The sequence below is a fragment of the Diadema antillarum genome, unplaced genomic scaffold, assembly GCF_040938485.1.
Source record: "Diadema antillarum isolate AM-2024a unplaced genomic scaffold, OU_Dant_1.0 seq00001342_RagTag, whole genome shotgun sequence".
Classification (NCBI taxonomy): domain Eukaryota; kingdom Metazoa; phylum Echinodermata; class Echinoidea; order Diadematoida; family Diadematidae; genus Diadema; species Diadema antillarum.
In genome coordinates this window covers 1-52584 of record NW_027272108.1, presented here as the reverse complement: position 1 = coordinate 52584, position 52584 = coordinate 1, and the positions used below count along the sequence as shown (strand labels likewise).

The following is a 52584-nucleotide window of genomic DNA, read 5'->3' as shown; positions in this document are numbered from 1 at the left end:
TCTTAATTCTCCTTTCCACAGTTTTACACAAAAAAGGACATCGCATAGCATCGTGATACATTTTGTAATTTTCTTTTAAAATTGAAACTGTGTACAGGAAATTTGAGATATTTAGCTATCTTATTCATACCTTGTAAATATGCATATTGCATCAAATTTTGGTCAAGCTCATTGCCATAATTTGTCTCTTTGGACCAAATTTTAAAATATCACGATGCTACGTGGACACGTCACGATGCTCCAGGACACAGTGTTACATATTGTTTAATAACTTCATTAAAATTGAGTCTGAATGGCACAAAATTTCCAGGAAAATGTGTGGCCTCAATGCAAATGTAAAGCCTACAAACAATAAATGTAAAGCATAATTGATATTGAGTTATGCTGACATGTATTTTGTCAATATCACGATGCTACATACATGGACACTGCCCCAACTTCATGGAATTACCCATCTACAAAGTAGGCCCTATTTATTTATATGTTGTGTATACAACCTCACATCGGGCCTATGATGTCTTTCAATCCAGCCACATGCAAGGGATTTGGGGGTCTGTATAATTCCACATACAATCATATAGTAGGCCTATATGTGGCTGCAATGTACAAACTATGTAACTTGTAACCCTAAAAGTAATGATCAAGACAACCATAATCTTATTAACCACTACCACAGCTTTGGGTTTAAAAAAAAAAAAATGTTATAAGTTAAATTACAGCAATAATAAGAACAGCATCGTTTGAGAACACAGAGTTATCTAACAATTTATTGATGTTTTGTGTACTAAATATCAACATTAACTTTCATTTGCAGGTTCAAAACAGTTGTTGGATCTAGGTGTATTAAAATAGTACCAGGTAATTAAAGTTAGTTTGTACAAACCTTTTGTACCGACGGAAGGGCTGGTCTCAATGGGCAAGAGGGGATGTCACTGGCTTCATCAAGCTGGGAGGGCTGGTCTCGACTGATGAGAGGGGACATCACTGGCTTCACCAAGCCGGGTATAGACTACATTGTAGCTGGTCGAAACTGACGAGAGGGAATGTCACTGGCTTCATCAAGCTGGTTAGCTAGGAGGGCTGGTCTCAATTGATGAGAGGGGATGTCACTGGCTTCACCGAGCTGGGTAGCTGGTCAAAACTGACGAGAGGGAATTTCACTGGCTTCATCAAGCTGGGTAGCTGGGAGGGCTGGTCTCAACTGACCAGAGGGGCTGTCACTGGCTTCACTGAGCTGCCTAGTCAGGATGGTCCTTGAATGCGATGCTGGCTGTTGCCCTACAAAAGATACCCACAATAATATCTGACAGACCTTTCTCAACAATTAGCACCTACTGTGCTACAAGGCATACACCATTAACCACTACACTATAGAGACTGAGTGAACTGCGCTACAATGCATATACGCCATTAGCCACTTATGTATGTACGCACAGTAGATACACTTCAATCAACATTTTTGCAATGCCATGTGTACCGGAGACAATAACAAGGTACCTTACCAAACATGTGAATTCACGTTTTTGGTCTGATCATAGCTGTGATGACAACATATACACAGTTGAGTCTCCACAAAGTATTTTGTAAAAACCGAGTTACCAGATTCGCTGACACTTTCATTCATTCAGTGTCGTTTCGTAAAATTGGATTTCTCGCCTATCGCCAATTTGTAACAAACGTCAGCTCTGATGAGTGTCGTAACTTTCTTATTTCGACATTTTGAGACCCATAATTTGACATGAAAGTAGAATAGGGCAACATAATCCAGAATACGGTAAAATAGGAATTCGCATATTTTCATGCAAAACACAAATAGCATGCCATTTCTTACTGTGAACAGCGATTTATGTGTAATAGAGAAGCACATTTCAAAAAGGAGAAATGTTGAGCCAAATTTGGGATGTCATTCATAGGCAAAAAAATTTCCAGTTATGGTAACTATACACAGCCCAGTTGCTGTACGTAGGTACATAGCGACAGGATTCGCACAGCGTACTTACAGCGTCTAACTACCACTCCTAGTCCGAGGCCCTTTTTCTCTGCCATTTTATAGCTGTAGCCCGACCACACGCTGTAAGTACACTGCGAATCCTGTCGCTACGTACGTACAGCGACTGGGCTGTGTATAGTTACCATAACTGGAAATTTTTTTGCCTATGAATGACATCCCAAATTTGGCTCAAAATTTCTCCTTTTTGAAATGTGCTTCTCTATTAATTACACATAAATCGCTGTTCACATGAAGAAATGGCACGCTAATAAAGTGTTTTGCATGTAGATACGCGAATTCCTATTTTACCGTATTCTGGATTACGTTGCCCTATTCTACTTTCATGTCATTAAATTATGGGTCTCAAAATACATAGGTCTAGGATACCTACCATACCTCAATCGCATTCTGAATACACCTTTTTGTGAATCTGCATGTAGCCTTTCTCCACATATGTGAGTAAAATCTCAGGCAAACTCTGATAGGCCTATAAGTATATCTTTTAGTTTAATAGAAAAATGTTAGGGTGTGGCATAGGGGATAGGACACCTAACAAAATTACTAATCTAGGCCTACTATAGTATCAGTATTACTAAATAGTAGGCCAATAGTGTGTGTAGATCCTCTAAGTGGCATCTCTATCAATTAATGTTACACTAACAACACTAACAGTAACACTGTAACAGTTGTTATAGGTCCTACTCACTGAACTCTATGAGGTCTTCCGAGTTTCACAAATTTATTACCGATCCAGCCGAAGTGAAATGACATCTCTGTCGTTCAGCCCCTTATCTTCTAGTGTCTTGAGGGGAATTGGGACTCTACATTTTATTTTTCTGTCACCATCTCCATACTCTGTCACTGGTTTTCATGGTCTTCCTCTTCTTGGAGACAGATCTCTCGCTCTCCTCCTGCGGCTCCATTGTTAGTGTGGATGGTATTTATACGCAGCCAGCAGATCAGAGTTCAAGCGGACCCGTGCTAGCTAGCTGCCGGGCGGATCCCGGGAAATGCACCGATAACGCTCGCTAGCCAGTGAACAGGCACCCGGGTTTCGCCTCGCAATCGCGGCGATATCTTGGGCTTGCTTTTCGCCGAGGAGAAGGCAATACATTAACGCTGTGCCAAAATCGGACAAAAGAGGGAGGCAAAAACAACACTTGAACGGAGAGCCTCTAAGCCGACCCCCCGTGATTTTGACAAGCGTTACATGTAACGCTCTTCAAAAAATCATAGATATCTTCATAATGCCGTATTTTTCATCGATTCTTTTTCATTGCTTAGTCCTTTCATAGGCATTGGTCCTTGTTTTTGCCTGTTTCACTTCATGAAATAGCACTTTTGCATTTTGGGTTCCAACACTCCTCCCCAGTCCCTTTAAGCCAGAAACATTCACAGCATTAAGCTTTTACAAATTCAAAAGGACGGTCTTTTTGGTGGTATACAAGTTTCGTTAACTGGTGACTGGCATTCAGTGCATTGTGAAGACAAAAACTTTTGTGTGCATTTAACTTTCGCAAAACTTGGCCCCTTGAGAAATTTGCAAAAGTTTCATGCACACAAAAACTTCTGGTTTGAAATATTACTACAGTAATTGGTAGTTTGTTTCCCTGGCAGGTAGCTCATTGATTATGGGTAACATCGCAAAAATGTGGCACAATGGACTGATCACCTGAGCTGAGGAAACTGATCCTTACGACACACACAGTGGAGTTACACCGTGTAGTTGGAATGGACATCTCGTGACATCTTGCTTGTGTACGTATCTTTTTATGTGTTCTATTTTTGCAGTGGGTGTCTACATACATTGTTTAGCAGGCATGATCATTGAACGCTTTTTAACTGAACTTTTCACCTTTCATTGACCTCAAAAGGAGTATTTTGTGCACATGCTGATGCTTTTAAAAAGTTAGTAAAAGCAAGAACAGCATAATTATGATTATTTGTATGCATATAAGTATTTACATTACAAAATTGTATGCAGCACCCGTAATTAAGCACTAGTAATTAAGGGTCTGTCGCAAGTAGAAAATCTCATTTTGGATAAGTGATTTAGAGAGAAAAAAAAAATAGAATTAATAAATCCTGACATACTGCCCTGAAATAATATATTTTCATTCTAAGACTGAAAATTGTATTGTACCATACGTTTACAAGTTTGGAAAAGTCTCTGTGCATCTCAGTTTATATGATATTAGATGCATGTTTTCCCAGCACAGCTTGGGTGAAGATGGACAACAATATTTCACATGTGGGCAATGTGTGTGCTCTGGTACAGTACATTATGAAAGTTGTCATATGAAGTCTTCTTGTGTAATCAGGACCCCAACCATGCTCACGCAGTACCAGTAAGGTTGTCTTTTTGAGAGGTGATAGTGCACACTGCAAAACATTGTTTCGACTCTTCACAGTACAACATTATTGGTAGAGTCTGATTTATTGATAGAGGATGCATCAATGACATCCAAGGAAATTAATGTATGAGGATGACCTGTGAAACACCCACTGCAAATATAGACAGCTGCTCATGTCAGTTGGTGGTAGGATTACAAAGGAGAGATTTGGGCTTTGATGAGACTTTTTCAAGTGATATCTGAAATCAACAATCTACAATAAATTATCTTTGTGTAAATTGCCAATTTTTATCTTGACTGCAAATAAGCTAGTCATAAAATAAAGGTAGTGTGTATGTGTGCATGATGTAATTCTGAAGTTTGGAATCCCCATGATCCTCTCCGATGCATTTTATCACCCTGCTGTACTCAAATAGTGCATGCATTATTTGTATGACAGGCAGGGGTGTACACATTCCGCAGCCTCTTCCATCCTACTGTACAAGTGCATAGTTTTCACATTCCTTGATTTTAGGCCCAAATCTCTTCTTTCACCCTACCCTAATGACGATCCTGGCTCAAATGAGTCTTGTGACGTCACAGCCAGGATCTGACACTAGCCTCCAGACATGAGCAGGAATTTTATAGTTACGATGTACATTTCATGTGATCCACTTTTACATTGATATTTCATGCCTTGATTGTAACTTTACAACTTTCTTCAGAATTCGGTACCTGTCTATGGAATTTCTGTTTGATTGTACATGTATTGTAGAGTTCATTTTTGTTTAAATCAAATACATGTGTACAAAAAAAAAAAATGACAGGAAATATGCCTTATGATTTTTTTGTTCTGTTTTATTTTCCCTTTGGTCTTTTGTGCTATACAGTATATGATTGTAAGATAATTGCCCGTGTCATGTTAAATACATTGAAATGAATTGTATGTACACCGTTGTATGTTATTTCTGCTTTTTTATATAATTATTATACACTGTGTTTGTTGTTTTCCTGCAGAAATATTAGTCCTTTTTAAGGCATTGTGTTTAGATGATATAGGGCGTATATGAAATATTAACTGAGCTAATCTTTGAAGGAAAGATAGAATACTAAAGTGTGTTTGTGTGTGTGTGTGTGTGTGTGTGTGTGTGTGTGTGTGTGTGTTGTAGGGGGTATAGTATTGTCACTGTAAGAGGAGAAGAAGTGGGTATCATAATAGTTCTCCCCTGCTCAGATTTCACTCAATCTTGAATGCTTAAAATACATGTTACACTACATGTACATTGTAGTATGTTTCGATGACATTTAAATGAGAAAATCCACCTGTTCATTCTCAACATTGTGGTACATTTTAGTCTCTATGTTTTGTAATAGTGGAATCTCTTAGCCTCAGCTGTGATTCCTGCAGATTTGTAGGAAGACAGAATATATTAAATGTCTATGCCAGAAGCCTCTGCATGAACAGAAATTGAGTTGATTTGATTTGACAGAGATACAAGAGATAGGGTTTAAAGATTGAGATACGACTCGGTGTTCAAACTGTACCTGTAATTCCTAGAGCAGAATAGCAGAGGTCTCATAAATATTGGATTTAGCGTAGGAAACTTACATGTCCATGTACGTTAGTTTAGTGCTCCATGTGTTTTCCCAGACAATGACACCTATGAACATAAAATTTAATTTGATCTATCAAAGTGAACTTGAGGCTAGAATGGCATTTTGCTTGTCACCGTTGAATTTGTCATTTGAGAGCTGCAGTCAAGTTCTACTCCTGCCAACAGTGCTCCATATGCCGTCTGCTAATAATGTGACTGGGTTTGGTTTGGTATTAGCTCCAGTCATCAATATCTCTCCACCTGCAGCAGATGGACTAAAGTAGGAGTACATGTGTATATAGGAGTCTATTTACCACACGGTGTGCTAACTCAATCACAGATATATGGTGTTGTATGCTGGTACCGTACCTTGAGATGGCAGTATGCGTACATACAGTATCGTACGTGTACTGCGAATGACTTTCTGATTATCTTTATACCACACATTCAACCGAGCCAGTAAGAACCAACTTCACTTACAATTAAATTCATACATCATTTGGTACATGTAGGATACTAATGTTGCCGTGAATACTGTAATGCGCCTTGAGTTGGGTGTCTTAATGATATATCTCACTACAGCTGTATCAGGACAAACTTATTTGTTCAGATTAACGTGTCCCATCACACCTAGGCAAAACACCCACAAAGTGAAAGCTGTGGTTGAGGTGAGAATTTAGCCTTTAACATTTTGCAAGATACTTTGATAATAAGTCTACAATTCTAAGCAGAATTCAAAGTTTATTCGATGGAAATCGGTTTTGAAATGGTTGCGATATCCAAAAACAAAGCGATCCTTGTATTAAGGTGGGTCCCACCTTCTATTAGGGTTGCTTTGTGTTGGATATCTCAATCATTTCAAACCCAATTTTCATGAACTTTGAATTTCTCTTTGAATTAATGTGGTATGCTCTTTCATATTTCATAAGAGGTTACTCCTTAATATCTCAAAAAATAATCATGAAAAAACATTGAAAACATCAAACCCTATCTCAACCGAAACTGTAACATTCCACACTACTAGTATTCAGTTCTTGGATATGAGCGGAAGGTTGAGCAGACTTTCTACACTGTTTATCTTGTATGACCCAGAAATTTAAAGAATCGTTTAATTTATCTGTAGGGGTGATTTAGGTTCAGTCGAAGAAAAGAAGAAGAAGAAGAAGAAGAAGGAGAAATGTCACATCCATGTGTATGACTACACGTCCTTGTTATATTCAACATAAAAACTTCTAGGAAGTGTCTTTGCCTTGAAATATGAAATAAAGTGATATCTTTACCATGACTATGCCTGAAGTGTACGCCGTAATGGTTAATACATGTACACGTAGTTTAGCTGATGCTCCCACACTGTATACTATAGTCTATGGCTTGTGGGAATCATCAAAAAGACTCCTGCGTGTGCACGAATACATAAGTCGCAGCCTCGCTCTCTTTCTCTGTACACGGTAATTTACTAAGTACGTGAAGTGAACAGAGAGGGGTGGGGGGGGGGGGGGGGATAGAGAAAGGAGAAAGCTAAGGATTATACAGTAACAATTATACCTGCAGAAGGATAGAGAGATAACACATACAAATTATGTGGCTTATATACCATCGCCACCGCGATGATGCTTGTACATATTGCATCATCACTTCTGCGTTGGCGTGGGTTGGTTTTGATTTAATTCTATTTATTACATTGCCACCAATGAAACACTTAAGACCAGGAGCGGATCCAGGAATTCTGTAAAGGGGGAGGGGGGGGGGGGGGGCGTAACTATTATTTTGGTGCCACTTCCAGGTTTCATTTCATTTTTTTTCTTTTTATTTCTTTTGTTGTTAATGATAAATAAAGGGGGGCGTGCGCCTCTTGCGCCCCCTCTGGATCCGCCACTGAAGACGTAGTAAACTCCCATCAGTAAAGGGCTGGGCGAACACGCTGCTGTTACTCCAACTTCAAGTGCACATGCATACGATTGGTACTCACTTTATTAGTAGTAGCCTATATGTCCATGGACATGTGTTACTCGTATTCCGCCGAAATGCTCACAGTGTTATATAAAGGTACAAAATTAAATCAATTCATCTGGACTTACTGTTTTAATTCCGAGAACGGCTTCACGTCCGATAACACAGAGCTGATGAAGCGTCCAGGATCGGACGTGAAACCGTTCTCGGAATTAAAACAGTAAGTCCAGATAAATTGATTTAATTTTGTACCTTTATTGAACGTTACCTGGATGAATCAAAACTTACACCATTTCACAGTGTTACGTTTAACTCCCCCACGTCTTTATTATGATATCGTAGCTATACTACAAATATTGTATTACCTTTCTTTTGTTAGTTTGTTTTCCTCTCATCGCTCTCATTCTGGGCCACGTCCATCAATCTCCCTCTCTGTAACTACCGACAGGTGGGAGAATCTATACATTGAATAATACACGTTTCAACAACGCAATAAATTGACACACACACACACACACACACACACATCAGTGGCTACGAGACTAAACAATATGCAACACAAATGTCAAATACATGTGTCCGTTTAACCTTTAAATTTATTTGCGAATCAAAATTCCATATGTACAGTGTACACTGATTTTTTCTTACAATTCGAGGTCCTTATAAAGGAAGAATGTGTAAGTTATCAACGCGTCTTCCGACTGTAGTACTACGTGCGATAACTTTAAAACATTTCATAACATTCTGAAGTTCATGTAATTATTGTGCAATTTACACCAAGACATCGTGCTTAGAGCAAAAAGCTGCCGACTCTCGGCTTTTACATTTTCTACTTTTTTAATACATGTATACAAAAGTAATGCCCTTTTTCTTTCGTTCTTTTTCTTTTTTGGTATGCAATGAATACCAAGAACAATATTTCAATGTATATACAACTGTTCTGATTTTGCTCTACGCTAATAAGACACGCGAAAAGAAAAGAAAAAGTATAAACATAGCAACATACACACTAATTGTACCACAAAAAAAAGGCAACAAAACTCGACGCTTCGAATGCCCATCGTTTAGATCAAACAGACTACTATAAGGACTAGTGTACTGTGTAATCCTACCAACAACAACGACAACTCTGTCACGTAGTTGCTCAAACGAAATGACTGACTGTACAAAACTATATAGGCCGGATTAGTTGCGCAACGTGCAAATGGGTTTGGCAATGTGTTGCAAAATACAATACCCTTGCGAAACATATGTTGAAATGACATACATGTCTTAATGACTGCCAACGCGAAGGATAAGGCTTGGGTAGGCGTGGTTGAACGGGCCTCATTATCATTAAAGCCGTTCAGTTTCCACAGCCAAATCAAGAATTGGCTAGCTACACACAGTCTGACATATTACTAACTTATTTATCATTAATCTCATTGCCAAGTGCAAATCAACTGCCGAAACTACGATGTTTTGGTTTATCTGTGCATTAATTGTTTTTGTCTACTGCAGTATTTCATCGTTAGCAATTGCCGACTTCTGTTTCACCGCCCTACATTCACTGTTTTGATGTACTCCTAGAATGGAACAGCAGGCGTTGCTATCTAAAGGCAGTGTTTTTTTTACGTGTTACCAGCAACAACTGTAACACCAAAATACCCTAAACCTACATACATTTGGCTTGCGATATTATTTCGATCAGGCTTCCTGTTTTTGCGTGTTAAAAAAAAAAAAAAAAAAAAAAAAAAAAAATCGTTCAGAAATTCTTTGGAATACACGCTGCTCCCAAGACTATAGACTAAAACACGCATCAACGCAAAATTATTATTTCGATCAGGCTTCCTGTTTTTGCGTGTTAAAAAAAAAAAAAAAAAATCGTTCAGAAATTCTTTGGAATACACGCTGCTCCCAAGACTATAGACTAAAACACGCATCAACGCAATGTATCGCTTTAATAATGTGAATGTACGTTCTTATGTGAAGGCGATAGGACGTATGTGTATTGCCATTCATGAGCTTACAAAAAGTTAAGGAGATTTTACCCCAATTTGGAGATTGCGAAACGCCACTTAAGTCAAAAGTTCAATGCGATTTGGAAAAAAAAAATAAACAGAAATCCAATCAAAACACACCTGTTTTGCATAGTCTAATACGCCGGATTAGAAAAAAAAAATCACAGCAAAATACAGTACAAACAACAATAACAACGAGTTAATAATAATGCAATCCTAATTAACACAACGGTAATATTTACCTAAATCAGTTTGAGATCTTTTGTCAGGCAGCGACGTCTTTACATAGACACCTGCCCGTCAAGATCCGTATTTGAATCATGTGAATATGTTGCAATGTCCTTTGGCATAATAACTATGTCTTGCGAAGACTAAACATCGTTTCTGATAGTGATAATCAAATCTCGCGATGTTTGAATACCAGGTGAAGACGGAGGAACAGCAGATAAAGAAGAAAAAAGACCTTGAAGAAGGAGGAGGAGAAGGAGAAGAAACTAGAAATGTCGCTATGGCGACTGGTATGCCTCCGCCATAATGCATGATTCTCCTAATAGGACTATAGTACATGTGGACAATGTGTGATTTCATTTTCACAAAATTGGCAAAATATTAAAATGACATGTTTGTCACAAATGTATTGAATGTTTACTTTCCTTGACCTATGTTTAATTGGATGAATAGGAGAGCATGTATTTGGGGATTTAAGAACTTTAACTTGACTTTGACCCTTTCATAAGTTTATGCACTGAGTAATTTTCAAGGTATGGAGAAAAAGTGCAATTTCTGTATTGAACAGTAAATTGTTATCATTTTCATCTGGTCTTTGATTTATAAGAGAATCACTGTCAGGCAGAATATACATAAATGTGTACTAAGTTTCAAGATAACTTGAGCCACTTCTGAGATATGGAGAAAGAAGTAAGTTCAGCACTTTCACTTGATCTTTGACCTTTTGACCTTTAACCTTCTTGGCAAAAAAAAAAAAAAAATCCCAGAGAATCTCTATTGGGTTATACATGCAAACATCAACTTAAAAAAAAATAATCCTGCTGGCATTGCATAAATATAAGGAAAATAGTAAAATTTTGAAGTATTTCCCTTGACCTTTGACCCCTGACCTTTGACCCCATGAACCCTAAATTCCCTAGATAACCACTGCCAGTCAGTACATGCATATATACTATGTTCCATGAAGATACCTTGAACAATTTCCAAGATACAGATAAAAAAGTGAAATTTTAACAGTTTACTTGACCTTTTGACCTTTGACCTTTTGACCTCATGACCCCAAACTTTCACCAGAGAATCTTGATTGGGTAATACATGTTTACACTAAGTTTCAAGAAAATATCTTCAGGCATTGCATAGATATGGGGGAAATAGTGAAATCTTAAGCATTTGACCTTGACCTTTTGACCTTTGACCTTGAGCATGTGCACCCAAAAGTTGATAGGCACAACTTCACCCCCTAATACACATACATGCCAAGTTTCATTAGGATACCTCAAAAGGTTTTGGTAGTTATCCTGTCCACAAAATTCATTACGGACGGACGGAAGGACGGACGGACGGACGGACGGAAGGACGGACGGACGGACGGACGGACAACCCGAAAACATAATGCCTCCGGCACCACTTCGTGGCGGAGGCATAAAAAGAGGATATGAAGGAGGAAAAGAAGGGGAAACAAAGCAAAAGATGAAGACGATGAAGAAGAAGGAGGAGGAAGAAGAAGAAGAAGAAGAAGAAGAAGGAGAAAGAGAAGAAGGAAAGGCAAATAAGAAAAAATCAGAAATTATATCAAATTACATAAAATGGTCATAATCGAAAGGCTATACACCATAGTCCATGATTGGGCATGAAAACCTCCTCTGGAAACTGTACAGGCATTGTAGCCTATGTCGCTGCCTAGTAGCATCGTGGGTACAACATGTACATGTATTTTGAAGACAGGCGTGAGGAATTTCCGCGAAAGCTTACAAGGTATCGGCAAATGTCGAAAGAATGTGAGTAAGCCTGCAGAAATATAAACAATAATTAAAAGAAACTAGCAATGTTTATTTTCGAAAGACGGAACCACTTCAGCAAAGAAAGCCAGGAACAACACGCGAAACAACAATCGAGCTGGCACGGCAGGCTTTGGACGACTCAGTTGCATTCCGAGTTTGTACAGTAACAGAAAAACAGGTGCGAGTAAAAATAAATGGGGAAAATTGCTAAGAAAACGGGAACATAAAAAAGAAAATAAACTTGGTGCAAGGATCGTAGTTCGCACCACAGAATTGTAGATATACATGTATTTCATGGTCCTATCATTCATAGGCCTTGAAAATTTCATCGTAAAGAGTAAACACCACAAACTTCTACATAGGGCCTACACGTATACGATAATCCCATCATTCATAGGCAATAGAGTGTAATAATTTTGCCTCTAGCAGCGTGATACACTGGACTTGTGGGTAAACATCTAAAGCACCTGTTAAGGGTTGTGCGCGTATAAAGGGAGGAAAACAACTTGATGATACGTTTTAAATTTGAAAAAAAAAATCCTAGCACTCAATGCCACATTGCGCATACAGACGATGAAAGAAAAATATTATATACCCATTAAAGCATCATCGTCATTTAACAGTTGTCATCAAAGAGGAGAGAATCGGAATGACGAGCAAAACCCTTCTCAAGTGATTTGTCTCGTCACTAAGGTAACCAATATCCATACAACATTCCTTCATAGCGATTTCCACAGAAAAACTGGCAATGGCAATACTCCTCTAAGTACTTTCAATTGGCCGTTCAATGTATCATTTCTATTGCATTTCCGTAAAGAAGTAGGCACAAGACGTAAAAAAAAAAAGACATCAAACAATACAATGAGTTTGATACACTGCATTCCTTTCTTCTCTCTCTAGCATAATTTTGTGAGAGGTCAACTACCTACAGGGATACCAAATAACGTAGGAATTTTTTACTGAGTGGATATACGAGGTACTTTATATATCTGAAGTCATTCGATCTTTCTCATTTCATACTGACGATCAAAACGTCATCCATACATGTAAACATTGCACTCCCGTTATAACGAAAACGTTTATAACGAAATTCTCGATACAACGAGGTACAAATTCAGATCGAAAAAAAAAACGTTATCCATATATCTTTATTATGCTTCATCATTCAGCTTTAGCAAAATTTCGATATAGTGAAAGAAAAATGCCGGTCCCGAGGAATTTGTTATAACAGGAGTCGCATGTAATATTCTCCCTTTATGAAATCCCCACAATGTGAATGGCTAATCTGAGATAGTGTGCGGAGGAAACAAGTGACAGAGGGCCGGCACAAAGTACAACGTGTACATAGAAAACATTTTAATCGAACTGCGAAGTCCTTTGTTTTATCGCATGTAAAGAAGCTGAGCCATCCCTTCACATGTCAAATGAATTACTACTGAAAAGCATTTTGCACACAAACGCACACACATACTCGCATACACCAACGTGACATAAACTACGAGAAATAAGTACATGGTGTGTCTGCCATATGCACTTCATAGAGACATGTTCTCATTAAGTTGTTTTGTTTTGTTTTATTTTGTTTTTTGTTTTTGTTTTTTCCCCCGACGGAACACGAAAAGCAAAACAATTTCTTCTCTTTAAGTCGGGGATATGATACTAGTAGCATACGGCAATTAAAAGAAGTGAATCGAACTTAAATCAAGACAGAAAAAAAAGAGTCAATTGAAATCTTGAATCCGGGGGCTCAGGCACAGTGGAAGCAGAGACTTCCTGAACTGTGTAATTCTGAGCTTGATAATCCAAACATCTCTTGTGATATGGAATGCAGATTGATTATGATTTCCGTTGAAGTTATGCGCATATTCAAGAGAAATGGGTGAGTCTGATCAGGTAATACATTGTTGTTTTACACTCTCTGGTAGAAAAAGAACATAATACGAAGGAAGGTTACAACACACTGAGGTATATGAACAAACAATAGTAAGCCCAATGGCAGCCAACGATAGTTGAAGAGTCATTTACAACAACTCCTTGCTAGATTTTTCGCTCTTCTTTCGCTTCCTCTTAGGTTCCGCCTCGGCCATCGTAGCGAGTGCTTTCTTCTTCCACAGTTTCTTGGGATCAGTCACTTTCACTTTGCCGAGCTTCACCGAATCGCTCGACGTTCCCGTATACTCGGGCGTCATTGGCGACAGGTTTGGCACCGACTTCGTCGGCGTCCTCGTCTTCTTTCTCGATTTCATCTTGAAGCTCTCGTCGATGACGAGACTAGGTTCGTCGTCGTCGTACTCTGCGAGTCGAAGGGGCGGGGGTGGCTTATCGCCTTCCCGTTCAAGGACAGGCGGTGACAAGGGGCGTGAGTGGGAAGAGGGAGTGGTGTCGCTAGTACTGCTCAGAACCGGGGTTGGGCTGATGGGTTCCGATTTGACTGTGGAATCTGCGTCGCAGGTCTGCGATGCTTGTCGCTGCGCGGCTGATTGTTTGATACAGGCCGAGCCAATGGCGAGGATGGCAGAAGCTGCCTCTTCACGTTCCTGGTCGCTGGTGACCTGCTCAGCCTTCTTCTCATGGCGTATCCCGAGGAAAGCGCCGCTGTTTTTGAATTGCAGCGACAGCATGCTCTTGCGGAGTTCGTTTTCACTCTCCACTGTGGACAGTACTGTGGGCGTGGCTGGTTTTATCGCTGCCTCCGGGCACTGGGAGCTCGGCGCGGATTCGTTTCTCCTCGGAGAACCCTCGGCAGACTTCGGTTCCGGTTTGGGATCCCTCGGCAGTGGAAGGTTGCTGACGTTGTTTACTTTCTTCTCACTGTCACCACTGGTATTAAGCAGCAATGCGCCGATATGACCGTTGACACTGGGAACCACCGGTGCGTCCTTGTGGATAAGATAGGCATACTCAGTCTTTACCCTCCTGTCCTCCATCTTCACTTTGCTCGGGCTGCTACCGGTGGCTGGAGAGAGACGAGAAACCCCTCTCTCGCTGGAGGGCACTACGTCTGGAGTCTGTCTAGGCTGTATGTTGACCATGACAGAGTGTGCTGCAGGATGGGACGTGGCGTGATTCGGGACTTTGCTCACGTCTTTCGACTTCATGACGGATGCCGTGGTGGACGCATTCACCTTCTCCTCTAGTTGAGTGAAGAAAGCATTCCGTTCGCTGGAACCACTTCCCGCTTCCGCCTCCTTCTCGATTACCGATATCCTTCCTTCCTTGTCGACCCTCGATGGAATGAGCACGACCACCTTTTCGCTGTTCGTAGTCGGCGGTCCACCTTCTGGCCTTCGCTGCTGGGACTCGCTTCGGAGCTCGTTGACGACCTTACGAAATTGTATCGAGTTTCGGAGCCGCTCTTGTGTCTGCTTGTGTATGGCGCGCTGACCCTCGGGCGACCGGCATCTTGCCCCGGCGTTCACGGAATCCTGTCGTGTCACAGAACGGGTCACCGTGTAAACTTCGTTGGCGGGCCCTTTTAGCCGCTCCGTGGTCAAAGTGGTGACAGTTGAGGGCTTGGAAGCAGTGGACGGTGCACTTGTTGTTGCTACTGTAGCTGGTCTGATCAGGTAAGCGTCATTGATGGGTATGGGTAGGTTCGGAGCCGGAGTAGCAGCGGAGGGTGACGATGTATCGTTTGGTTGCGGGCTGCCAGCTCCCAGGCCTCGTAGGAGAGTTGACATCTGCAAAGATAAGAAGTAGGAGTCATTCACAGTCTGGTGGTCTATTGGACTGACTACCACCCTTACGATAAGAAAGCCTACCGACATTATACTTCGGACAAGAATTTTGGTCTATACCGCTGTACCCTACCCACACGCATATACTAGTACGGCTTCCAGACGATAACGGAATGTTTTGTGATTACAAAAAACAAAAATCAACGTGGCAGAAGAGGGTCGCTAAGTTCTGAAGAGGATGCAGTATGCTGAAGGAGCGGATTTCATTCTAGTGACCACAGTGAAGAAGCACTGTGCCATGGCCGAGAAACTCTTTGTTCAAACACTTTTCTTCTTCACGTTGAAACTTAGATCAAATTTCCACAGGAGTTGAACAGAGAAGTGACTTTCGATGTTCTTATTTGCATATAAAAAGAAGAGACGATCTTTTATGAGACATGTCAACATTAACCTTCTTATTCAGTTACTTATGAATTGTCGAAGAAAAATCCGACTGCAACTTCGTTATATATATACAACAAGAAACGGTGTTTGACTATTTCTCTGATAAATGATAAGCAAATCTCTCCAGAAAGGAACATCTGAAGTCTACACAAAGTACTCTGAGCACGTTTCTACCATAACCTTAGGTCATGCTCCATAAAGTCAGCAGGCATTCCGGACGACAAAGCCTCAGGGGACACAGAAATACACAGACAGACAGACAGACAGACAGAAAAACAGACAGACAGAGACAATAGAGCCACGTACTGTCTTATCAGTGGTGATGGTGGCTGGAGTGTCCCACTGTGTGTTCTTCAGACTCATGTCGGCCCCGTAGTGGACTAGAATCTTGACGATGTCGGTGTAGCCACGCCCCGTGGCCACGTGGAGGACGGTGTTGCCGGAGTAGGACTGGACGTTGACCTCAGCCCCGGAGCTCAGCATCTTGTGGACCAGTTTGGTGTCCTGGTTGGTGACAGCGTGGAAGAGGGGCGTCCATCCATTCTTTGAATCCTAGATTGATAAAGGAAAGACAGTCATCAAATGGCATCCGACTATACTATGTGGTTCTTTTATCTTCGCAAACAATACGTGTCCTATTTCCTTTTTCACTTAGCGGCTACACGTGTTGTGAGAGAATTTGGTGGGTTCTTCTTCAGTCCTCGGATTGTAAAACATATGAAATTGTCTCGTCGTGATGGAATGGAGAAAAATATGGAATAACCAGACAAAATATGCAAGCCAGACAGAAAGAAATCGGAAGGCTGAAGTATTTCCTGAAAATGATTACACATTATATACTGTATTCTAAGAGTCAGATGGATAATCATACCTAAATCAAAGGCCGGTTTCCTACTAAAAACTCTTGTGCCGTCGACGACTACATCTGCTGTAATGGCACAAATCATACACATGGATGAAATTGCTGAGGTATGACTTGGTTTTATTTTCACTTTTAGCGTGTAGCATTGAGACGGGGATGTAACATTTACACACCGATATCACAGAATACTAGATGATTTTAATATAATATGACAACTTTTTTGATAGTCTCTAGTCAAGACGTGAAGAAATATTTCATTGGCAGGGAGCTTCGTTCAGGATAAGAAAGACTTGGCAGCTTTGAATTAGGAAATTACGGGGATTCCCCAGTAACACACTACATGGAAACATTCCACCCTGAGGGGTCGAGTCTTGGACACAACCAAGGGGTCGAATTCCAACCCACTGGCGGGGACATACCTTTGAGTTTAGATCGGCACCCTTCTCTAATAGCATGGTGACCAGCGTTGGGTTACCTATCATGGCAGCTAGATGAAGTGGTGTGTATCCTGTTGATGTGAAAAAAGGGAGAAAAAAGACGGAAAAAATCTGATGAGAAATCGAGTAAAAAAGGGTAAGCACGCCTTAGTTCATGTATGTATGTTTTTGTACGCGAAAGAAATCGTGCGGGTTTTTTTTTCGTACACCACGTACGCCTCTAGTGAGTAACAATGAAAGACATTCGTAAGCAAGCGATGACCTGTAACGAAAGAAAATCACTAACTGGAAACTGTCTATTATTTGTATGCAGACGTGCGTAACTTATTGAATACAGCACCAAGGTATGGGAGGAATATTTTAAGACAGAAATGGGAAGGTAGCGGGACTCGGAAAAAAACTCAGGAGCCCACTAAAGATGTGACACAAAGAAAGAGAGAAATATATATATATATATGTAGGGAGAGAGACAGAAACAGACGGAGAAACCGACAGACGGACTGACAGAGAAGTATATAGTACTGTGTGGTTCCGGTATTCAGGTTTATCTTTCTCGTTTAAACTTTCTGAAACATCTTAACAGCTCTGCGCGTACACTCAAATCACGCTACAACACACGTGAGATTTGATTTCCACGGAAACGTCACATAATTCGTAATATGAAACTGGTATCTGTTTTACAGCATGGTGACATGGCAATTTCCTACGATCATTCGTACTTTTAGTTCGCACGTCTGGTAAGTGCAGTCACTGAAAAACATTATAAATCTAAAGTGATCTGCTGATCAGCGTCTTCACATGGAACAGAGTCGAAATAAATTCGATTTGTCGCGAACTATGTCACGAGTAATGCAGGAGGAAAACTATAAGTATCCAACCAGCTGGGATACCACGAAAAGGCTGTGACTTTGCGTGGTATTTCACTTTCGAATTGGGCTCCGTTTACATGAGCATTATTTCGTAATCTGGCAACTTTGGGTAACGTGCCGACAGCCAGGTAAACTTGGCACCACTTCAAGGCACCCGTGGCTACAGAGAGCAGCAACAGGTGTAATAGCATTACGGTTCTATCCGTTCAAAGGAAACAGTAACAAACGAACACATAAACTCAAGCACTTACATGCACCACTCTTGTAGACGTAGGATATAACCACCAACTTGAGCAATATCAACAAGTGCACCTAAGAAAATGGGGGATCTATCCGAACTGTCGAATTAAATATGTGTGGCTTCTAGATGTACAAAAGCATGGGAATTCATTTTCAATACTGCGAAATACACTTAATATCATTAGATTACAACCGAGTATTACGTATTTGATCTGCCTTGGAAGGCTCAGCATTGATCGTCTTTGCATTTGCATTGTGCACCCCCCCCCCCCCTCTCTCTCTCTCTCTTTCTCCTGTATGTCTTTCTCTCTTCTATAATGATACAAAAACAAAAACAGCATACATCCACACAGAGAACAAGAGCAGACAATCTTGCTTGATGGAAACTTTCTATGAACCATCCAGACAACAATAAAAAAACAAAGCGAAGTCGCAAAGGGTTATAAGCCGTGTCCATTAGCGTTTACAAGTCGGGACAAGTATCAGCCGTGCACTTTCAGCCGGGCACAGCTCATAGTTCAATTCCTCGTCTTATCATCTCACCCATTTCCGTTTCCTCCTGTTGACATTATCTCTCACAGTCCCTACGACCCAGTCAAAATAATCACAAACTGAAGGCTGGAATCGAACGACAGCAAACTGTAGTGGAACGGGTAGTCATGCACGTGAGGTTGTGTTCATTGTCTTCAGTTTCTTCAGTTTCATTTCCAATTTTTTCTCCTCGGAATGAACTGATAATTTATGTCCCTTGGTTTGCTTTGTCAATGTATATTACTGTACGGAAAAGGTAAAACACTCGGTCAGACCGTATAGCCTATGAATAGTGTACCTTCCGCCGAAGAAGGGATGAATTGACTACTAAGTGTCAAAAGTAAACCGAGCCAAACCTATGAAAAGGATACATGATTTACAAGTCCCTTGAGCTGAAATTTCTTGGCTATTTGGTACAGTGCATCAACTTAACATCGCTTTAACATAGGATTTTACGGATACTCTGTGAGCCATGGCAACACGCGATCTGCACGATAAATTTTAGAGTCACACACGACATTTTCTCGAGGCCATGCGAATATTCAAGGTGGGGCTAGAACATTTCTTGGAAGTGGAGTTAAAAAAAAGAAGAAGACAAGCAAGTTGCAGAAAGGATGTCATTGCTATGGAACCCAAATGAACAGTACGGTTGTCTATGAAAGGCTGTTACCCGTAGATCATGCCCTTTTTTGAGCGCATACAAGTTTGCAATTACAACCAGTTTTACCCAATTATATCCAGAGTCACGGATATACTGCATATTTGTTGTTGATTTACAAGAAGGTATCTACTATACGCTCTCACCTTCGTAGTTCCGAATGTTGAGATTCACGTCGACCTGCGAATATCGGAGAATGGCGCCAAGGCAGCCAGCGCTGCCGTTCTTGCAGGCGTGGTGGGCAGCCGTCTGTCCGTTCCGATCCGCCTCGTTCGGGTTCGCCCCCGCCTCGACGAGGAGCCGAATGATGTCCGAGTTCTGCATGATGCACGCCAAATGGAGCGGAGTCTGACAAGCAGGGAGAGAAAGAGAGATACATACATAGAATGCAAATAGATAGATAGATAGACATAGAAAAGATACATTATGTAGATATAATAATAATAATAATAATAATAATAATAATAATAATAACAATAATAATAATAATTATTATAATAATAATAATAATAATAATAATAATAATAATTATCATTATCATTATTATTATTACAATAGTAATAAGAGTAATAATACTTATGATAAGGTCTTTTTTTATCCAGCTACCTCTTCAGTGTTATCACTGCTCTACTAGAGGGCCCTGCCATTATTATTACCCTAGCATTGCCAGGTTCCTATTTATACACCTGGGTTGAGAGGGACATGGAAGGTTAAAACATCTTGTCCAAGGACGCAAGGGTCCTCCCGATTGGGAGTCGGTAGTCATATCCACTATACCACAGTGCCCCCACAGATATTGATGGATAGATACATAGATACATACACACATGTACATACATACATACATACATACATACATACATATTTAGGTAGATAGATAGATATAGGTTGAGATAGACAGATGGTAATAGATATATAAATATAATAGATAGAGACATACAGATAGGTAAATAGAAGGACGGTGTATTCAATATTCCCCTTTAATAGCTCTCATCTACATGTAGCTATATCCATCGTCACTTAATTCGTGGTCACGTTCAATCACGAAACCAACAAACGTTGTCGATCACCAAAGGCCAAAAAGGTCAGCGTTTCTCCCAAATCGACGTTTCTACTTCAGTCACCGTTTCCGTGAAGATAATGCCATCGGTTATCTACACCCATGTACTCAATCATTTCGTTTTAATGAGTCTGTATATGCAATGGCTTCGTGAATGTTGGCACTGTCTGCTTTATATCAGCTATATAGTTTAAATACATTATAGTAGGCTTGCTTGTACGGTTGCTATAGGATGGTTTTGCTTAGTACAGTTTAGTGCAGTTAAGATTGGCTTAGTAAAGGTTAAGTTGAAAGCATACAACTCAGGGTACATTAATATTTGTGTGGTTTAGTTTAATTTATTGTTATTTCAGTTTGACCTAATAAGTGTTCTCCGTTTTAGTTCATTTTAGTCATATCAACAGTAATTCAAGTAGAGTTTAGGCAACTAAGGTAGTTTAGATAATGTATACCTTAGTTTAGCCTTATAATCTGTAACCTTGGTCCGGTTTAAATTAGAGAAGTTAGCGATAATCTAGCTCGTCTGCGCATGCGTTGTAACACACCTTGCTCAACAACGAAAGTTCGCATGGATCTGTAATAAGGAGTATACATATTCTGATTGTGCCAAAGTGTGCCTTGGACACATTATAGAATCTGGTTTACTGCAAGGTTATGTTTTTCCCCTGCAAAACGCAACAATCGCGTTTCCGCCTCCCAGTTTCCCTGCACTGACATTCGCATCAACACTCGGTGTAAGCTATAGGCTCTGTAGGTATTGACAGAGAAGTCGCCTTATTGTTGATCATATGCCACATCAAAAATCAGGTGACATCCCCACATAGTACTAAAACAGGAGTCAATCATTGAGCACGTACTCAATGTTGGTTTAAGCAAGGAGGTACACGGGGATTATATTAAGTTCTAATTTGCATTCCTTGCACTCAGCCGTGAGGGAGTGTGCGTGTGGAGACGTCCCAGATTGAAGAACGGTCTCTAAATAGCATGGCATTTGTGGCTGCACATCACAAGTGTTAAGCCTTCTGCCACTATTTACTACCATTAAACAATTGAATTTAAAAAAAAGTTCGACATACACACGATGTACTGCAAATATTACCCACGTGACATGTTCACATGCACAACCCTTCAACTTGAAATAGGCGTTTAGTGAAAGACAAACACAAGCCCAAATGGGCACATACACCCATACACACATAAAGGCCGTATTCATGAGGGAGACGATACATTGATTTGGATAAATGCGTTTACGTTTGTGAGTGACATAATGACGTACTCTGTTCCTAAAAAGAGAATGTATGTCATCATCGTCAATACCAATACCATTACTATATTGATATTATTTTATTATAGCGTCATTTCTTCATTTGCCGCTGCAGGTGCGATCAGGAATTATCCTTCCCAGCTGAGCAGACCAGCCCGTAGTTTTCTGCAAGTCACCCTTACATGGTAAAAAGTAACTCTTTATTTGTATGATGGCCAATATGAATTTGCCAGACGATTGTAATCAAATTGGCACGATTCCTACGATGAGCATGCCACTAATATTGTAACTGTTAAAGATTTTTTTTCCCACTCCGGTCCCTCCACCCCATCCCCTTACATCCTCCCCCTCTTCCCAAACATGTTCCCTCCCCCTCATCCCTTCTCCTTTCCACACCTCTCCCTCCTCGCACCCCTCTCCTTCCACTCGTGACCCCCTCCCTCTTCCCTAGCATTTCCCATCTTACTGGTCCTCTCACCTCCCTCCTCCCTACACGCTTCCCACCCATTTCGTCTCCCATCTACTTATACCCCCCCCCCCCCCATCTATCTATCTATCTATACCTCCCACCCCCGAACAGATCTACATCTAAGACCCGCGTCATGTGAAAGATCACGGCTTCAATCTTAAAGGGATGGTATAGTATTGGTGGAGATGAGATTTGGGCTTTTAACTTTTTGCGAGATACCAAGAAACCACTTATGAAATAGTACAGAGCATACCATTCTAAGAGGAACTCAAAGTTTATTCGATGAAAATCGTTTTTCTCGGTTTTGGAATGGCTGAGACGTCCAAAAACAAAGTAAAATAAAGCAATCGTATATATAATCCCCTTTTATTCGGATTGCTCTGTTTTGGATATCTCAGCAATTTCAAAACCAATTTTCAGCAAATAAACGTTGGATTCCTCTTGGAATTACATGCTCTTTCATATTTATTAAGAGGTTTCTCATTTTCTCACCCATAAATGTTAGAAACCTGAAGTTAGGTCTCAACCAAAACTATACAATCCCTTTAACCTCTGACATTATACTCAGTAGGTATTATAATCACAATCAGTGAACCCTGAAATTTGTTACAAGGCCACCAAAGTCAGTTGAGCAATATTAAAAGAAGCAATGTCTGATTTGATCCGTTGTTCACGTCATGCTTAAAATATTCTCCATCGCTCTCCCCTCTTACGCTTTTCCTTCCTTCCTTCCTCTATACCTTCCATTTGTTTTCCTTTTGTTGCATTATCTCTGACACATTATCACGAGAATATTACACATACGGAAACAAAAGAAAAACAACAGGAAAATAGTATCTGGGGAATAAACCCAGATCATAATCATAGCGCGTTGTGCCTGTGAAACCATTAAAGTTAGTGATAGCGATGGAAAAAGCTTATGTGCAAAAAGAGTAACACGTGTTTAAAATGACTACAGGTAAATTACATCATAGAAAAGTTCCCAAAGTATACATGTCCCTTCTCCAATCAATAGTTGTGTGTGTGTGTGTGTGTGTGTGTGTGTGTGTGTGATATTACACACAGAGTGCAGAAGCTTTTGACTTAGAAAAAGAACATAATGCCTCCTGCGACACTTCCTGGCTGAGGCATAAAAATGAAATATGATGCGATGCTTTAAGAAAAAAAAAGTACATAAAATTTACAATGTGACTAATACACAAAAACCCACAATTATGGACAGATAGTACAAACACACATTAAATACCAGGCAGGGTGAGCTATAAATACACGACTGTGTATATATACCACATCAATAAGCAAAAGCGAAGAAGTTAATCATGTCACGTATACTCGCAGATCCGGTTATAGTAGACGTTTATCTTCGTATTAAGGGTGGAATTGAACCATAAATGGAGAGAAATAACGTCATCGCGACGTAGACTATATTCTTACCTGCTGCATGTAATTGAATATATCCACGGACTTTCCTGCTAGTCTGACGAGCTCAATCAACCTCCGTATCAGACCCATATCAGGTTGGTCCTGAACGATGGCAATATGTAGTGCCCTGCAAGCAAAAAACATAACACAACAACAATAGGAGATGATAACGCTGGGATACGAAACAATGGACATATCAATATTAGATTAATATATCATCATCAATCAAGAGCAAAGTGCGGGATTATCAAAATGATGTCACTTTATAGGACCGTTTCTTGTTCGGAAGGAAAGGAGCTATAAATAGTATAATGAATAAGGGGCCATTATGAATATTGACATATCAGTGGAAAGTTCCTTGACATTGTCGCATTTACGCAATCGAGGGTGGGTGTTTGATTAACCAGGGAGGTGGAAACACCTCCCTGGATTAATAACGTTATTTGGATTACGTGAGAAATGCTATGCTCTCCTAATATACATTCACAGACAGGCATAATCCTACACTTTCTTTTGTCTTGTATGTCAAATCACATTATTGTTAACATTTGTCAATTCTATACGTATATAAAGGTATTAAAGTATTTCACTTTTTACTTTTCCTTTGTTGTAATAAGGTGCCTATAAAACGTACAATGCATGAATCAAAGCAGACGCCTGAACAAAAGTGCCATATTGCAACTTAAACCAAGTGTTAGCAGTTATAGCTTTCTTTTCACCAAAGTCCATTGCTCTTCGGACCAAAACGCCATGGGAAAATGGAAACAGGAAATACGACTGCAGCAAACAAACAAATTACTAACGTGAGTCAGTACTGAGTGTAATAGTAAATGTGCTGTACTAAGTCCCAAATTTGGAAATGCATTATAGAACTGATTTTGCTCGGTGATCATTTCATGGGTTTCATTTATGGACCTTAAAAGCAATCGTAACAAGAGTGCGATAAAATTTTAAGTCCAACGACTACAATTCCACACCTCTGACATGTGACCTTTGAAATACCCCATTAAAGGAAAACGGACCCACGGTTCAAGGGGGCGCTCTTGAATGTAGTGAAAATCGCCGCCATCTTTGTTACGAAGATCGTAAAGCTAGCCAACTGTTGATCATAATGTAGAGCCTCACGGACGCGTAAGTTTCCGCGGCTATAGCCAGCAAGCAAGCTGTTTCCTTTGAAGAATCAGTACATTTACTATGCTGAACCAGCTAGAGTTAACAACGGCCAAATCAAGAAACGAACGCAGAGTGATATTTTTCAACCATTTTTGTTATGTCCCACAAGTCGGTTTTATTCGGACGTTCGGAAAATGGATGCTTAAGCGTAGGTCCAGGTGTAACAGCGCCCTCTGAATCACGAGTCTGTTTCCCGTTAACAGCAGGGTTTCCCAGTAGCATGCTCGATTAATTTCTTCCAAGTCTTCTGATTATGGCACATCATGTCAGCGTGTATTTGCGAAAATTCTCATCTTTTGATATACTCGGTATACAATCATTATTTACTCCAGAAGACTACATTGTTTTAAAATACTACAGGCATCGCAAGCTCCACAGTAGGACTCCATGGCAAGGACAGTGTTAATGACTCTGAAGCCTCCGATTATAGTATGGCACATGAGTGCCACACGACATACATTTAGAATTGAAATCCTGTAAGACAAAAAACCACAGTCGCCGTGTCATTAATGTCAACACAAATAGAAACATATCTTCTGATAACTATATCTACTTTAGAAAGATTACAATAAGCACTCCTTCTTAGGACTACGTAATGGTGAAACCACTAAAGTTCTCTGGAATCTCCTCTAGGCAAACGTAAAAATGATAATACATAATGATAACAATAATAATGACTAGTATAGAGTAGTAAATATTTCGTGAAGATAGGACGTACAACTAGACGCAGAACACAACATGATTTTAAAAGAGTAAAGTTACTCACAATCACAGTGTATAAAACTTAAGGATAATGGCGTCATTAAGTAAAACGTTTCCTATTGATATGCACACGAATCTCCGCTCTTGCACATATTCTATATGGGTCTGAAAACCAAGAATATTATCATTGTTAGCATATAACATAATTTGCACCCTGAACATGGACGGAGGTACAGTTACTATTTGGACTTGTCGCATAAATTCATCGTCTCCCCTTGTGCAAACCAACGTCAGGGGCCCGTTGCATAAAAGTTACTTTTGTGGTAACTTTGCCATCCAATGGTAACTACCATGGCAACAATACTCAACAGCCAATCAAAATCAAGAATTCCATGGAAGTTACCATGGTAACTTTCATGCAACGGGCCCCTGAACTGTGTGGCATTCTATCCATACCGGCACACGTGACTACCATACAACATCACTGCTTTATTCATGTAAACACGTGGGACTGCATGTTAAATCAGAACTATCCCATCCTATGTCTGACTTTAAATGAATTAATTGTCGGTCATTATCTGTTCTACAATATAAAAGTTGTGTCAGGAAACTTTGATTCTGAAAGGAATTTTACTTCTAAGAACGAACTTTAACTCATGTTGATCTAAAAAAGAAGGAGACATAGAACAATGTCTCCTTTGCCCTCCATCTTTTCTCTCTCTCTCTCATTGGCAAATTTGCTACAAACACCACACCCCGCACACGTACTTCCTTTCAGACGCTTGGATTGCATTGTTACTATAAGATCGGGGGGGGGGGGGGGGGGGGCGGTCACGTGACTCAAATTCTGAAGTCGACCGCCAAGATTCGCGTCACGGAACAAAAGGTCGAAGTTCACGGTGCTGATTCAATTCTGGATTGTTATATCTTTTTTTGAGAAAATTGACGCGGTTACGTGCATTTTTCGTGCAGTGTAGCAGAATGTGGTCTCCTTCTCATGATTCCCCTTTTCTCTCTCTCTCTCCCTCTCTCTCCCTCTCTCTCCCTCTCTCTCCCTCTCCCTCCCTCTCTCTCTCTGTCACTCTCTTTCTCTCTCTCTTTTCTTTTTTTTTTTGTCTGCTGCTTACGGATTTCTGTTTGTTTTTGTACAACCACAAGCACCCAACTTCCTGTTATGTCGATGAATAGATTTGAAGAAACTTGGAAGCAAAAAAGAAGAATAATGTATGGAAGCATAATTATGTCTTGTGCTTTTAAGTCATTAAAGGGCATGTCGAGAATTAAAAGGGGCAATAAAATGCATGTTCGCACAAAAACACACACATAAATATAAATAGATAGATGGAGAGGGAGGATAATGATTATTGAGAAAATATATTATAAGTATACAATCATTCGCACTGAGCAAAACATAACCTTGTAAAAATTATTTTGAAAATTGCCATGATCCCTTTAAACCCTGCCTCTAGCTTGTTTGAGAGTTTGACATGACGTATAGGGTATACCCTGGAAAGGAACAATGACCAGTTCACTACACCCATTGATACCAGAACACAATGACACATTAACAGGAATGCATGTATGCCTACATACACATTGAACAATGTGTTGAATCGGGTGCATTGTGATCAATGGGGCAAGTCGGATGACAAAAGCTGTAATGTGATGAACGAAAATAGGGGTTTCCCCGTCAGCACATTTCAGTGCACGGACAGCCGGAACTCATAGATACTTGAGTCCACGGCTGTTTGCATGTTACGCGCATGAAAGGTCAAAGGGCGCCCAACAGTAGTGTCGAGGAAAAAAAAAACAAACATAAAAAAAAAAAAGAATGGGGCCCATTCTATTACCACTGAGTGCATAAGTGATAGGAATGGGCGAAGAATGTATTGCGGACACGGTACTTTCCCCCTACACAATTTTCGATATATTATCCATGATACATCATTGTAGGCTCCTAGGTGTCGTAGGAAGGAATTATTTCATATCATCGTTAATCGAGCTCGCTGAATGTAGTAATGTCTGGAACTGAAGTTGTATTCTATCTAGGATTCGCTCATTTCCTAAGTATTACTAATGGACGGATTTCATGACGTTCATGAGAGATTGGCTGATCATCTCCCCTTTCTTTGTTCTGCTCTTCATATACAGTAAGTGGGCGGGTCAAAAAGGAACTAGAGATTGTAATTTGTCATTACTGACAAATTAAGGTGATCCGATTTTTTTTAATCAATGATTCGAGTCCTGATCACAATAGGCATGACTATACAGGTTTCATCTGTGTTTAGAGACATTGGCCGTGTGATGTTTGGATTCTCATTTAGAAAAGGGAGTCAGACCTGCCATCTTTGGTACCGAATTCCGTAAACACTAACGGAAATACAGAATGAAGTATATTTGACCTTTGACCTCACTTTGCACACCCAAGATGGCGTCTGAGCAAAAGGTGATTAATAAAATGATTCTTGTAACATGGTCTTTGCGTGTGCAAAATATGAAAAGGAAAGATAGGACATGTATTCACCAAGATACAGGATGAAACATTTATGACCTTTGACCCTACTTTACATACCCAAGATGGTGTCCGATCAAGTAGTTGTTATTTTATGAAATAATGTACGTGACATGAACTAAACATGTGCAAAATATTAGGGTGATAGAGTATGTTTTTCTTGAGTTATTGCAAAGAAAGTTGTAGAAATAAAGAAATATCTCAATACATCGAAAATAAACTTTAATTTCAACCACGTTTTTCACGTGATCCCGACACCGTATGAAAATTGAAAGGCATGCATGTGATAGCGCAAAGTCTCAGCTACAACATATTAAAATCTGGGAGAAATTCACCTAAGCATAAGTGAGCTAGTGCTCGATAAAGACAATCATGTCAATTTTCACATCTAGAAAAATTCCCTCCCATAGAGATAACACGTCATAACGAAGATAAAGAAAGAAATACATTTGACCTTTGACCCCACTTTGCACAGACAAGATGGCATCTGAGCAAAAAGTAGTTATTTTGTGAAATGATTCTTGTAACATGTTCTTTACGTGTGCAAAATATGGGAAAGATAAGACATTTATTTACCAAGATACAGGATAAAACATTTATGACCTTTGACCCTAATTTACATACCCAAGATGGTGTCCGATCAAGTAGTTGTTATTTTATGAAATAATGTACGTGACATGAACTAAATATGTGCAAAATATTGGGCTGATAAGGCTTGTTTTTCTTGAGTTATTGCAAAGAAAGTTGCAAAAAGAAACGAATATGAAAATACATCGAAGATAAGCTTTAATTTCAGCCAAGTTTTTGGACGTGATCCCGACTCCGTATGAAAAAACTAAGGGCACACTTACGATAGCCCTAAGTCTCAGCTACAACATATTAAAATCTGGGAGAAATTCACCGAAGCATAAGTGAGGTAGTACTCGATAAACATAGTCATGTCAATTTTCATTTCCAGAAAAACTGCACTCCCATAGAGATAACACGTAAACTGGTTAAATTTGACAAGATTACTTTTAATCCATTTTTCCGAGGTGATGCCGTCATCCAATCAAAATTATGTTATTACATGAGTGAAAGAGCATTTAATAAGCTACAACATACTGAAATCTGGGTGAAAATTGGCAAAGGATAAGTTAGATACGCTCGAGTGAACTTGAAATTTGATGACGTCATTTTGAAAATTTACTTTTTTTATTTTATTTAGAAATCTGATATCTTTTAGTCATTTCTCCAGCATCGCAAACCCATGAAATGACATGTACAAGTCATTAGCTTTCAGAATATGTAAAGAATGTGGGGGGTCACCGTCCATCCTGACGAGTAAAATCGGATTTAAAATTGGCGGTATTTTGGCATTGTTGCACTGTATATTGCCATTGACGCGCGCGCGGAATTCCAACTTTGACGGGCCCGTATGACGTCATAGTGAGTCAGATCGATTTGAAACTTGGTAGAAATATTCCCTGACATTTTAGACATCCGATCTGTGTGAAAAAACGGGAAATTTCTGTTGCATATGAACTGTGCGTGCGTATATGCGCGCGCGCGTACGCGTCCGTCCGATTTTTTCAATTTTTCAAAAAATGCTCCAAATGGTCTGAAACGTGTGCAAAAAAAATTTGAGCTCGATTTGAGCATACAAATATTTCAACGCGCGCGTACGCGCACGTTTTAAAGTATAGATGAATTTTGAGAATATGACTAGAATGCGCTTGACTTGAAATATATGTGACGTAAATTTCATTGAAAAATTCCATTCCATTAATGGGATATGATTGAGAATGTGTTTTCATATAATGACGTCATAGTGACGTCACGGTCGACTGATCACTTTGATTTTAGTTCGATTGTCGTCTTTTCGACACGATACATATATGGTATAAGTTTGACATTCATAGACTATGCACTTTCTGAGCTAACCTCTACACAACTTTTGGGGAGAAATAAAGAAAAAAAAGAAAGAATCCGTACAGATACAGAAGGTGATCCGAGAGGATACTCGGATCACCTAATGACACGTGACCGTTTTACGATCTTAAAGCCCATACGGTAGTACCTCACAATGTGAGTATACATAGGGTATCCTTTTTTCCCTACTGTGATGGGCGATGTTCAGTGGAGTACGTCATTTGCAGTGCTAAAAAAAGGAATATGCTACTGTAATGTTAATGCGTGGGATTACGTAACGACTTTTCCAATACAGGGTTTAATCTCAGGAATACTCACAGAAAAAAAAAAACGTAGAAAAAACAAGTATTCCAATAAACTAGTCATTACATTACTCGTCAAACGAAAACGCCCCCATCCCCACCCCCACACTGCTAGCAATCTTTGGCTATACACCGGAAGCAATGTCATGTGTGAATCTAATCTAAGAATTTAGGGAATCTTTGGAGACGATATAATTATACAAACTATATTTATTCATTGCTCAATGCTTACAAAACCCCAAAGTGATGAAACAAGAGAGGGCAAATGATTTTACATATCATGTGCTACTATAAAGAGCTATAGACAATTTCACATAATAATATTAAATTTCTGGAAATGACGGAGCCAGCATGGAGCGAGATACCCGCATCATTTAAGAACACCTAGAGAGAGGGAAGTAGTTTACCCCTGAATAAGGATATCCTCTTCATTGATTGGTCTATACAGCGTCACGTGACCATACAACGTTGTTACGACGCTGATGTTGCCGAAAACAAATATCTAAGGCCCCCTATAATTAATTGGCGTTGTGAATCCTTACGTGTCGCCGTCGGTGTCTTGTTCTGTAGCTCGCTGGCAGTCAATGGCGATCGACAGGCTGACAAACGGATTGACGGCGAACGATGCAGCCGCCTGGTATCCTGCGGGACGGGGGAAGATGAGAGAGAGAGGGGGAGAATTATGAAATGCAGAAAATATCAAACTGATGCGCCAACTCCACTCACATCGAGTGTCTTATACACCCAAGTACCTCCCACGTGCATCTCTGTACATTAAACGCATATATACACTTCAAAGCAACATTACACACAAGCAAACACACACATACTCACACAAACATAATTATATACTAACTTGCATAAATTCAATAATCATTTTATAGCTATCTTTTAACACATACCATGTTGAAATTAAAATTGAATTCGTGTGCATGTAATGTAAGACTACATGTGCTTCTGTGTGTTCCTGGACTTGGCGGGTATTTACAAAATCATACCGACAGCGCATGCATAGATACACATACACTGTAAATAGATAGTACAGTATATATAAATGGAATTCCCATTTTTCCATCATGCGGGATTTTTCACCCCAGATAAGACGATGATGTAAGAGTGAAGAATAAGATGCGTTATCGAAACGTTTCAAAAATAACATTGCTTGCGCATCTCTAAGAATAAAATCATACGACCAAGAACAATGGCGAGGAATTTGAATTGACATTTCCCTTTAATACGGGGCAATGATACGTTGTAAGCAAACCAGATGACAAGACACGTGGCGATGCCGTAGACTAGACGATCATTAATCTCGGTGTATAATCTCGCGCAATATCTGCCACACAAATTCTGAAAAGGGAATTTCCCTTTTTAGCAGCCGAACCCTCGATACGCTGAGTTAGAGAGATGTGTTGACAAAGGCGCGAGCTTGCGGAAGGGAAATGCGAAGGCTGCTCTAACCACAGTGGTTATGTTTTCCTTTCTGAAAAACGGACTAACACGGCGTTAAAACCCCTCGAGATAATACAAGTCATGCGTATACTACCACAAGCAAAGAAAATGCTCCTATATGCCACTTAGGCCTATTTGGCTCAATGCATACATCGTTACCGATTTTCTGATGCATTTTTTATTTCCTTACTTGCCTTTCTTCTTCTTTTTTTTTCTTTTGTCCATGTGTATGTGTGTGTGTGTGTGTGTGTGCGTGTGTGTGCTGACACGGCTAGATCATTGCCCGTACTTAGCAACCTGCCTAGTATTCCATGAATGTCGTGGGAAGTATTGTAGACTTTGTATTAAAGACCTTGAGGCGCTGTTTAAAAAACAAACAAACAAACAAACAAAAAACAAATCTCATTCTTTTCTTTCACGTGAACTCTTCCCTTGACCCATATTTTGTCTTTCTTTTCAAATTCGCTATAAAAATCTTCCTTCTCGTCGTCCATTCCTCTTATCCTTTGTCATATTTTTCTTCTTCCTCCTTTTTCGTTTTTTTTTTCTTCTCTTATTAGTCTTCCTCGCCTCTTGTTTGTGATACTGTCTTCCCATTCCGTCTTCTTAATCCCCCATTCTTCCTTCTTCCTCCTCCCATTCCTGTCTCCTCCTTCTCATCTCATCCCCCCCCCACCTCGTCCTCCCTTCTTCGCCCCCCTCCCAACCACCCCTTTGCGGTTATTTGCTATATAACAAAGTGTCCATGCATGTTCTTTGTATACCTTCCCATGTAGAGATCGTGGAGTGTCACAGAACGACATCTACATGTACATTGTATGCACCGTCTTTATCGAATATAATCTTTCTTAAATTCCATTTTACTTTGACTTGTGGTGGATGTGGCTTTTGAAAGACTATAGAGGCTTTCACGTGGAAATTATTTTGTAGGTTCAATGGCGTTGCCTTTTTATAGGCCTATTACAATCCATGATTTATGGTGCAAATGACATCACCTGATGAGCTTAATGACACGTTATGCGACAGGTACTTTCCATTTTATTCTGTCAAAGCATCATAAAACGACTAATTTCAGTGTGGAAACTTCTAAAAACGCGTTATTTTGAAAGTAATACCATAGAAAACGGTAGCAGAAAACGGTGTTTATGGAACCATATCTCGTCCTACCCAGGCCTGCTACATGAGTATATCGAAACAGGGAGGTGGGGGGGGGGGGGGGAGAGGCAGATAAACAAAGGGGAACAAAGAAAGGGAGAGCAGGTGGTTGCAAGCACACAATCCCGTGGCTTGAGGCGCAAGAATTATTCCTCACCATTTCCGCATTCTTGCGCAGGCAAGCGAGGATTTATCTCCTCCCCATTCCCACCTCCAAAAGTAGGCCGAGGTCTGGCGTCTGCGAATGACAGTGAATGTAATACTCTAGTTGTCCTTTGGTAACCATTTAAACTTTGGCAGCTGACAGGCTGTTGTAAAATAACCAACAATTACCGCTATCACTGTGAGTTACAGTTGTTGTGAACTACAATGTAGGCCTGCTCTAAAATCAGCAAACCTCTGAGCTACAAAATAAATAAATAAATAAATAAATAAAATAATAATAATTCAAGACCAACTCGGCAAAGGGCAATGGATATCAATCTGTATCAAATCACATGACGACAATGATTCCCGCATAAAACTCATGTACATCCTTGAAATTCTCATGAGGTAGAATAACACCTGTCCGGACTTCCCTCTTACAGGTACAAACGTAAGAGCCAAAACACAACGTAGAAGGCAGCGCGAGAAGTGTCAGGTGTTTCGAGTCCGGTTTCCATGTGAATCAGCTTGCTTCCTTGAGTGTAAACGCGGGCACTTTAGCCAGACTACATACAATATAATCTGGCAGACGGAGACTCACCCCCCCCCCCCCCCCCCCCCCCCCGGGGGAAGATAAAAACTGAATGAATGAATTAATTAATTAATTCCTAATGATTATGATCAAAATGAAAGTAACGATAATACATAAATAAATAAATAAATAAATGAATAAATAAATACATAAATACATACCATACATACACTTGTATACATACATAAATGATTAAGAACAGGCTGTACACTGTACGTACAAGACAAGTAGCCCTCATTTTAAAAGATGAAAATTGCATATGATTTGAGCACCTGTAGCGTAACGGAAGTACTCCCACTAAAACTCGAAGAAAGGCATTTCCCGTCCCTGGGTACGACAGATTTGCTAGAGATTCATCCTCATCCAACACAGCTGTAAAAGTATCTCCATCCAAATGTTGTAGGTTTGTCTTTCTATTAGATTCGCATTCTTACTTGATGGCTTTCATTTTTATGTCTTTAGGGGCCCTGTATTAGTGTCAATGATAGAAAAGAAGGGTGCAAAAGAGTCCAGTAAGATCTACGATAAAAAGAAGAATTAAAGACTGAGATTCATAATCTCTTGAAGCTATAGGAAACGTCTTTGGAGCGCGTAGGTTGCGCGCCCTCTACGACGTAAAACGTTGTGCCACACAATAGGGCCTACAAGATTGCATGTGTAATGTGCCAGTTACTATAGTGTTTAGATCAATACATAGTACATGTACATGTATCCCATACCCATGGATCACTTACAAATCTGAATTCAGTGTAAGATAATCGTGTTGGTTCAATTGATAAACAGGTGTTTTAACGACTTCAATGATACAAAATAAAACGAACAAGTATTGATGGTAATGATAATGACGATAATGATACAGAGTAGTAGTAGTAGTAGTAGTAGTAGTAGTAGTAGTAGTAGTACTAGTAATAATAATAATAATAATAATAATAATAATAATAATAATAATAATAATAATAATAATAATAATAATAATAATAAAAGATGAATGATGGAAATAATGACAATACTCGATAGTCTGGCATTGATCTTGCAAAGGTTTTGTCGAGCAGGCCTTACTAGCGAACATGTTTCAATTTCTACATGCTGTCTTCTTTGTGAGAACATGGGACACGGGCCATTGTATCTTCCTCTCATACTTTCTCATAAACTGCACAAAAGAACAAAGGGTATTTTTTATTGTTTTTCGGCATGTCCCTGTTAAAAGCGCGGGCACACCTAATAGCAAGGTCAACTTTATAATGCTATATAGCACAGAGACTTCGTATACATGGTGTGTACTTTGGCGTCGAGTGTCGATGAACTTTGGACCATGGTTACCGAGTAAACATTTCCTCGCGCCTCTTATCTCTGATTCATCTCTGTTCTGCGTGAGTGATTCTGTGTGCCTGGGATGAATGTGCCAGTTTGCATTACAAAGAACGCTTAAATTGCAATATAAAATAAAATATGACGAAGAGAAGAGGACGAGGTATGATACAGTAGTATATATAGTATAGTGAAGGAGTTGAAAACAATAACATGTCTCCCAAAATGATATTGGAGAGTTGACTTGGATGTGTTGTTTTTAATTGTTGTGGTTGTTGTTATTGTTCTAAAGAAAAACAGAGAGAAAAATGGGACCCTATTAAAACAATTATTTACCCCAGATAATACTGACATAATATCAGATCATGATTGATCTCATGGAAATCAAACATTGATACAATGTAATGTCTCCACGAGGGAGCTCATAATAAAAGTCTCCATGGGGGAACTGAATGTCTCCACGAGGTAGCTCATTATGACTTGGATACAAAATTAATGTATGTAGACCTGTCGTGACATGAAGACAAAAGGGGACATTTCTTCCTGTATAACGAATGACATTCGATTTGACATATGTTATAGGGCTATCCATATAGGGTTTGATGGAAGTTACATTATTACAGCTTTGCGCTGTTGTATTTTGATACAAGCTTGAGAATTACTCTAATCGTATAAAGTTCACTGTCATACAATATGCAAGCGTGGATTCTTCACAGTGTAAAATGCTACACAGTCTCCCAATACACGTCTAGTGCTGTATGCAATACCCAACAGACAAAATGCAAGGAGGATTTGCATTGATTAACTGATCTAGAAGGCACAGTCCGCTACAGCAAGTTGCATGTACCTCAATGTGATATGTACGACGTTTCATTTCTGCATGTCCATAATTCTCGGAAAATCTCTCCCACACAGTTTGACATTTAAAATACTCGTACTTTCTCTCGACATAAAGGACAAAATGCGAAGTACATGATAATGTTTGCAGTATGTACATACGCATACACACATAACATACTGATAAAATATTATATAATTCATGTTTATATTCATTCACAGTACATGTATACATAATGGTGAATCTTTGAAAGATTGCTCTGAATTTTCCGATAACCTTACAATTATTCTTAATTCTATACTTTGAAAGATCCATATTGGAATGAAAAACAAACCAAAACAAAACATAACCCCAGATAAGTTTATTATAAAAAACAAAACAAAATGACAACGAGCCGTGGAATGATCCATCTACAAAATCTGCCTACGTCACGGCTGCCCTTTTCCCGAGTTTTTCAAGATAATCATCAAATGATTGTCCTAAAAAACAAAATCACATTATATTAAGTACCGGGTGGTCTACATCTTGAAATGTAAGCATGTTACAAGCTTTAAATGTGAGAATATTGCGAAAAAATGTATGTGCGCAGAGGGCACATCACGCAGTATTTCGCGACTTATTGCCGGTTGTGCTGCTTGTTCGATATTCTGTCTCATGTTTTGCAAACAAATTTTCCAAGTACAGGTATCGTTAGATGTTTCTCAAGATTTGCACATGTTTTCACATACAATTTAGTTTGTGCATGTTGCTGGTTATAGAGAATGCTGCATACCATGTTGCTGGCTTTTGGGGATGGGGCGTTTCATGAGAATTCGAGCATGTTGCGCCCCCCCCCCCCCTCGTGAACCACCCTTTAGAATCAATTATAGAATATCAATTCAAATTCACACATGAATTCAAGATAATATTTTTCAACAATTTTCCGCTAATTTTGCAACATGAATCACTTGAAATAAATATCATTTTGGTCAACGTTCCGGGAAAATATCAAACGAAAAGAGAGAAAAAAAGATATAAGATAAATATTCCACACATAATATGACTTTACTGATGAAAACATGTAAATTGAAGGTCACATCGATCACGATGAAATGGATTTATATTGACGATTCGAAAGATCACATAAAATTTTTAAAGAAACGAAAGATGCTCAGAAAAAGAAAGTGATGATCTCATGATGATGAAATTTAAGATACAAAAATAAAAGCCACATTCACTCTTGCTTAATATTTATAACTACAAAAAAAATGTGTATACTACGAAAATGAATGTTCACTTGTGAAAATTGATCACTCAAAAACGAAACTGAAAGTGCTTGGAAGTGCTTACCCCACCTATTGCACTAATTATGAATGCCGACATTTTGTAAATTTATGCCCAAACACGACACTTGAATGCTGACATCTGAATTTGAACCTTGCAACAATTTATTTTGGTTATTTTCAATATACAATTTTTCACAGAAATATTGATGTTAATAAATTACTTTTTGCAATGGGAATTTCTAACACATACCTCTGTACGTTTTGTTCGAGCTCCAAAGAAACAATGTATATTGTTTTGGGAATGCGATGTTACTCAAAGATTTATTCTCAAATATACAGGAAATCATAGTAATCAAACACGGAATCAAACTGAATTAACTTTAAGTATTTTTATTATACTTTGGTTCTGTAGAAAACCTTAAGAGTTAAAATGTGTGCGAGTGTGTGTGTGCGTGTGTTTGTATGCACATTATTTTATATCTTCAGCCAGAAACAGAAAGAAATCTTTTTTTTTCGTCTTTTGCCGATTTTGTCATTTTTTAAAGCACGCGAAAAAGAGTACCGTATAGATGAATATATGTTAGAAAAACAAATAAAGGTTTTGTATGTAATATTAAATGGAATCGTATTCATATTATTTCGACTGTTTGCGGCTATATACCTGTCAAATATATATATATATATATATATATATATATATAGATATAGATATATTTATAGATATATCACTTATTTGTATCAGGATGATGATAAGTGAATTAAATTTTTTTTTGAGGAAAAAAGAAATATATATAGGCCAATAATTTGCCAAGAAACGAATATGAAAGCATTAAACCTGAAATCGTTGGACCGAGGTCACGCCATTGCAACTCCATTGCACACCACACCACACCACTCCACACGCAAATTTGAATGCACGTTAATTTACCGAAAATATATGGCAATTTTACGAAATTTGCTTGGAAAACTTATACAAACAAAACCACGATAACAGTGCTCAACACAAGGGTCTATCTCGTGTATATTATGCACAGCACATGCGCCCTGGACCGGGGATTCCCCATCCAAACATGCCGTATACCACCAGACACTGTAACTGATGGAAACTGAAAGAATGGGCATCATAATTATGTCCCATAAAACAGTCGCTTTAGTTAAGGCAGTATATCAGCTCGCATTACAACAAAATTATGTTCGAAGTCTCTCCTTAAATTGAATCGTACACGTGTACATACTTTTATCGTGGAATTCAAGAAGCAGAGCATTTTTAGGAAATCAACTAGGAAGAAAAAGTATTTTAATGACACGTCTCCAATAGTCCTTGTTTTCGTTAATGAAATTGATCCATAAAACTATAAAAAGCGCATGTAATAGACTCAGTAGTGATATCAGTATCAAGAATAGCAATATAGTAATTTACTACATGTAAATATCCAATTTTAACTGCGCTCGTGCGTAGGCCTTCTGTTAGGTAAAATTTGTTGAATATCATTTCATCAACACTTTGGCAATAATGTATAAAACGAATGGTAAATAATGATTAGCAATGATCTATAATAAAACAGTGTATCTTTGTGGTACGCCTTTGAAGGAATTTTCACTGCCGTTCTTTTGGCTAACCTAAACCAGGCATACAACGTATATCCACGAAAAAAAAAAAAAAAAAAAAAAAAGATATTGTGGAGGTAGACAAAAAAGAGAGAAAGAGAGAGAAAGGGAAATAAGTCAGATGCTTGAGACAGGTAAGCGCAGCACAGCAAAACACACTACACTTATATGCTCCTTCATTCATTGATGATGATAGTATTACCACCATCTACGTTCTTTCTTTGTAGACTACCGTTAGAGACATCCGGGTCATACCGGTATTTTAGTCGTTTTCCTTTGACTAAACACAGATCATGTGGATTTTCGATATTACTGGCAACTGTAACGCAATCATAATGCTTATCCGGACCACTCCCTTAGTATTTTTCCCACTTCCCACTAAATTATTTTTGTAAAGAAAATAGGCCTACTAGTACTACAAGTGTAAAAAAGGCCAGAAAAACAATGTCAATGTCTTCGATGTGGCATCAGAAACTACAAGTTTCTATACCTGACGGCATTGACGGTTAAAGCTGACAGATTTAGGAGACAAAGTTTATGACAACTCTCATTTTGGAAAAAACAAACAAACAAACGAGAGTGAGAGAGATATTTGTAGCTCAGGGGGTCGAGAATCATCGAGATTTGTGCCAATGCAACATTACAACAGGGGAGAAGGGACTGGGGTCGAAGCACTTAATATTAACTAGCCTCAGTCCACAGCTTCCAATTCTAGGCATGAACACATTGCATTACGTGCAGTCAAGAGTTTTCGCGCACGCGTGCTAGTCCGGGGAGCGTTTTTTTTTTAAGACGGCACAGATTGGGGCATGGCGCGTGTTAAACCTATGGGAAAAACGTTGGGTTAGGGTTTTTGGTTATGGTTATGGTTAGGGTTAGGGTTAGGGTTGGGGTTAGGTTTAGGGTTAGGGTTAGGGTTAGGGTTTGATGGTTAGGGTTAGGATTAGAATTAGGGTTAGGTTTAGGGATAGGGTCCCCGATAGATTTTTAGTTTCCCCAATCTGTGCCGTCTAAAAAAAACACGCGTCCGGGGAATTCCCACAGGCTCTGGGGTCGGGGGATTGCGCAAAGAAAATGGCGTATGTCGAAATAAGCAGTACAGCAGATACACACAAACTGGCGTATTACAGACAATAACATTGCACAGACAAAGGAACACACACACACGCACACACATATGCATACACTCACTCACTCACACATGTGCATGCACATCTCATATAATCTCTTACACAATCTTAATTTTGATTATTTCAAGGTCTCAATATAATTTTCCTATTTTTCTTGATAGTTTCACGACACACTCCTACAGGAACTGCTCCTCTCTTACTTCTGAAAAGAAACACAAACTGGCGTAGAAGACAATAACATTGCACAGACAAACGAACACACACACACAGACACATATGCATACACTCACTCACTCACACATGTGCATGCACATACAATCTCTTACACAATCTTAATTTTGATTATTTCAAGGTCTTGTTTCAATGATTTTCCTATTTTTCTTGATAATTTCACGACACTCTCCTACAGGAACTGCTCCTCTCTCACTTCTGAAAAGAATCATCCCCATTTTTTCAGTAAGAAAGGTTGGGAGAACTATACAATAAATCACGAAATCTATCTCAAATTTGGCAAAAACATATAACCGATAAATCACCGAAACGTCATTGGCAACACTGCGAGACACATATTTATTTTCACAGGCAATCCGATTGTCGTGCGTTGTATAGCGTGTTCTCTGAAGTCATGCATGACATTCCGGTTTCCTGCGATAAATCTTCAAGCATTTATCATTTATTTTAAACTTGTTCTAAGGTGTGCATAACGCAGGGCGTAAGACACTACATGATTTTTACATTTCGCGATGATTTTTATTGTAGCCACCACAACATACCTTACCTACGAAGGAGTATTTTCTTCATGGTAAATAACTTGATCGCATCTACCTATACGTGTACCACGCATTTAACGATATGTGTTTTGTTAGTTTTTCATAAAGTTTACTACTCCTATTGGACACCATTAACTGCATGTCACTGCAAAGTGAGCACTTACTCGAGAGGCAGATAAGACGAGGGGGGGGGGGGGGGGAGAGTTTGACGACTGTACAGATTTTTAGGAGCTGTTTAAATCCCCCAGAGTTGATCTTTGGTCTGTTTGTTCGGGCTACGCCGTTTCCTCATTGATAACAACGACGGAGCCACTATGAATGATGAATCGGGATATGATTTGTATTTTGCTGCTTCAATCACTATAAACATCGGGGTGCGGATCGTAGTGCAAGGTACCCGAGTGACGTCAGGCGAATCATAGATATGGACACAATCGGAAGTTATTTGATTGCTGACAATGTGACCTACGAGAGACGACCCCGTCACCTTGCACATTTCCTTCATTCCCAGTCCTTATCGGCTTTCCCCATCAAATAGCGGTGTATGAGCGGAAAGCAAACTTTGATAAGGCATTTAGATTGCATCGGCAGTGAAGGGAATCGGGGACTTTTCTCTGTGTGAAATGGGGACATAATGTGCCCTGCTCCGCATCTAGGCTGCTTGTACAATGGTACACAATACATTATAATTGTCTTCCAAAAGAAATAGACATAAATAATCGTGCCACAGCAATGGTGGAATAATCGTGAAGTCAACAACAACAAAGGATTACATATAACATAGGATATTATAATGATAATATAGGATATTTAGGATATTACTATGATAATAACAAGAACAAAGTTTGAGCAAATTATGAAAAGAGACGACTCACTTGGAACCGAAGTCTGCGCAGGTCCCGGTGTCTGCACAATCGGAGGAGCTCCAGATGATATCGAAGGTTCCGGCGCTGAAGTGGGTAAGGGTCCTGCTTGAACAGCCGTTGGAGCCACTCCTCTCACTACGGGTGCCAGGGGATAGAACTCCCTGGTAGGTGAGATGTAGCCTTGCCCTGCTGCTTGGTGCAATACCCTTTCGGGTGGTACCTCATGAAGGTTCTGCGGGTGAGGAAGAGTTGGCGGCTGTGGGTGCGTTACAGGAGGCTGACTTGGCTGGCTGGAAAGCGGAGGTGCGACCTGAGGAGGTGACGAGCGAGGAGGTCCAATTTTCAGCTGGGGCTTTGGCTGAGGCGACAGAGAAGGAGGAGCTACTGGAGGTGGATGCTGCGATGAGACCAGAACAGGGGGAGGGAAAGATGCCTTTGCCGGTTGCGAAAGGGTCTCCTGCGGAGATGTCGTTACAGCTGGTGGGCGTAATTTCAGTAGTGCCTCGGTCGCAGGAGTTGGGATGTGTGACTGCGCTGCCGCTCTGATGTGCGCAGCGTGAAGTTGAGCTATGGGTGGAACAACGGAGCGAGGCTTGGGGGCGAGGGCGAGGAGTTCATGTACTTGGGAGGTACCTGTTCCCCTGTGGGGCCCAGCAGGAGGACGTTGCTGGATCAGAGCATGTGGTAAAAGGGGTCCATGAACAGGGTAGGTAACTTGTGACGCGTGTGCCTGTCCGGAGTGCTGTGGGACACTCATGCTTCTTGCTGGCGTCACGTGGGTAGCAAGACGTTCAGAACCATGTTGAACCCCTGGCTGAGAAGCTATGGCAGTCGTTGTTTGATAACCTTTAGAGGTCTTCTTTGCATGTATCTTTGACGTTGGAGATATCTTGGAAACCATGGTTGTTGGCGGCTTTGCTTCCGACGGTGCGGCACGGATGTCTGCAACGGGCCCCACAGATTTCTTTGTGTTGGTGCCAGGACTGGGTAGTCTGACCTGTAAAAACGTACCAGCAACTGGGGGCTGTGCCGGTGCAACATGTTGTTTGTGCTTCTTCGCAGGCGAGGGGGAAGGTGAGTTCACTGTCTGCGATGGCACCGAAGTTAGCGTCGTCACACTCGTCGCAGGCATGGCAGTTCCTCGCAACAGGCTGGAGATTGTTCTATCGGAGTTTGCAGGAGAGGGCGTGCCACTGCCTCCCTCCCCGGTATGACCAGCCAGTAGTTGACGGTGGGTAGCGTGCGAGTCTGGCGACTGGCCCGCACGTTGTTTGGGAGATCCGGTAGACGTTGGACCAGGTGAAGACCGACTTGGTATGTCTATGTGTGGCGGTATCATCGCGTGCAGATGGTGTCTGGGATCAATAGGTACAACAGAGTGGCTGATAAGGGCCGCTTTAGTATTGGGTGGCACATTCAAATGCCCCTTTACAGATTCGTCACCCCCACCAGTGTACCTATCCACAGTTTTAGCAGTCTCCGTCTTTACCGCTTTTGTTGGAGACGGTGCGAGTTGCGGTAGAGGTTTTGTCAAATTGAGCGGGGCATTTTCGGGGGTAAGCGGTTCCTTTTTCACCTCCTTCTTGACACGAAGGTCTAACGGCGCAGGCGATCCTGAACGGTTCTCTTCACCCTGCTCCATATTTACATAAGACCAACGGGCCAATTTCCTCTTCGACGCGAAGTCAATCTAGTCTCCCTCAGGGGAGAAAAAAAAAATGAAGGAGCTAAACTACCATATCAGTCATATTCAGTCACATAGAGATCCTGATCACGTATCGGCCGCTTTGTTTCTTCATACATGTCTCACAAATCGCGCGATATGAATAGGACGACCGAGCATTCATATTGGGGAAATACCCAAAGACGTCACGGAAGAATGAGGCTGGTATTGAGGCAGGTGTGGATATTGTCTCTGCCGCACTTGAGCGCAGATCTCAAAGGCTCGCATTGACGTCGCTACGCGTCACTGGTAAGGGAATAATCACCACCTTCCGAACCCTGGTTCTCATTGTTCAGTCAAAGATTTCTGCAAGAAAACACACAATTCAGTACAGATAAGAGACCTCACAGTGGCTGATCGAATTGGCATGTACAATTACATATCATGAAGCATGCATGTCTACAAAACATCGACGTCATAACTGACATTGCCAAACAATTACGGAAACACAAATAATCACTAAAACACTGCCATCAGTCGGATGGCATTTCAGCATGTTCGCTTTATTCAGTGACTTTATAAAATAATCATGCACTGACATGGATCTCACTGACTGTAATGATTGACCAACAGTCTGGAAAATTCCAGACGACTGGTCAAGCAAAATTAGAGTCGGAAATCCTGAGTGATCCCTTTTACTGATTGATTATAAAGTCATTGTTCACAGAACGAGCCTATACATGCGACCGAAGACAGTGCCATATATAATTAATCTTTATAGTGTTTGAGTAATTATTTAGCCTTCGTTTTAACAGAATCATCTAATCTCTTCAAATTATTGATATCAAAGGGCAATAAAAACAAGACCAAATATATATATATATATATATATATATATATATATATATATATATATATATATATATATATATCTGAGTGACATCACTATTATATCGTGTATTGCCATTATCCAATGTGACATGGAATTGTAATACTTCTCTGCTCGTCAGTGCTCGTGGTCTACACTCTTAAAACATCCGTGTCAGAACTGACCCGGAACTGGGTCCGTTGGGGTCACACACCGTTCCGGGTCAGAAATGACAAAGGATGGGGTCAGATATGACCCATTCAGTGTCATGATTTGGGTCAGGGTGACCCCATTCGGGGTCTTCATGACCAAATTCCAAGTCATTTTTTACCCGGAACGGTGTGTGACCCCAACGGACCCAGTTCCAGGTCAATTCTGACTCGGATGTTTTAAGAGTGTATTGTGCATTTGAAGAGCCCTGGTTGCTTTCCAGTTTGTGTGTGTGCTGTGTGTGCTTGTTTGTTTGTTTGTTGTTTAACAGTTCAAGCTTCTCTGATAGGAAGTATATTTTCAACTTATTTGAACACTTAGTCTTGTTTCCAAACACAAAAACTATCTTTCTTGGGGAAAAATAAAACACAATCACAAAAACCATCGAATACATACTTAGATACCAACTGACGCATATTTAGAACCTGTAAAGAATCCTGCAACGTACATATGGATCTCGCAATCAAGCCTAGCCCTATCCGCTATACATGCCTCATTGTCGTGTCAAACATACTGAACCTTGTGAAATATGCTTGAAAATGCTTCCAATGGGTATGTTACCCATTATATCAAAATACCACAAGAAACAGGATCCTCAGTATACAATACGTATGTGAAACTGCCTCATCCGGGTTTGAAATGGCAGCTGAAGTGGACGATTTGCAAGAACAGACACTAACCCTACAGTTGTATAAAGGTGCCCTGAGCAATAAATGGTACTATATACTCGGCGATATACTCTCAAATCAAAAGGAAATATTTTGCGTAAATGATGAATATCGCTATTGACTGTCTTTTCTCAGCTCCTCGCTCTTCCTCTTTTTTTTTCTTGTTAGGCTTCAATACCTGCTGTCGCATACCGTTTCCTTTCCTTCTTTTCTATATTATCAAATCATATCACTTTCGTAAGGTAAAACAAAATCATAAGTTTACAGATATAATAATACTGCTTTCAGATTTTTTTAAATCAAATTTAGGGTTATACACAATCTGATTGGTGTGATCTCTTGCTAATGATATATCGATAGCTATCATTATATCGAGTACGCTTAATTCAATAAAAAGACAAGTTTTTGATCATCCACGTTTTACGACAAATAACAATAATAATGCCTACAACTGTATATACTTCGCCGTCGAAATCTTTCAGTTATTATGACATCATTATTGTCTTTTTGCTTATTATAGGCACTGAGTGAACTCCCACTATATGTTATACAAATCGGAGAAATTCATTACTTCCAGCAGTAATCATCTTATCTGGTCTGTAATTTCTATGAAAGGTTGACTCAGCATACGAAAGCTACATGTATATGACATGTCATCGTCACACATGCCCAAAAAGGAATATTTTCATATGACACTTAGACATTAACAGTACATAAAGAGCACAGTTTGTGTTGTGGAATTTTGCTCATATTGTTTTTCATTGTAATCTTGCACCTCATGTTCACATTAACATTGTATTCTTCGTGACTTTAACGACTTTACATCTGATTTAATTTTGTCTAATAGCAATGTGTGTGTTTTGAGGGCCAAATGACACAGCATAAAAACACGGCCTTGTACTGTGGCCCTATACATGTATAATGTACACACTGTCCAAAGTCAATCGCACAAAAAAGAAAACTCGGATATGGAGTAGAATTTCATTGAAGGAAAATTTCCTCGAAGCCCGACACTCTCGTTGCTGCTACTCAAAAAATCGGGGATTTTTTTTTCCTGTGACGTCATCGTCGGGATACATGACGTCGACATACCAAGGAATAATACTGGTACACAAGTTGACGTACAGTACAGTAGAACGGATTTTAGATTCGGTGGCGTTACGTGCTATATAAGTGGGCTGACATACACGTACACGTATAGCGGACCGATTGTATACACTGTGTAGATGAACGCTCGAAACCATTAGAGCTCGCGTTTTGTTGTTGGAAGCATGTCGGTCTTGTGGGCCTAATTATCGTGTATCCATGTTGGGTTGATCTGTATTATCATCTCGTTGTATTTGTGCATCCATTGTCTCTAAATACCAACTTCTTACGGTCATTATTCTCTGTTAGGTGTTTCTTGTAGAAACTTTAACAAACACTGACGATTTATTAATTGAGTCATTCAATATATTGATATGATATGCACATAAAGAGATGTGTTTAAGCATTAAACTCCTTTTTAATTACAATTGTGACAATTCACACATTCCATTACATTCTCATAATACAAATACAAATACAAATATACAAATACAAATACTTTATACAAATACAAATACAAATACAAATAAGAATTCTACAAATAGCTTTATACAAATACAAATACAATGAAATAGTCCTACTCATGATTCTCATACACCAACCATGGTTCCTATTTTGTTTTCTCTGTTTCTTGAACATTTTTCCGGACTATTCCATATAGTCCTACTGAGGAAAGTATGCGTGAATGGGTGATGGCAAAGAACGCAGACACCAAGAATGTTAAGAGACCCGCATTTAACGCTGAATTCGATTGCAAAAAGACAATACAAATAAAACAACAAAAAACAACAATTAAAGCTGAAATATACCTGCAACTCCGGTTATCTATGCTCAACGACAAGGTCTATAACTCGGTGACCTCGTGTTAATACGGGCGATCCTACCAACAGAGTAGTCTATACAGTGTATTGTTTGAAGAAGAAAAAAATGCATACTGCCTACTGTATTCCGATCACTTTTCAGGCCCTTAATTTCTGTGGTGCTGTATCATTTTCATCGTTCAAAGTCAGTATTTCCTCTTCTTTTTTTTTCTTTAATTTGGTTAAATTCGTAATGTTAACCAACATTACATTTGATTGCCTATTTTGGTTGCAGAATTATTCAAAGCTTTTAGATCTTTTTGACCCATTAAATCGGTAACATATTTTACTATGAGAAAAAGGTCAATATAATTTCAGGGGCAAAAAAAAAATAAAAATAAAAAAACTAGAAATGTCGCTATGGCGACTGATGCCTCCGCCATAATGCATGATTCTCCCAATAGGCGTATAGTACAATGTCTTCACAATGTGTGATCCATGACAGTTTCACATAACTGGCAAAATATTGAAATGACAGGTTTGTCAGAAATGTCTTAAATATTCACTTTCCTTGAACTGGGTTTCCTATAATTTTCTAAGAGTGCCGGTACACATATTTGGGGAATTGAGAATTTTTACTTGAATTCTGACGGACCTTTCTATAAGTTTATGCTTTGAGTAATTTCCAAGGTATGAAAAAAGAGTGTAATGACAGTACGAAATAGATTTTTTTTTGGGGGGGGGGAGGAGGGCATTGAAACCTGGCCTTTGACCCTTAACCTTTGACCTTTTGGCAGGAAATTTCCCGGAGAATCTCCATTAGGTAATGCATACGTGTATTAAGTTTTGAAACTAATAATGCAAGCGTTGCATATACTAGTATATGAGGGAAATAGTAAAATTTTGACGAGTTGACCTTGACCTTTGACCCCTGACTATTGACCCATGACCCCTAAATTCCCTAGATAATCCCTGCCAGTCAGTACATGCGTATGTACCAAGTTCCACGAAGATACATTGAACCATTTGTGAGAAAAGTGACCACTATTTATAGCGGCATGAGCAATTTATCAAAGTTGTAAAGAGTTGTAAATTTCCCTGGGGATCTCTATCATGTACAGTAGTTGCGTTTCGCTATTAAGTTTTTATATAATTTCAGTTTTTTTACACTTGTTTTTCCAATGATTCATTACTGCTCCTCTCAAAGACACATCATCTCGAGGAGAGAATATTGCAACGACAGTTTGTGATAAGATTACCCATTGTTTTTCTCCTTTCTTCTGGACCAAGGGGAGGTTTACTTGAGGATGCTCTTCTGGGGTGAATGTTCTCTAGTTGTATCATTCTTTAAAGTTTGTTTGTCTCTTTTACAGCCCCATAAAAAAAAAAATGCCTTTAATTATTAACTTGTTTATTGTAGAGGTAGGTTATTCACACCTTTCCGCAAAATAATAGAAATGGGAAACTTCTTGATGATGATGGGGAAATAAATGCATGTGCTACATATTTCAAGTGAATTTATTCAGACCCCGAAAACAATAGTGTTCCAAATGCTATTGTGGGTACAAAAAGGAGGCATATTCTCAAATGACGTGGGGCTAGTTTTCTAGTATTGCATGAAATTTCATTTACGATGTTGGGAGACATTATTCTTCCACTATGCAAATTATGTGATGTTCGCAAAAGCGCTGTACAACCTTTAGCGCAACAAAGAGAGAGAGAGAGAGAGAGAGAGAGAGAGAGAGATGTGCTTGAAAGGATGTACATTTATGAGTGTGTTAAAACTGCCCCATGGACAACCAGCATTGCAAGATTTTCTTTTATTGGATTTTCCTGCTTTCTTCATTTATCCTCTTTGCTGAGCTGCAAGCTTATGTGTGCTTGCAGACCATTTTTCCTTTTTTTTTTTTGAAGGTACACATGAAGTTGTAGAAACAGGAAGCATTAAGATACAGAAATCAAACAGCATTTTTTAGAGTCATTTCTTTTTCTTTTTGTTTCTGTGACGAGGGCAAGATGCAGACATTTCTCAGATTCTTCAGTTTCATTCAAAAGTTAAAGAACAATATGTTGATACAATGTAGATGGACATATGGCCAAAAAAAAAAAATGGATGTAATGTTTTGAACACTGCCCTTTTGACAGTGTACTGCTTTCGTTATTCATATATTTTTTTTTTCAAATGATAAAATGATGAATTTGTGGACAGGAGAGGATCTGCTGTGATGTTTGATAAAATTTATTATCATGAATCCCAATGTGTCATTCATTCCCCCTTAGATTGCCTACTGGATCCACGCTTTTCCCGAATTATATTTTCAGAAAGTTAAAAAGGTGAGTGCTTTCATGATTGTGTAAGAATATTATATCCTTTGATTGGGCTCACTGACTGCAATGATCACCTATTGTTTTAACAGTCAACAGCAAAATGAGAGCCACAAATCCATCATTTTTTTATTGCAGATGTTGGTCAATCATTTTATGTGTGATTTGATATGTGAAGTTAAGGAAATCACTCAGTTTGCTGTTCAAAATGCACATACGGTGGACAGAGTCCCTCAAGTACATGTATTGTATGCATCCGTACTTCTCAACCTTTGTCAACCCAAGGCCAGCTTTGGCTCCCACTAAATTTCTTTGAGGCCCAGGTAGATCAGATGTCAATCTCTTTTCATTTTGTATTTGGCGGACATCGCATCCCACCTGTTCGAGCTTTGCAGCCCATCGGTTGAAAAGCGCTGGTATATGCCATATATTTAGCGAGTATTATTAGTCTTTGTGAGTCGGACTTGCTGACAATTTTCCAACTGGTTAAATTCATGTTCATGGAGTACACAGTGTTATCACTTGACTTGTGGTAAATGTACTGCATACCAGTACACGTTTGGGCGCATATATCACTTTCATGTCAAGATCAGAGTAGATACATGTTTGTTTGTTGTCTTTCTTTGCGATTAGCACTCGACTTGTCAAAATTCAAAAAAAAAAAGAGGAGAATATTGTTAAAATAGTAATGTTTGATCTGCTTTTGTAAAGGCGTCAAAAGAATACTGTTCGCAGAAATTTTTCTTTGTTTTTGGTTTTGTTTTTTCTCTCTCTTTACTGTTGAGCCCATGTTTGTCATTCATAATACTCTTGTGATGATCTCTATGATGTGAGCATTAGAGGGCTTTTAATAACATTTGATGTGTTTTTGCAGCACTCCTGTAACAAGATCGATTTCTAAAGCTAAGTCTGATCTTAGTTGTTTTTATTAAATAATATGTTTGTTTTTTCTCACTTTCAGGATGAAATGGGTGCAAGGATTCAATATTCTGCTTTCTACTTGTTCTTTGTGGTTGCGGCTTACCTTCTAAAGTGAGTTCTGTACTTCACCATCTTCTTCCTGTATATGTATTCACAAGTTTGCTGTCATTTGCCAGTTTGAACAAGAAAACAGAGGCTCTGCTTAACAGTGTATCTTATCTTAATCTACGTTTTGATTATGTTCACAGTGGCTTTGACAGCCCTGTTTGCCCAAAACGTAGTGTGTTGTGGGTAGGCGAGATAATCTCACTTTTTTCCCGCTGTATTCTGTTAAATCTTATTCATTTCAAATTAGCTCCAGTGAACATGTAGCGATCAGAAGCTGTTCACACAGCATCAGGTCAGGCTAGATTTACTCTCGTTGTGCCGTGACATTTTGGTAGATACAGCCTACTAGGTTTCTCACCGGCACTCTGACTGCTGTGGCAAATTTAGGAGAGTGTATACAATGCTATGAGGCTCTCTGTGCCAATCAGCACTTAGAAGCGGACAAAGGGTTTAAAACTATTTTGAGAAGTGTCTGCATAAATTACTGCTGTGGAGAGTGTTTGGGAGAAATGCTCATCAACTATTAATGAAGCTTTCCATCTCTCTCGTATTCTCATTCAGTTTGACTCGTCTAGGTCTAATGTGCATTGTGCTGCACTATATTGCTGAACTCACCTTCCACGTGGCACGACTTTTGTACTTCAGCGAAAAAACAGAATTGTCAGCACCATGGTGAGTATATTCCATGTGTTGTTTGTTTATTTGTTTTTTTTTTCATTTCCCTTCAACTAGCACATTTATTTCACTTTGATGCAAAGCTACCGCTTCGGGCACAGCCTTCGATGTGTTAAGAATGCAGTGCTACATCCATTTCAAATTGACCGAAAAGAATAGAGTAACGTCAAAGGAGTGAATCAATAAATGTTTCATAGAAAATTGCATTAAAGGGATCGTATAGTTTTGGGTGAGACCTAATTGCAGGTTTCTAACATTTTTTTTTTTGGTGAGATAATGAGAAACCTCTTATGAAATATGAAAGAGCATGAAATTCCATGAGGAATTCAACGATTATTTGATGAAAATTGGTTTTGAAACGGCTGCGATATCCAAAACAGAGCGATTCTAATAAAGTGTGGGACCCACCTTTTATTACGATCGCTTTGTTTTACTTTGCTTTTGGATGTTTCAGTAATTCCAAACCCGATTTTCATCAAAGAAACTTTGAATTCCTCTTAATAGAATGGTATGCTCTGTGCTATTTCATAAGTGTTTTCTTGGTATCTCGCAAAAAGTTAAAAGTCCAATTCTCATCTCCACCAATACTGTACCATCCCTTTAAATACCAATGAGAAAGATTATATGGAAATGTTGACCGAGTTTCACATGTTTTCTTGAAGCAGTAAGATTATTTTCATCCACATGCAATACAATGCAGACGAGGTAAATGTTGCCACCTAGCAGTGCTCTCATGGTTTGAAAGTAAATATCACGACATTTAATTCATGTTTACAGTCCCGCATTTTACCTGAGTCGACTGACCTTTATAGCATAAAGGTGATGAGAAAATGCCCTGAGCAGTGAGGACTCTGAGAGTGAGAAGGAAAATCGGGCAATTATTCAAATTCATGAAAATCTTCCGTCGAGATGTTTTCATTGCAACTGATTGGGCAATACTCAACTTTTTCATGTGAGAACTTCTTTTCTACATGGAGTTGACGTGTGACATTTGGTGTGAATGATGGCTGAATGTCATCTTCAGAAACTAATTGTGGAAGACGGGATAATAGAGAGATCCGGATAGGAGAGGTCGGACTGTAATGTCAGGCCAAATTTTGTCATGTAAAGGCTTGTGTCCTGGTAGGATTGCTATAAATGTCACAAAAACCTCAACACTGATCTTGAATTTCTGCTCCAACCAAGAAACAGTTTATGACAAGACAAAGAATAAAGATAACAATGAAATTAAAACTTTTATTTCCCTCCTAACTAGGTGGGGACCACTCCTCTGACTGTTTATTATGAGACAAGGAATAAAAACTGTTCCAATAGTAAAATTAAAGCTTTCTTTTCACGCTTAGCTTGGTGGGGGCCTCACATTTGATAGTTTTCTACGAGCAAAGAATACAGATAACAATGAAATTGAAGCTTTCATTTCCCTTGTAACTTTGAAGGGACCACTCCTTTGACTGTTTATTACAAGAAAGAGAATAAAAACAAAAGTAAAATTAAAGCTTTCTTTTCACATTTATCTTGGTGGGGCCTCCCTTTGATAGTTTATTGCAAGCAAAGAATACAGATAACAATGAAATTGAAGCTTTCATTTCCCTTGTATCTTTAGGGGGACCATTCCTTTGACAGTTTATTACAAGACAAAGAGTCAGAATAACAATAAAATTGAAGCTTTTGTTTCCCACCTAACTTTGTGGGGACCTCGTCTTTTGGTGGTTTATTGCAAGG

The 52584-nt window shown here is 39.5% G+C and overlaps 1 protein-coding gene and 2 long non-coding RNA genes across 3 annotated transcripts in view; 1 reads left to right on the top strand and 2 right to left on the bottom strand.

Annotated features, from left to right (window-relative positions):
• LOC139708477 (uncharacterized) overlaps positions 1-1273 on the bottom strand; it is a 3001-nt gene extending 1728 nt beyond the window's left edge. The window contains exon 1 of the long non-coding RNA XR_011709360.1: positions 884-1273. This is a non-coding gene — a long non-coding RNA (uncharacterized lncRNA). The remainder of the gene's footprint in view (positions 1-883) is intronic.
• Positions 1274-12523: 11250 nt separating this feature from the next.
• Positions 12524-43226, bottom strand: LOC139708475 (uncharacterized). Its single transcript, XM_071620427.1, has 7 exons — positions 41548-43226; positions 30953-31052; positions 23823-23937; positions 19742-19943; positions 17280-17368; positions 16305-16550; positions 12524-15557 (listed from the first exon to the last, which is right to left on the bottom strand). Exons 1-7 carry the CDS (start codon positions 43178-43180, stop codon positions 13899-13901), a joined length of 4044 nt encoding a protein of 1347 aa, XP_071476528.1. The 5' UTR covers positions 43181-43226; the 3' UTR covers positions 12524-13898.
• Positions 43227-49111: 5885 nt separating this feature from the next.
• Positions 49112-50859, top strand: LOC139708478 (uncharacterized). Its single transcript, XR_011709361.1, has 3 exons — positions 49112-49167; positions 50120-50190; positions 50749-50859. It is a non-coding gene; the product is annotated as an uncharacterized lncRNA (long non-coding RNA).
• The last annotated feature ends 1725 nt before the right edge of the window (positions 50860-52584 follow it).

Bases quoted from the DNA above. Each gene is read 5' to 3' on its own strand.
- LOC139708475 (XM_071620427.1), bottom strand. From the start codon at position 43,180: ATGGAGCAGGGTGAAGAGAACCGTTCAGGATCGCCTGCGCCGTTAGAC. The intron at 31,053-41,547 runs GTGAGTCGTCTC...CCCGTCCCGCAG, and splicing joins TGCGCAGACTTCGGTTCCAA to GATACCAGGCGGCTGCATCG. The intron at 19,944-23,822 runs GTAAGAATATAG...CCTGCTTGTCAG, and splicing joins TATTCAATTACATGCAGCAG to ACTCCGCTCCATTTGGCGTG.